Source organism: Impatiens glandulifera, chromosome 1, assembly GCF_907164915.1.
Source record: "Impatiens glandulifera chromosome 1, dImpGla2.1, whole genome shotgun sequence".
Classification (NCBI taxonomy): Eukaryota; Viridiplantae; Streptophyta; class Magnoliopsida; order Ericales; family Balsaminaceae; genus Impatiens; species Impatiens glandulifera.
In genome coordinates this window covers 95,403,492-95,475,580 of record NC_061862.1, presented here as the reverse complement: position 1 = coordinate 95,475,580, position 72,089 = coordinate 95,403,492, and the positions used below count along the sequence as shown (strand labels likewise).

General features: G+C 32.0%; 5 protein-coding genes across 7 annotated transcripts; 4 read left to right on the top strand and 1 right to left on the bottom strand.

Annotated features, from left to right (window-relative positions):
* The first annotated feature begins 13,113 nt into the window (after positions 1-13,113).
* Positions 13,114-14,447, top strand: LOC124922382 (cyclin-dependent kinase inhibitor 1-like). 2 transcript variants are annotated; one of them, XM_047463114.1, is made up of 4 exons: positions 13,114-13,631; positions 13,710-13,768; positions 13,854-13,973; positions 14,048-14,447. In XM_047463114.1, exons 1-4 carry the CDS (start codon positions 13,428-13,430, stop codon positions 14,112-14,114), a joined length of 450 nt encoding a protein of 149 aa, XP_047319070.1. In that variant the 5' UTR covers positions 13,114-13,427; the 3' UTR covers positions 14,115-14,447. The 2 variants fall into 2 exon arrangements, with proteins under 2 accessions (XP_047319070.1, XP_047319071.1); XM_047463115.1 differs by having other exon boundaries at positions 14,037-14,447.
* A 6,127-nt stretch (positions 14,448-20,574) lies between these two features.
* On the top strand, positions 20,575-24,653 carry LOC124922381. Its single transcript, XM_047463113.1, has 7 exons — positions 20,575-20,862; positions 21,868-21,979; positions 22,090-22,145; positions 22,230-22,353; positions 22,434-22,540; positions 23,647-23,719; positions 24,271-24,653. The coding sequence occupies exons 2-7, from the start codon at positions 21,892-21,894 to the stop codon at positions 24,351-24,353; spliced, it is 531 nt and encodes a 176-aa protein (XP_047319069.1). The 5' UTR covers positions 20,575-20,862; positions 21,868-21,891; the 3' UTR covers positions 24,354-24,653.
* Positions 24,654-44,700: 20,047 nt separating this feature from the next.
* On the top strand, positions 44,701-49,201 carry LOC124919344. Its single transcript, XM_047459567.1, has 3 exons — positions 44,701-44,956; positions 45,338-46,757; positions 47,523-49,201. The coding sequence occupies exons 1-3, from the start codon at positions 44,901-44,903 to the stop codon at positions 49,110-49,112; spliced, it is 3,066 nt and encodes a 1,021-aa protein (XP_047315523.1). The 5' UTR covers positions 44,701-44,900; the 3' UTR covers positions 49,113-49,201.
* A 2,831-nt stretch (positions 49,202-52,032) lies between these two features.
* Positions 52,033-54,490, top strand: LOC124922379. 2 transcript variants are annotated; one of them, XM_047463111.1, is made up of 4 exons: positions 52,033-52,152; positions 52,302-52,415; positions 52,501-52,617; positions 53,854-54,490. In XM_047463111.1, exons 1-4 carry the CDS (start codon positions 52,096-52,098, stop codon positions 54,316-54,318), a joined length of 753 nt encoding a protein of 250 aa, XP_047319067.1. In that variant the 5' UTR covers positions 52,033-52,095; the 3' UTR covers positions 54,319-54,490. The 2 variants fall into 2 exon arrangements, with proteins under 2 accessions (XP_047319067.1, XP_047319068.1); XM_047463112.1 differs by having other exon boundaries at positions 52,049-52,152; positions 52,255-52,415.
* A 3,713-nt stretch (positions 54,491-58,203) lies between these two features.
* Positions 58,204-59,915, bottom strand: LOC124936969 (reticulocyte-binding protein homolog 1-like). Its single transcript, XM_047477498.1, has 4 exons — positions 59,889-59,915; positions 59,748-59,822; positions 58,965-59,621; positions 58,204-58,785 (listed from the first exon to the last, which is right to left on the bottom strand). The coding sequence occupies exons 1-4, from the start codon at positions 59,913-59,915 to the stop codon at positions 58,204-58,206; spliced, it is 1,341 nt and encodes a 446-aa protein (XP_047333454.1).
* Positions 59,916-72,089: the final 12,174 nt, after the last annotated feature.

The window sequence follows — 72,089 nt, the reverse complement described above, 5'->3', positions numbered from 1 at the left end:
TTTAAGTAAAAATTAAACTTGTGAACTTTGATTTCTTACACATCATTATATTTTTTTTAGAACTGAAAATGTTATATTTGATTTAATTTTTTTTTTAAATAAGTATTTTGACATATATATAAGTTAGGGAGATGTAATAAATTAATAATTGTTTGTGGAATTTGAAATAATTTAAATTTAACTCATTTTTTTATAAATTTATTCGGGTGTAAAAACTCAACTTGTAATAATGAGTTTTTGTGCTATACTATCAAGTTATAAGTTTGAAAATTTTAACTCAATCTAGACAATATATTATAAGTTGCTTTACATATTGTAATTATCTCAATAGTTTACTTTAGCGAGTTGATGAACTTATTACCTTTAAATCTAAGATTTGAATCTCTTCTAAGTAATATATATAATATATATCGAAATACAATACCATAAACATTGGGTGGTTGAACTGTTTTTTCAGGGTTAATTAGCGTCTAAGTGGTAATTTATTAATTTAGTGTCGGCTCAAAGAGAGTGTTGTGAGGCTATGTAATCTTTTTTCTTCTAATAATGTTATATATATATAATGATATTCAATATTTAACGATAAAATTAATAAAAATAATTTAACCAAGTTAACCAGCTGTTTTTTCCTTTTTTTTGAATGACCATTCATGTATAAAGTTGCATCATCCATCCTATAGCCACTCAGAATAGCATGTGAAAGTAGATACAAATATTTTGATTAAATAAAATGTATAATTTTCAATTTTAATTAGTGTTTTTGTGATTTGCTGTTTTCATATAATTCAGAAAACACTAGTTCATATCTCTCATCAAAAGGCCTCGTTGTTTTGGTCGTTTTCCGACTTAACTTTAGCTATTTGCATTTCTGATTGGTTCCATTCATTCTGAATGTTTCGTAAATAATATATTTGTCGCATTAATATTATTTTAATCATTAAATTATTTATTTTATTAACTAAAATTTTAAAATATTCTTACTTTATTTTTATTAAATTTTAATTTTAAATTTTAAATATAAAAGAAAAACAATAATTAAAAACTCAGATAATGTCATTTTTTTTTTGATAAAAATAAAAACCCCCAAAAGACCTTCAAATAATTAACCAAGATCAAACATGCTCCAAGTAGATTCCAAACAAGACCGTATGATATCTTAAGCAACATTTTTTTGTATAGAGAAATTTGTTTTTATGGGTTTCAGTGCAAGGGTCTAATGGTGACAGGTTTTATACTATTGTCCAATAATAATCATTCTATTTTAGAAGTATTGTTTGGAATTTTATGGATCGAATATTATTATTGATGGTAATATTTCAATATTTCCATTAATAAAGACAATTAAGTCCAATTATTTTAAAAACTCAAACAAAGTCAATTTTTTAATTAATCATCTCTCAATAATTATATCACTCATTTTATTAACCAAAATATTAAAATACCTTCTATTTTAAATTATTATTTTTTATTTTATTTATATATATCAATATTTTTTTAAGTATTTTTACCAAAATTAATCATCACCACTTCAAAATCATCATTAACAGACATTACTTTTTTCTCCCCACTAAGTATTTAAAAAAAAAACAAATCCAAACCAGGCCTTAATTTGAAAAGAAAAAATAAGATATAAGGAATAGAGAAAATGAGCTAGGTAAACTTTTTTTATTATTTTGTTCTATATATAAATTATTCATTGGCTTTAAATTAGTTTGAATAAATTTTATTTAATCTAATAACCAAAATAGTCAGGGTTTGTATGCCACTTCTTGAACACATAAGTACTCCACAAATCTCTTCTCTTCACATCACATGTGCCTTGCCAAAAGCTAGCTGATGGACTCCGGTTCCAACTTTGAAGAATGAACGCTCCGACCTGAATATCTTTCGGTTAACGAACAATGCCTTTTCAATCCGCAACTATAAGTTCGTAAACCGTTCTCGAGATACTTGTTAGTAATGATCTTTTCCATCTGTACTGGTTGATCGTTTACTGCCAACACCATCTAAAAATGCAACTAGGATATCATATTATCAAATTAACTATGTCCTTAGACACCATCTAAAAATGCAACTAGGATATCATATTATCAAATTAACTATGTCCTTAGAGCATCAGCAGCGTAAAAGACTTCCGCCCTTTTATTTTGTCAAATCAATATTTCACCTCAATAGAAAGCGGACACATATTGTACTTGGGCTAAACACTCCAATGTTTCCGCCCGCCCATCTAAATAATTTAAATGTGAATTTATTTATACAATTTTAAATAAATAACTAATTTATACTATTATAATCCTATATTAGGAAAGTTTGAGAATTTAAACCCTAATATATTAATTTATTTAAAAAATATATATATTTATTAATTAAATATATAAATAATATTCCTATATTATATATATTATAGGAAAATTTGATAATTTCACCCTTAAAACATGTTAATGTAATTAATAAAAAATATAAAGTATTTTTATAATTTAAAATATATTATAATATTAAAAATGACATACATAAATAAAATATTTCATCATAAAAACTAATATTAACGGATATAAAACATGTTAATATAATTAATAGAAAAATATATTAATTTATTTAAAATATATATTTATTAATTAAATATATATAACTAATATTAAATAAATTGAAATATAAAATATTTTTATAATTAAAAACATTATAAGAATAAATTTGAGAATATATAATCATTACTTATCGTGCTAAAAAAATGAAAAAAAAAGTAATGACCTGCCATTTTCTACGATGTCTTATGCGGGCACATGTCATGCGCTGGAGATGCTCTTATGTCTTCTCACATGGAGAGATAATCATTACAAGAAATAAATAATAATAACAATAATTACTTTTTTACCGCACATAGACACTTTGGTAACGGAGGATCCCATCTAGAAATGAGGACGTAATTGAAAAGCGTGATGTCCTTAATTGGTGATGAGAGGTAGGTATATTTTTAGTAAAAAGATTTAAAAAGTATTGATATATAATAATTAATAAATAATAATTTAAAATCGAGAGTATTTAAGTATTTTGGGTAATAAATTGAATGATGTGATAAACGAGAGAAAGTGATATGATATTTTTGAATTATAGATTATTTAAATAACCTATACCGAATGGGATTTAATGTTTTTCTTTACCTTGTTTCAATGAACCAAATGGGTAATTTGAGAGCAAGATGTACCCCCATAAGAAATTCAGCATATGCTCCTAGGGATCATGAAAAGAGAAAGCATACAAGCACACTCTTCATCGGGATGTAAAAACTAAACAAGCCCTTTAATTTATGAATAGTTATATATATTTTCATGTTTGAAAATACATCTTCGGTGTCCTTCGTAATGGAGATTTTCATAAATACATGCAGAAAAATAGAGAAATCATATATTAAGTAGAGTTGATAATATTTTTTTTAGTTATATTTGACATGTTTATAAATTAAGTTTAATCAATTTTTATATTAATCAAACAAAATTAACTAAATGTCAATATATTAACAATTTTAAATAAATTATTTTATTAAATAAAGTCAAAAAAATCAAGTTGGTAATTCTAACTTTAATTATTATATTTTCGATTCAAATCAAATTATTAAGTTATTTGAATAAATAATGTATGTGAACCTAATGTAATAGTTTTTATTCTAAAATAGTTAGAGGAATATGAATGTTAACCACTATTTTAACTTAATTTAGCTTTTGTTTTACCAACATCTATGCATAATGCATTGTACCTTCATAGATTCGATGGAGACATTCAAATCCCCGACTTTAATTTCCTGTCTACTTTAATTAAGGCTCTGTTCACTTGTTTGATCATGTAATACATGGTTATTTAAATAATTTAGTTTCAACTTTGATCTATCCGTTCATCTAAATAACTTAATTATTTAGAAAATAAAGATCGATAATGGTTTTGTGAGTTGGATATTGGGAAATTTGATGAAATGACTTTCATAATAGGCCTAATTCCAAAAAATAGGCCCAATTCCAAAAAAGGCACATGCTTGATAAACCTTCCAAAAATGCCTTTTCACCCTGTAAAATGTCGGTCATGCCCCCGATAAAACTTTTACCGCTGATGTGCAATCATTACAGATGCGAGAATCGTGTAATGCTCACACATCATCATGCAAGCATTACACGATTCTCGCACATATGTAATGCTCGCACATCAGAGTATATAAATTCTAATTCTAATTTTGACCTTCATTTTAAAATGTTTCAAATTCGATTTCTCCACTCTCCAACGTCTCATTTCAACCCGCACCACTTCAACCGGGAATTGTTCCGTCCGTCCTTCTGTCCGTCTCGTCATTCCATTATTCAGGTCAGTTTAGGGTTTGGGTTTAGGGTTGTGTAATGTTCTTATTAAGTCTGGTTTTTATGTATAACTCCAATGTATGCTTATATATTGATGGATAATTCTTAATTTTTAGGATATTTGTAGATTTTAGGGTTTAAGGTTTGGTTTTATGTGAAATGCTCTTATTCAGTCGGTTTCCCATTTAGTTGGTTTATGAAATTTGATTAAATGACCCTCATAATAGGTCAATTTCGAAAAAAAAGGCCCACGTTTGATAAACAACGGCCTATCCATTGTTGAAGAACCAAATTTTCTATCCACAAACGAGAAAATCTAGAAGCTATTGCACTTAAAAGTCGCTTAATCTTCCATAGTTTTGTCTCCCTTTCGTGTAATTGTCTAAATCATGGTAGGGGCATTCGGGAAATTCCAGGATGACAATACAGTCCAAGTTGAGAGAGAAGGTTGCAGGTAGTCTATACTTGTTGCTTGTGCCGGTATGGAGTAGTCAAAGCTTGTCGCGAACATCTGTAAGTTTGTTTTCCATAATTCCTAGTTCGGTTTGATTCTTGACATAAATATACTTGGATGACCTAGAATCATGTTTATGATTTGAGGAATATCTTAAGTGTTCTTCGATATTTTGAATATAATTAGAAATTTATGAGATGTTGAGTTAATTCGTATTTGAAATTGGAATGGTTTCAATGCTCATGATTGAGTATGGAGTTGAGCTCAATTTAGTGGAAAAAATAAAAATGCGAGCATTACATGATTCTCGCACATGATCATGCGAGCATTACACGATTTTCGCATCTATAATGCTCGCACATCATGAATTGATTTGAGCCTTAGTGAAACTCAAATGAGTAGATGCATTGAGATGAATTTGCTTACATGGTGTGATGCAATGATGTTGATGAGACGATGAAACATGAATGCATGCTATGATGTAATGAGTGACATATATTTATGATGAAGGTGCTTGATTTTCTTGAGTGTATGAAATTGATTTCAATTTTGGAAGGAATCTTGATGCTTTGATGATTAAGATGATTGAATATTATATATTTTGATTGTTTGTCCAATGTTGTTTGTTGTTTACTTACTTGTTGTTCTTTTTTTGTAGATGACGTCAACCATAATTCCTGAGTTTACTGATAGGGTATCATGGAAATCCAATATTTTCACCAAGTTTGCTGAAATGGATATCATGGAAAGGTTAAACCAAACCCAATTCTAATTTATATTCAAAGGAACCCCATAGCTACGGTTCTCAGGAACGATAATCCATCAAATGCTCCAGAGGAAAAGCATTTTAAATTCTAAGGAGATGAAGTTCCTCATGAATTAAGAGGGGTTGTGCTTTGGGATGAAGAAGTTTGCCTTGGTCACAGACCTCAAATTTGGGAGATTCCCTACAGTGGAAACCATTTTCAATGAAGTTGAAAAATGTCCACCTTTGGCGATAAAATATTTTAAAGGTAATATGATTGTTAAAACAACCGACCTTTACTCAAAAATTGTCTTTTGCTCTGATAAGGAAGATACATTGAAGTTGAGTCTGATATTCCTTGTTTTCCATTATTTGTTCTCCCTTGACCGAAGGAGGATAATAAATATCAAACTCTTCCGCATGGTCGAGGATATCGACACTTTCCTCCAATTTCCATGGGAAAATTGTCCTTCAGAGCAACCCTCAAGGGTTTGAACAGGGACTTGGAATACTTCAGGTCGATATATCTAGAGAAGAAGAAAGCCACGAGGAAGAAGAAGGAAGACAAGAAAGTTGGATGTTTCTTATACCGTATGTGGGTTCTCACTAGCCTTCCAAGTGTGTACCTATGAGGTTATGCAAACGTTTGTCCCCAAACTTGCCAAGAGGATGTTGCAAGCACATGAGTCTGTCTGCCCAAGGATAATATAGTACAAATCCAACAGGAAAACCACCGCCTTTGATATTTATGATGCCCTACAAGGCAAGGTTGTTAAAAAGATGGAAGTGTTTGAAGAGGAGAAGATCTTGTATAGTGGGGAGGAGTTTGAAGATATGAGAGGTAATTTGTATGATTCATTATATGAGAGGTAATTTGTATGATTCATTATATGAACTAGATTTCAGAAAGAGGAAAAATGAAGAGATTGAAGATGTAGTTCCTCTCAAACCTGCCATGAGGAAGACAAGACAAATTACTCACCCCAATACCACCAACAGAAGAACTCGCATCCCTACCCTAGCCCCCAACACCTCTGATTTTGTCGAGAGCGCCCTCGATACAATGGCAGATGATGATGGCTCTCAAATGACTCCAACCTCAACAGGTCCCCAGTATGATGATGGCCCTCAAATGACTCCAACATCAACAGCTCCCTAAATAGATGTAGATTAGATCAACTGAAAAAAGAAGTAAATAAACAAAAAAAAATAATAAAATAAAATTCCAGAGAATTAATTTGAGATGTTCAACCAACTATAAGAGCAAATTAACATACTAAAGTGGAAGTAAGAAGGAAAATAACAAATTAACATACTAAAACTAAAGTGGAAGTAAGAAGGAAAATATTGAAGAGGAGGAAAGAGAAGAAGAAATTAAATATAATAAAATATATAAATTTTGAATAAAAAATTTAACTAACATCAAACTATCTCTTAGAGCTTGTTTAATGGAGTGGTTATTTAGTTTTTTTAGGTTCTTATTTTAAAATTAATTTATTACCTCAACCATTTAATTAATATTTTTATTTATTAAAATTATTTTTTACTTATTTTTAATATATTTAATTATTAAATAAGAATATAGAGAAAGTAGAAATTTGGTCATAGATATTTAAATCAGTTTTTTTTTTTTTAATTTGAATCAGACAAGCTTGAAAAAACCCATATTAAAATGTAAAAAAATACTCATTCATCAAACCTAGCGAATAAGGGGAAAATTTGAACAGATGACCTTAAAAATATGGTGAAATACGGAAAGTGAAGGTGAATAATTTAAATAGCGTTGGTGACCCTTTTTTTTTTAATGATAATTGTACCCTTGCGTAACGCAACTTTAGTTGCGTGACGTAACTGGAAATTTTTTTTTATTTATTTTTTTTCGTCTCGCGATTTCGTGACGCAACTGGAGTTGCGTGACGCAATTGCGTAACACAACTGGGGTTGCGTGACGCAATTGAGGCATTTTTGTCCAAAAAATTTAATAATTAAAATTTTTTGAAAAATAAAAAAATAAAAAATTGTGTCACGCAACCTGAAGTTGCGTGACGCAACTGGGGCATTTTCGTCAAAAACAGTAAAAGGGATCACCAGCGCTATTTAAATTATCCACCCTCCCTTTCCGTATTTCACCATATTTTTAGGGTCATCTGCTCAAATTCCCTGAAGAAGGGGAGCTTGGGAGGTAACTTTCACCTTTTATTTTATTTTTATTTAAACAATCATTAGTACAAATAAAATAAATGAGAACTTTTAATTTTTTTTTTAACGTTTGAAATTTAACATGAGACATTCCCTTCAACTTAAAACATTTTGAATGAGAAATCTAACATGTGTCATTTGATCTCTAAGATAATTTTTTTTTTTCAATTACTTTACTAAGTTAAAATATATAATAAAACATGAAGTAGATAAAAACGAAACAATAAAGTTATTCAACCCAACTATCTTATAAAATAATAACATTGTGAATAAAATGCAAAAAATAATATTGAAAGATTAATTATTTTTACAATGGCAAAACATATAAGAAACCCATTTCACTTTCTTAAAACACGATCAACATCATTCAAATAAAGTGATACATTTTTTACACGTCTATTATGGGTTAGATTCCTACATCACTATAGAAAAATAAGATACTATACAATAACTTAAGGATAAAATGTCAAAACAGCTTAATTGAACCTTTAGTTTAAAAAAAGTGAAAATTAGTCATCTAGTTTTTTGATACAATTAAATTAAAGAAATAGAATAAAATAAAATACAACTTGAAAAATTAGTAGAGGACATGCATGAATTTATTAATTTATGGTTTCATTTAATTTTAGATTTCCATAATTGTATCAGTACTCATACCTAACGGAATTACTCTTATGGCCCCCAAATTAAATGAACCATGCCCATCTCAACCCTCCCTCACATTAAACATTTGACGTTTGATTTTTTTTACTCCACCAAAACAGAGAACAATATATCCAAAAATTATAATATCTAAAAATTAATTAATATAAATTATAAAACAAAATATGAATCATAAACAAACAAACAAAAAATTATACTAATGAAACTAAAATAATCACAAAAACTTTTTTAACCATTGATGTTAATCGCGATTCTACTTGTGAACTTGTTTAAGTTCACGATTCGACTCAAAGAAATCGAGTCATAGGCGATAAAAACTCGTAAATGTGTGAAATCGGTGTTGTCTCATGAGTTAATTAACTCGCTAAGAAAATCTTAGCGATAATGAAAGAAATGAAGTATTAATTATTCGCTATATATAGTTGGTCTCTTTCTTATTTTTATTCGTGATTATTTTCTGTACATATATTGCAAACTGCAAGTATAAATAATGAAAATAATGAGGTAAGTTTGATTCAGACTATATGCTTAATTTATTTATTTTTATATTTTATATTTATTTTATAAAAATATCTTATAATTAATATTATACATATAATTTAAATATATATTTTTTATTAATATAATTTTAAATATTAATAAATTATTTAAATTAAAAAATATTATGTTTTAAAATAAATTATATTAATAAATTATTTTTTTATAAGTTTTTATTAATATGTAATTTTAAATTTAATTAAAATAAATAAATACAAAAATTCCTCATTAAACAAATTAAAGAGTTTGTTTAAAAATCATTAAATAAAATTAAAAAATTTGTCTAGTGTTTATGTGTTGTGATTTTATTTAATAATAATTAGAGTTTGTTAATATTTTTTTATGTTTTATCTAAAAAATAATATAATTAATCATTTCTAAAAAATAATATTATATTATTTAAAATAATAAATAAAAATAAAATGAATATATATAAATTTAAATTTATTATGTGACCATGTTCTTGTGTTTAAAAGAGAGAAGAAGAAGTATGCATGTTGGATTATTATAATAATTTTATATAAATAATTAAAGAAAAATTTATTAAAAAATATAGTGAGAAATTAAAATTAATAAATTAATAAGGAATGAAAAAAGACCAAAGAATGAATAAAAATATATTTAAAAAATGTGATGAGAAAAATAATTAAATTATAAGTTAAACAGATGATTATAAGCCTAAAGAAAAATAAAATAAAAAATAAATTATATTTAAACATAAAATATATTTGATTATATTGTTTTGCTTATTATAAGTCCAACTAATATGAAGATATTGGGGTTCATGAGTTTTATAAGAGTTATATTTTTAGAATTTTATATATTTTTTAATATTCTATTACATTATATTACATTATATTATTTCAACACTTATTTTATTAATTAAAGTATTTACAAAAATACTCATAGTTTATTTTTATTAAATTTTAATATTAAATGATATTTTAATAATTAAATTAATTAAATTTTTTAATAAATTATTTTATCAAATAATTTATTTTTTAAACATTCTAAGGAAAAGAAAGATCAAACAAGTTCTTATAGAGATAGGTAGAGAATAAGAGCTCGTCTGATGAAATGGTTTTTTTTTTTTTTTAATAAAACTTCAAACATATTATCAACTATCAAATCAAATAATTTTATTATTTAAATATTAAAATTACTCTATAATTTTATCCATTCTCTCTAAACTATCATTCTCTCACCTACATCATATCCTCTAAAGTCAAAATGTAAATTAGTCTTCAAATTTTAAAAACCAATTTTTTCCTAATTTTAGGAAACAAGAGTTTTTAAGATAAAACCTAAGTAAAATCTAAAAACTCTTTCTTCAAATATGCCCTAAGTTAAGAATTGATTTATTATATTTTTTTTATTAATATATATTTTTATTTTACTAAATATTTTTTAATATTAATTTGATAATTACTTTTTTTTTATGTATAAATGATTATTATATTTTTTCAGAGAAACGTCCTTCACGTTGCATGTCTGTAAACTATAGAATTTGTCAAATCAATTATCAGTTATTCCATCAACCTCTTTATTGATTTTCTTTTTATTTATTTTTTCATTTTTTTAAATATTAAGAAATGTCAACTTCCTTAAATTTAAAATAATTCTTCGTCCGCGGGTCCCATTACTCATGTTGGTTTTGTTATTGGTTTATTTAATTTTATTTAGACACAATTCTGAATATTAAGTTGTTAAGGAAATAAAAATTATGAGATAATTAGGAAAAATACAATTTGTAATTTTTGTTTGTAATGTTTGTTTTTTTTGTTTTTGTATGTTTGATAGCTACTAATCAGTTTTTTAGGTTTTTTAGGGTCGTTTGATTATCATATTTTAATCATAGCTAGCAGGGGCGGAGCTAGGATGAAAAATTATCCGATACTGACTCATTTGTCCGATTTATTCGCTTAATTTGCCTCCAATTTTTTAAAATTTAGGTGGGACTAGAGCCCACTCTAACCCAAACACGCGTTTGATAATATTTCGAGAATTTATATTAAAGTATGCATTATCTAGTCCTTAAGAAGAATTATGTAAAAGAGTGATACCGTTTCATTAAATAACATTTCTTTTATAATTCATTCCAAACAAGTCAATTCATCAAAGAATATAAAATTAAGCCTTTTCAAGTCTATTATAATTAATCCATTTCATTAATTTATATAGTAAAAATTAAATCAACACAAATAGTTTATGGCTTAAATATTTTTAGGAGTGTCACATTAAAAATAATTAACAATATAACTAATGTATTTTCTTTTATAATTCCTTCTAAATAAACGAGTCGTTTCATCTATGCACACGTTCGATAATATCTCAAGAATCTACATTAAAATTACGCTTTACCGAGTTGTTAATAGTAATTATATATAAGTGAAATTATTTCATTAATTAACATTTTAGTGAATGTTGCAAAATTATGATAAAAAGAACCCAAACACAACTACATGATAATTGTCAAGTCACATTAGAAAAAACAATTTAAAGACATTCTTTTATAATTCCTTTCAAACAAGTGAGCCTACCTCAACTATATATTCCACCATATCTTAAGAATCTACATCAAAATTATTCATTTTGAGTACTCAATACTAATTATGTATATATAGGATCAAAATAGTTTTACTAATTACATTTTTCCAAATATCAAAATTATATTGTATAAAACTACCAACACAAATTATGCGAGTGAGTTTGAATATAGAATAAAAAACATCACATTAAAAAGAAACAATTTAAATATTGTGGTTTTGATAATTATTTCCAAACAATTTAAATATCTATTATAACATGTGCAATATCTCAACAATCTATATTAAAATTATGCATTTTTGTTAGCTATTAGATTAAAACCATTTTTATTAATTTATATTTTTTTATATTGCAAAATTTTAATAAAACCAACTAACAAAACATAAACAATATTGAAACTAACGATTTCTTATCCTTCTTTACAAACAAGTAGCTAGGTCTATCTAAATAAAACATGTATAATATCTCAAAAATATAAATCTTAATTATGCATTTTTTGATTTCTTAATTATTTACATATTTATTTATAGATCAAATTGTCAAATTGGAGCTCCTAAATAGTGATGCCAATTGAAATTTTATATATTTTTTTAAGTTAAATTTTTTATATAAATTTTTTTTGTCTTAATTAAACGTCGTTAACCTATTATCTACGCGAGTAAATAAATTAACAATATTACTAATTTAACTATCGAATTTTAGCAAATTAATGGTTTTAATATGAATTCTCTAAAATTCAGTAGTCAAACTATCAATTTGCTAAAATTCAGTAATTAAAATAGTGAAATGAATTATTTATCTATAAATATTACGTAAATAATAAATTAACATGGTTGGAAACCTTTAAGATAAAACTTTGTTTTTGTATAATTTTAATAACAAGGAGTTCTAAAGTGTTAAGTTTAAAAGAAATTCCAAATATGTTATTAATAATGAATCTAAATTTAACTTTTTACCTTTATTTAAATGTTGAAAACAATCCCTTATTATATAGTGTAACGGTAATAATAGATAAATATCTTTGAGAGATCCTGAATTCCGAACATGTCCGACAAGTTCTACGCTTAGTTAAATTGGTAAATGTGTTTGCATTCGGTGTGTTTCACTCATTGTGGCCACATTTTATTTATTTATAAATGTTGCAAACAAATTATAAAAAAAAAATGTCACAAATTCCAAATATTATGCTAACCTTTAACAAAAAAAAAATATATATATATATAATATGAGTAATGATAGGGGAGGAAATTTAAGAGAGAAAATGAGTGAGAGAAAAAAGAGAAAAGAGAAACTATTTGATTTTTTCAGCCAATCAAAATTACGCCACGTCATTCCCCTCTTATTCCCTCACCCAAATTCTCTTTTTCAATCATTTTTCATATAATATAATATAATATAATATAATATAATATATATATATATATATTTTTTTTAGAAATTGATTAAATATATATTTTAGTAAAAAGTAGATTTAAAATTCTAGAGGGAGAACTAATAGGTAGCAGTAAAGCACATCTGTCTGTTGAGTAGTCTGAGATCTGCGTAACGGCGCCGTCAGATTCATGATAACGGTATTCTATAATAATATCCCGTCGGTGATCACTCTTTCACATCATTTTCAACGGAATCCCTACCACCATCATCTTCTTCATCGCATCTCTTCTCTCTCTCCTCTCTCTAGCTTTTTACAGAAGAAGAAGCAGCAGCAGCAGCAGAGTAGAGCATATTTATCGGCTCCTGAGTCCTGACTGATCAGAATTTTGCGTGCAGAGCTTCGAAAACCGAGAATATTTCACGGATCTTCTGTTGCACAAATAACTCTCTATCTATCTCTATATGCATGATGAGATTGATGTCTAATACTGTTGTACCTACAGACACGAATATATAAGGTAACTGTACACTGTACTGGAGAACAGCTTAATTGCAGCTAGCAGTTATGGAGGACAACGACGGCACGATTAGACCTCGACCGAAGAGGAGGCGAGTTGAATTTGTAGAAGAACTCGAGGAGGCGGCCAATTTAGATCGAACCGCCGGCGTACTCACGCCGTCGTCGTTTGTTCACATGCGGAGGACTTCATCTTGCTCTTCTACTTCTTCTACTTCTAGTAATGCCAATGTAGATCTGGAGGACGAGGAGGTACGTATTATTATGACAGTCAGTATTATTGTAATAATCGATTCATCCTGCTGATTTACATTGATCTCTCTTCTTCAGGATAAATTTGTTCAAATTGGAAAATCCACGTATGAATTCAACTGTCCAGACTCAGATAGGTATTATTATTATTATTATTACGAATTAAATTAAGGCATCGCAAATCAATCAATCTCTGTTAATTAATTATGAATTTCCTTCCAGGAAGAAGAAGGTGAAGAAGAAGATGCGGCCGCAAGAGGAAGAATCAAGCATATTAAATAGAGAGATTGAAGAATTCTTTACAAGAACAACCAAAGAACAACTGAAATTATTTCAAAAAAAGTGAGTTACAATGCAGTTGGTTTCATCATCATCAGTCTTTCATGATATGCTGATTTGATTTAGTTGAATTGCAGATACAACTTTGATTTTGACAAGGAAGAGCCATTGGAAGGTAGTTATGACTGGATTAACTTGAAATAAAAATCAACTAGAACAAGAAGAAGATGAATTAAGGTATCTTGTTTTCTACTTTAGTTTTGTACAGCTATCTCCTCTCCCTTCCTTCCTTCCTTCCTTCCTTCCTTCATCTCTCAAGACTTCAACATGCTCTTTGGCACTGAATTTTATATGTCTTCTTCTTCTTCTTCTTTGTAAAGCTTTGTTTTAGTTAATTCTGGTTACATATTCTGATCATAATCTGGATTTTGATTAGAAATGACTCAAAACTCTCTGATTAGATTGTTATAGTTTTCTGCATCTGAAATTACATCTTATATGGGGTCATTGTTGTTTCTTTTTTGCTATTTCACAAGATGGGGAATCTACCATTTTCTTTGTTTAGTGCTTGAACAGTCCTTTTCTAATTTAAATTAATTTTTTTTTTCTATTACATGTTTTTATTGAAATTTCGTTTTCAATATAAATTACATTATCTTTTTCATGCATGCTTGGTTTAGGTTTGGGTATCAAAATATCATGTTTTTTTTCCATAAAAATATATTCATTTATTCTTATATTAAAATTGATAATTATAATGTTACTAAAAAAATTTCATTCATTGCATAATTACTCATTTTTTAAACAAGTTTGTTAATTTGCTTCATATTTCATTTTGAAAATTAACAGTTGTGTGCCTCTTTCCATATTTGTATTGGTCTTTATCCAAAAAAAAACATTGAATTCATTTTCTTCTAATTTCATAAATGGAGATTGTAAACATACATGGTTATATACATTTGTAATGAAATTATTGCTATTGTTAGTTTTTATAATCATCAATTCAGTGATATTGCTATATTTATTAGGAGTGTCATTTATATGTTTAATTATTCTCATCCAAATTTCAGCAAAATGTTATAAGCAAACTTTTGTCAGATTAAGATTATGTATTCGGGATCTTACTTTAAAAAAAAAAATTTGTTTGAAAAATATATAGAAAAATGTTAGTCTTTTCATGAGTTAATACTAATCAACATGATATTATTATAATATAAAATTTTAAATATTCATTATTTTATTTAAATTTATTAAAAATAATTTAAAGAATAATATTTATAATATCTTTTAAAGTTATTTTATAATATCATGATTTTTTTAAAGGGACTTCATATCCTAAAAAATAATAAATAAGAAGAGAAAATTAGTTTCAAAAGAAGATTCAACCTCTCAAAGTCGAGTTCATACAGAGTCTCGTCGACAATTGATTTCCGTACGATTTTGTAGATCTTCACACACTCCTTTGTGTAGCCGGTTGATGTCATACAATTAGTTAGCAATCAATCTCAAATCGGACATTGCGTTCTCCGTCGAAGTGCCCACCTCTTCGGATATTGAACCACCGGTCACTTGTGCCTCATCGTACGACGACTCCTCGAGGTTGGAAAGGCTGGACACAATCAACATCCTGGATGACCGATTGAAAAATTGATTACAGACCTAAAATGTTCCGATTCCTGGTCTGTAAAACGTTGACCGGCCCTCCTTCATGTTATTGGAAAAGTAGTTTATGATAATAGTCAGCTCTAAAAGAGTTAATTAGCATCGCGCATAAACAATTGACTTGTACAATTCGTGTGAGATTTTTAATCATGTCGTGCCTTGTCGAAACTCATTTTCATCCGTGTCGTATCGTGCACACCTTGACCCACTCAAAATTCATAATCCACGACCTTTTTATGTGTCATGATAACTCATGTTCACATTCATTTTCCGTATCATGTGTAGTTGATTACAATTCGTGTCTATTAATTTATTAATTAAACGAGTTAAGTTAGTTTAATATATTATTTATGTTTTAAATTATTAATTAATATATTAAGTTTGTTCGTTATGAAATTTTATTATTTTTAAAATTTTAGATAAATATCACATAATAATATTATAATATAAAATTTTAAATATTCATTATTTTATTTAATTTATTAAAAATAATTTAAAGAATACTATTTATAATATCATCTAAAGTTATTTTATAATATCATAATTTTTTTTAAAGGAATTCCATATCCTAAAAAATAATAAAATTAAGAAGAGAATATTAGTTTAAAAAGAAGATTCAACCTCTCAAAGCCAAGTTCATACAAAGTGTCGTCGACAACTGAATTCCGTACGATTTTGTAGATCTTCACACTCCTTTGTGTAGCCGGTTGATGTCATGCAATTAGTTAACAACCAATCTCAAATAGGACATTGCGTTCTCCGTCGACGTGCCCACCTCTTCGGATATTGAACCACCGGTCACTTGTGCCTCATCGTACGACGACTCCTCGAGGTTGGAAAGGCTGGACACATTCAACATCCTGGATAACCGATTGAAAAATTGATTACAGACCTAAAATGTTCCGATTCCTGGTCTGTAAAACGTTGACCGGCCCTCCTTCATGTTATTGGAAAAATAGTTTATGATAATAGTCAGCTCTAAAAGAGTTAATTAGCATCGCGCATAAACAATTGACTTGTACAATTCGTGTGAGATTTTTAATCATGTCGTGCCTTGTCGAAACTCATTTTCATCCGTGTCGTATCGTGCACACCTTGACCCACTCAAAATTCATAATCCACGACCTTTTTATGTGTCATAATAACTCATGTTCACATTCATTTTCCGTATCATGTGTAGTTGATTACAATTCGTGTCTATTAATTTATTAATTAAACGAGTTAAGTTAGTTTAATATATTATTTATGTTTTAAATTATTAATTAATATATTAAGTTTGTTCGTTATGAAATTTTATTATTTTTAAAATTTTAGATAAATATCACATAATAATATTATAATATAAAATTTTAAATATTCATTATTTTATTTAATTTATTAAAAATAATTTAAAGAATACTATTTATAATATCATCTAAAGTTATTTTATAATATCATAATTTTTTTAAAGGAATTCCATATCCTAAAAAATAATAAAATTAAGAAGAGAATATTATTTTAAAAAGAAGATTCAACCTCTCAAAGCCAAGTTCATACAAAGTGTCGTCGACAACTGAATTCCGTACGATTTTGTAGATCTTCACACTCCTTTGTGTAGCCGGTTGATGTCATACAATTAGTTAACAACCAATCTCAAATCGGACATTGCGTTCTCCGTCGACGTGCCCACCTCTTCGGATATTGAACCACCGGTCACTTGTGCCTCATCGTACGACGACTCCTCTAGGTTGGAAAGGCTGGACACAATCGACATCTTGGATGACCGATTGAAAAATTGATTATGGACCTAAAATGTTCCGATTTCTGGTCCGTAAAATATTGAGCGACCCTCCTTCGTGTTATTGGAAAAGTAGTTTCTGATAATAGTTATCTCTAAAAGAGTTTAGCATCGCGCATAAACAATTGAGTTGGTGTGAGATTTTTAATCATGTCGTGTCTTGTCGAAACTCATTTTCATCCGTATCGTATCGTGCACACCTTGACCCACTTAAAATTCATAATCCACGGACCTTTTCGTGTCATGATAACTCATTTTCACATTCATTTTCCGTATCATGTCTAGTTGATTACCATTCGTGTTTATTAATTTATTAATTAAATAAGTTAGTTTAATATATTATTTATGTTTTAAATTATTAATTAATATAATAAGTTTGTTTGTTATGAAATTTTATTATTTTTAAAAATTTAGATAAATATCACATAATAATTATTTAAAAAAGTATATGATTTCTATTAAGAGATATTTTTATTTATTATTATTATTTTATAAATTATTTAATTTTTGTTTGGTAAAATCATGTTAAATAAAAGAGAAATTAGGAGACTCGTATTTTATTTATAAAACTTGTTTTTCAATCTTTATATAATGTATTTTATTTAATTTATATTATTTAATTAAAATTTTATTTTATTGTTTAAATTTAATTATATATTATATTTAAAAAATTTTAAAAATTAGTAATTTAAAGAGAATGTGGGAAATTTAGAGAAATAGAATAATTTGAAAATGATAATGTAAAGGTAGAGGTAGTTTGTAAAATGAGATGAGAAAATGGGTAGAAAATGAATAAATTTAAAGTAAATATTATAAATAAGATTAAATAATATAATTAATGAATAACTAATATAATTTAAAAAACAAAAATACATTTATATTAAATTTTTTTAGTAAATATTACACTCAAAATAAGGTAACAATTATGAAATTAAATTTGTCTATTTTTAATAATAGTTTTTTTTTTATATATAGTTAACTAACCCTTGTATAATTAATTATATTTTCTTATTAGAGCATCCCATCGGTAGGTACAAATCTGATGTAGACTGAATTTGTAGTACACTAATGGAGAGATGGGTATAAATTTGGAGAGAGAAAGATGAGTAACAAAGTTTTGCTATCGAGTACAAATGAGAAAAAGCCAAAAAAAAGTGGTCCCCATCCCACTTTTTTATGCCCCATCCCACTTTTTTATGTTACCGGGTACAAGATTACTTGAATTATTGAATTAAAAAATATTTTATGAATTAGATGATGTGGATGGTGGGACCACAGTTATATTTGAGATGATTGGGAAATAGAGGTATAAATTGAGAGGTATAATTTATTTGTGATGTGACTGCTGATGTGGCACATATAATATGTATGGGTAGAAGGATGGGCTCTTATTGGAGAACTGGTTTTTTGTTTTTGAGTGTTTCTAAAAGAGTTTTTTTTGTGAGTTTGTTAGTAGGGGATAGACGGTTAGTTTTTAAAACATTGAGAGAGAGAGAGCGCGAAGGAGAAGGTTAGATCGTCATCCGCCATTGTTTTCTTCTACTTCCAGCTAGTTAGAGAGCTTTGTCTAGATCTAATTTCTTAGTTGTCTTCTGTGTTCGTAAGTGTACTTAACAACTTGTTAGAGACTTCTTGTTCGTAAGGGTATTGATAGGCGAAGAATGAACTCCGTTCGTTCGTCTAATCGGAGTTTATGGGACATCAGCTATTGTTGTTATGGACAGAAGTTCAGGTTTTCCATCAAGTACTTCTGTCTCCTCTGGTCTACTTCTATCACAGGCAAAACCAACCAGCAAGTAAGCAGAAGGTTTCAGCTATTGAAAGTCTTCTTAGAGGGAAGGTTGGTTGCATTTGACAAACATAACCCATGCCTCCGATCAACTAGTTTAGACCTAGGAGTTGACCCCCATCATCTCGTGATCTACCATTTCTCCTTGCTGTTCCTGCTTCAAATAGTCTCACAAGCTCCTTTCAGAGACTTCTAAGGAAGAATGTTGTTGGACGAATGCCAGCAAGCCGGATGAGAAGTTTTGATGATAGCCAATTGTCACTAGGGGAAGTGTCAAGCTATACAGATGGTCCTTAGTGATGCTTTGAATGAAGGACTCGGTCCAAGTTCAGACTGGAATGCAAGGGTCGCAGCATTAGATTTATCTTCATGCATGCGTTATTGCAGCAAGGTCCAAGAGGTGTTCAAGATGTTATACAGAACTTTGAGAAAGTAATGAAGTTGTTCTTCCAGCACTTAGATGACCCACACCATAAAGTTGCCCAGGCGGCTCTCTCTACACTTGCAGATATTATTCCAGCTTGTAGAAGACCTTTTGAAAGCTACGTGGAGTGAATTCTACCTCGTGTTTTCCCCGTTAGATAGATCCAAAGGATTTAGTGCGGCAACCTTGCTCAACAACTTTGGAAATTGTTGGTAAAACTAATGGTGTTGATTCATTGTTACCAGCTCTACTTAGATGATCATTGGATTAACAACTATTACCAAAAGCAAAATTGGCTGTTATTGAGTTTGCCATTGGTTCTTTCTACAAACATAATCTTTAGGAGTAAAACCAAAAAAAACTATTTCCTCAAACAAGCCTCAACATACTACTTTGTCTTAATTTTTGACTAAATTGCAAAAAGTAAGCGATTTCTTCCCGTTAATCTTGAAAATGAAAATATTGTCAATTGAGAGTTATTCTCTTTTAGAAAAATGATTGGAAGCACTATTTTAGGGAAGCGACTCGTACAGTAAAAGTGACATTGTTGTTATACGAAAGTGGCATCGCTGTTATACAAAATAGACCTCGTTGTTATACAAAAGGGACGAGGTCTCTTTTGTATAACAGCGAGGTCACTTTCGTATAACAACGAGATCACTTTCGCTGTACGAGTCGTTCCCTCAAAGTAGTGTTCTATATCATTCCTCTTCTCTTTTAATTATAGGAGTTTTTTATTATTATTGAAGAATACAATTTTAATTCACTCCACTAAAATAAATGTTTTGTTTAGGCTTATTTGTTTTGTTTTATTTTATTATAATATTATGAAAAAAGAAATTATATTACAACATATAAAAAAAGAAAAAATGGTTTGAGAATATTGGACCCTTTGAATATTTGTTTTAATATAATATTTGAATATTTTAAAATAAAATATATTTTAATATATAGTTAATTATTAAAATGATAATTGATTGTAATAAAACTCTCTTCTTATTCTTCTTCTTCTTCTTGTTTCCGGTTTGACAGTAATACTAGCCGCAGAGGAGAGGGATAGGAAATCCGGCCGATCATTCGTTAGCTGAAGGAAGAACGAAGATCGGAAAGGAATCTTCTCAAATCGATTCAACCTCTTCCTTCTCCTTTTCCAAAATTTGAATCCGATCGGAGTTGTGTTCGTTGAGTTCAGACGGCGTTGAATTCAAGGCGACCGAAGCAATCCCGCTCCTATTTGAATCACTGAACTCCACTGCTTAACGAATTCTTCCGATTCTCTTCTCCTTCCTTCTTCTGTTAGGTACGGATTTCCTCTCTGTTATAGCTAAATCGATTAAAATCTCTCCAAATTCCAACTGAAAAATCTGTATCCAATGCTTCTCATTCCGCAGATAAGAGTTTCAATCTGCTACGAGTCTTTATTTCTTTGAATATGCTAAACTGTAGCTAGCTAAGATGTTTTAATGAGTGAATTTGATTCATAGTATGTGTACACTATTTTGATGAAGCTGCTTGCTGTATATGATATATTTTGATGGAGTCATTGTGTATACTATGTTTTGATGAAGCTACAGTCTATGTTATGAAGTGATAAAGCTATTGTTTAGACTTGAAATGAGTTGATCCAAGATATTGTGAAGCTGCAGAATGTGCTGTTGTCTTGTTACTGTAATGAAATTTCAGGCTGATGCATGATTATTGAACTGAACTTACGAAGTGTGTTGAATTTGTGCATTGTTTGATAGAGAGGAGAACCTCTGTCACAACTTTTGGTACAGATTACTGAGAGAATGTTGGATAAGACACTAAGTGATTTGAAAACGTTATGAAAGAATAATTACAATGCAGTATAGAAAGGAAAAGAAGAAAAAATCGAAACTTGAAAGAGAGCTATGACACATCTTTTCCGAGATTAAATTACAATGCAAAGGAAGGGCAATGAATGATTCTTGACTACTGTTCTAAATACTCCACACTTGACTTTAGGATAACATGAGTTTTTCTTTGATTGTTTGAGTTTCTTTTTTCATGGCTTGTTCTTATTTGGTTGTGTTTGTCATAGAAATTGTGATTTTCATGTTTACTATGTGGTAATGTTAATTCTCGTTTCTTAAGAAAACTTAGTTGTTGCGAAGAAAATGAGCTTCTTTTGGCAGAAAATTGAGACCTTTTCAAGAACTGAAGTTAATAAGAGGAAAAGTTAGATAATCGTCAAAAACTGGATCATTTTGTGAAAATAATTGAAAAAGTAGGTCCACCTTTGTAATAAATCTCTAAATCTCTCTCCCTGTTTCCGATTTGACAGAAATACAGTCACAGAGGAAAGAAAATGCAGCAGAGGAAACCTTTGTCTGGCAATGGAAGGCCGTCAGGAACAGATGGATCTGATTTCTCCTTCCGAATGGTCGTCGATTCCAGTATGCTTCCTTCCTCCCTTCCCTTTTTGCAGGATTTTCTTAGATGTGAAACTGGGTTCTTCTAAACCAAAATCCAGAGTCTTTGAACTAAATTTAATCTACTTTTGTAGGATATACCAAGGTAGCTAAAGGAAAGTCTCGTCTTTCTGTCCTACTCGTAACTCAGGTACACCTTTTCCTCCATTGTAAGGTGGTTATATTCAGATGTGTAATTCATATGTCATACCCATATGATAAATAATGTTTGCAGGCTATGATACAGCTTCTAAGCGCAATGCTATTAGTTTTACCCATAATTAAGAATCAGGAAATTGATGTTCCATCAGTTTCAGCCGCTATTGTTGGATTTCTTTCTCTCATTTGTGCAGAATTAGGTAAAGATCTTGTTTTTACCTGTCACTGCGAGTTTATCTTTCTTTTGAAACTTAACTGTGTTGGTTTTATAATTTTGAAGGCCGAAGACGCAGCAAAGTGGGATTACTAAAGTTTTACATATTAGCATCATCTGGTGTAACAGTGTTCTTGATTGCTAGTTCTGGTGGCAAGAATTTGCTGATGGAGGTTAGTTTTTTTTTTCATACTTGTTCACTTCATTTCCCAATTGTTAAAAATTCAATTGGATCCATAACTGTACTTTTCCTAGTAAAAACACGGTGTTGGATCAATAATAGGATTTTGGGTTGTCAGAAAACAACTCTATTACTAAGAACGCTTTGTTGGAAGTGGGTGACCATGGTTGTGTCCTTTAGTGAATAAACCCTGATTTTTATTTTAGAAAAACACCTATATTAGTCCTTTGACATGCTTCACTAACAAATTGGCCCCAACCAGAATCAAAATTGGATTGTAATGGATTTTTGGATACAGATCCAAATACCTTTAGTTTAAAAGGTGTCACTGTTTGTGATACATTAGAAATTGTATATATCCTCACCCAACCGTAAAATTTGGATAGCTTGTTGATCCCTTTAGGTTGAATCTGTATCCATCCCCGGATGAGAAATGACTGTATCCAGTGTCCACCCCTGGATGAGAAATCTGATTGAACGAGTGGGATAGGTGTTAGGGTTTCCAAAGAAAGAAGATAAAGAAAAAGGTTGCGACTGATGAGTGATGAACCCTTGTACTCACGCAGAAAACTCGTGAGTCGTGATTCAACCTTCGTTCCAAATAATTCTGCTATCCTTTATTATCTACTTATGTCTTAATTAGTTGTGGGCATAGACTTAGTGAGCCCATTTATAGAGTTTCAAGTTTATAAAGACACAAGTTAGATGAGATTGGTTGTTGATTAGTTTATTCTTGAAGACTAAATTCTGGTTATCTCTTATTCTCCCTAATTCTGGTAAGAAACTATTGTATTTTCTTATCCCCATTCAAGGTCAATCAATAAAGTCACTATTTTCTTTTATATTCGTGTTCTTGAAATTCTACACGCATCAGAGTGTTTCCAAATGAAACGAGAGATGGTACTTCTTTTCATAGAAAAGAAAGACTAGTTGGTATACCAAGGTATGGCTTGTAAAACTAGAGTGCATTTATCAAGACATGTCTGCTTGAGCTGTTAACTATACCGACATTTGATTCCTTAAAAAGAAAAAAAAAAAAAGATATTTAACCAGAAATGTAGACGAGTTTTGATGGTTGTTATGTTTTGATATTTTCAGGTTATTCAAGATCCAACTAATTGTATAAGAACAAAGCAATTTGAGCTTCTAAAGGCTGCTGTCCTCTTGCTAGGTAATTTCACAACACAAATGTTGCAATAGATAGAAAATTGATACATTGTCTATATCAGGACCTCAATAAATCTTCAAAGGTTTAAAATTGAAAGTTACTTTCTTCTTGTGTGGCACAATAATTTTTTATTGATCATTAATCATAAGTGGAAACGCATTTTAGAGCAGATCCATGTCTGGTTTGAACCATAAAACATTTTTATAAACACTTTTTTTTCTTCTAAGTATCTAAGATGTTTATTTTGATGGGATAATATTCTGGAACATAATTTAATTAAAATATATATTCTATTAACTTTTTATTGGTCAAACTCATACCCAACTCTAAAAATTGTTTTCAAATCGGGGTTCACATTTGAAAACACTTTTTTGGAGTTGGTGCTGAAGGTAGGTTTGAACGAGAATATCAGGATACTCGATTAAATTCCTTTGAAACACTTTTTTCTTTGTGTAGTATCTCATTTGAATATTGATTTCTGAGATAATGTTCCGAAATATAGTAACAGTTTTTGAGTTTTTTTCTTCTTTGTTTTGGTTATTTGATGTGAACAGGGTTGGTGGTGCAAATAATTGCTGTGAGCACAACATCTTGGCTAATTTTTAACATGTCTCCTCCTAAAAGAGCTTCTTCTTAATTATTGGTTTTATTTAATAACAGAGGACCCAAATTTATTCTCGGATTTGCTAGTATTTATATATTCTCATATTTAGAAATCCTCGGGTTTTTATTGGTTTTGCACTGCAAAAAGAGCATTCTATGAAATGTTTATAGATTGATCATACAGACCTTGTTTATAAATTATTTTTGTTGCATAGATACATTATTCAGTTTCTGAAAACATTTGGTGTGTGTATTTCCTAAATTACCTTGATGATTTGTTACTTGTTTGCAGATGTTTGATTTAGTACTTTTAGGTGATGATATTGCATGGTTAGAAATTATATTTTTTTACTCTCTTTGTTACCATAAGTTAGATTATATACACCATGATTTCATCAAAATTGGAATGGTTTATTTAATAACTTTTATTCTTTTTTGTAAAGATAAAAGCAACCAAATGAATAAAATGATATATACATAAGTTTTTGAACTTAGAACTTATGATTATTCTAATCTCTAAGAGTTTGTAGCTACTTATCCTTTTATCAGATTTTTAAACTCTAAGAGTTTGTTTGATGTTGTTTTTTTTTAACCAAAATCTCATATAATTTTTTTTAATTATTTTTTTTTATATATAAATTTTAAATATAAAAAAAGATATAATAATTCAATTGATTGAAAACTAAAATAATTTTTTTATCTATATATTAATATATATTAAATAAATAAAAATTTAATTGATCCATCTCAAACAAGCTCTAGGTGGTTATTTGATTTAATGAGTTTGGATTTATTTTTAAAAAATATATTAATTATTTATCGCATTACTATTATTTTAATTATTTAATTATTTAATTAAAAATATATAATAATTTTACTTTAATTTGATTAAATTTTAATTTTAAATATAAAAATGATATTTTAATAATAAATTTTAATTTTAAATATAAGGTGACATTTTCATAATTAATCTTTAAAATTTTAAATAACTCACACCAAATTAAAGTTGGGCATAATGCATAAACGGTCTGTATACATGGAAACACGACCTTCAATCGTGTTGTGTAGTGTCATTTCTTAACTTACTCAAAATATTATGATTTGCAGACTCTTTCGTGTCGTGTTAATTCGTGTTCACGAGTTTATTCGTGTCGTGGTAACTTGTGTTTTGTGTTATTCTGACGAGAGTTTCGATATAATCGTGTCGTGCTGATGCCCGTTTTTATGTGTCATGTCTCGTCTTGAGTGTCATTATTTATATATATATACATATTAAATTATATTGTTAGTAAAAAATATAAAATATAATTATTAATTTATTTATTTTAATTTAGAAAACATAAATTAATTTAATAACTTTAATGTGTGAAATATGTTATTTAAAAAACTAATTAATAATGTAATATCGTTATAAATTTTAACATATAACTTCATAAATAATAATTTGATTTTCAATTATTTAAAATTTATAAATAATTTTCCAAATAAAACTAGTTAATAATTTATTAGTTAAATGAGAATATAAATATATTTAAAAATAAGTGATAGTAAAAAATTTAATGAAGTGTAGGTAGTTTGAAAAAAAAAAGTATAGGTAATTTGAAGAAGAGTACAGAAAATGTAGTATAATTAACATATTTTATAAATATATATTATTATATTATAATTTAATGAAAAGATAGTTATAAATTATAAATATATATTATTATTATCAAAATTAAATTATTATTATAGGTTTATTATTTAATGTATTAATAATAATTAAAATTTTAAAATAATTTTAAAATAAATAAATAAATAAATTATAAAAATAATATTAGAAAGAATTATTAAAAAGACTTACTTTCTAGTCATATAATTTATTTATTTTTATTATATTATATTTTAATTAATATTTTAATTTAGTATGCTTAGTTGTAATTATATATATTATATTTATAAAATTAAATATATTTATTAATTGAATGAGAATATAAATAGATTTAGAGAAAATGTTAAGGTAAAGTTTAATAGTTTAGGTTATGTGACTAATTATGTTTATGTCGTTTCGTGTGTATACTCGTGACCGTATTACGATTGTATAAATTTATAATATATCGTGATCGTGTTGTTTTGTGTGCTTGTGTCTGTCAAACTCACAACTCTAGTGAGATAATATTGAATATTATTGTTCCATACTAATATTATGTTGGTTTGTATTGACCCATTGTCTAAAAATAATAATAATAATAATATCGAATAAGTGATTATTTTTGTTTATTACATAAGTTAGGTTGATTCGATTCAATTCGTAAAACATATAATATCAATTAATAATATTTAAGAATAGTTCTCTATTTTGCATTTTTTTTATTTACAAATCTTTTAATTGTTTCTTTCACTTATTTGGTATATTATATTGGTTTGTTTATTTTTTTTTACTATATTTAATTAAAATAAATAATGAATCATTAAATAAATTAATTAAAAATAAATAAAAAATTCGACTTATTAGCATAAATATCCAAAATAATGGATACGATTCTGATATGAAGCGGATTCCATGGTTAATGAACCTTGGTTATTCTCCGCCTTTTCTTTTGATCAATCTCTTCTTCCATTAAAAATTAAGCTTAATTTTAATATAAATTGTTAGATAAATTCAGACCGGTTCAAATAAACCTAACTTAAATAAACTTTCCATGCAGAAACAAGGAACCGGACCGGATGAACAAGAGAACCAACTAAAGAAACCTAACCGGTCAAGCTACCAAACCGATCAAGAGTATTCGGAACGTGACCGCACAAAGAAAGGATCGGTCAAAGCTATAAACCGGAATCATCAAACAGCCGATCATCCACAAGACAAGAATAACCGGAAGAAGTCCGGTTACATCACTACCAAAAGACATTCGGCCAAGTCAAATGACCGACCAGTACAAGAAGACAATTTGGGTATCTGTTGAGAATGATACCAAAGGAACAGACTGAATACTTCCATATCCATGCAAGTCTGAGGAAAGACTGTAGGCTGCAGAAAACAGTACTACCGGATCCTTCTACTTCGGGATAAGCCAGAAAGGAAATCTTCCAAGTACAGACAACTGTCCAAACAGACAGTGCCTATATCAAGTAAAAGACAAACCCGGCAGGTTTGTCCTACACACCGGAAGAACAGACCGCCAAGTCTGAGACATAATACCAGATCTGAGATTGACCATCAGGTTTGAGGAGACGACCGCAGGTCTGAACCTCTGAAACACTGAATCACTGCACCTCTGATCAGCCAATCAGATTCAAGGTAGTGAAATATGACCGTTGGCATATTTCACCTATAAAAGGAGGCAGTTGCAGAAGAGTAAATGCGGGACAACAAGTAACAAAAGCGAGACATTAAGAGACAACTGTGATATTGAGAGCATTTACTACAAGTGATAGAGCGTGCTGTTCTAGAAAGCCTAAGTGTTGAAAGTTAAAGTGTGTTTTACAATTTCGGTGTAAATTGTAAGAGTGTTATCGAGCATGAAATAAGTCTCGATCGGCCTGTACTTGTATTCCTTAGTGAATATCCTTCTCGCGGTTTCGAGAGGAAGGGGTGACGTAGGAGTTTTATCTCCAAACATCCATAAAATCTGTTGTGTTATTTACTTTCTGCCGACTTCATTATATAACCGACTAACTTAACCATACCGCTCCAAACCGACTTTATACTAACCATACCTAATATCCAGATTACCGAAACCGACCCACCATTTCCAAATCTTCATCATCCGAAACCGACCGTGCCTATCATACAAGAGTGCCGCTTCAACCTGAAAGCAAACCTCTTCCGCGCTTGAACCTAGTTCAAGGGTTTGTGACATGTTGTGTAGTATTGAAACCCCGGTGTTAATCTCTAACCGGATTAACCACCACCCTACGAGTGAGAACCGCTACCCGGTCCAACCCCCGGTCCACCAGCGGCGACCTAGATCCTAACAATTGGTATCAGAGCAGTTAGTTTCAATACTCAAGCAAACATGTATCAGGATAGGCCTCCAATGCTAGAGGGTGATGACTTTGCCAACTGGAAGGCACGCATGCACCTGCACCTAGTCACCTTGGATGATGAAATGGAATCCATTCTAACTGAAGGACCGATATTCATTGATAAAGATAGAAAAGAATGGACGGCTGAAGATCGGAGAAGGAACAATCTGGACAACCATGCAAGAAACCGGATCTCCAACAGCGTAGACAGAAACACATATTGCAAGATCAGAGATTGCAAAACCGCGAAGGAGACATGGAACACGGTCATCCAGATCTTTGAAGGAAATGAAAGAACAAGGGAGAACAAAATAATGATGGTCACACAGAAGTTTGAAAGCATCAAAATAAAACCAGGAGAAACTATGAAGGAATACAGTGACCGGTTCACTGGTGTGTTAGATGAACTAGCTACTCTAGGCAAGAAGTATGACAACAAAGAGGTCATTATGAAGGCTTTGAGATCTCTTCCAAGTGCCTGGGATATAAAGACAATGGTGATGAGGGAATCAAAGAGCCTACGTAAGATGAAACTATACGACGTATTCGAAGATCTAAAGGCATACGAATTCGAGATGAGATCTAGGACCGAAGAGGAAGTCTCGGCCTCAACATCAACCAGAGCACTAATCACATCTACAGAACCGGCTGCACCTGCTCCTACACCTACACCGATACCGGTTCCTGCACCCGCACCGATCAGAACCGACGAACAGTTCACTGAGGATGCCATGGCAATGCTTGCACAGAAGTTTGGGAGGTTCATGAAAAGGAGCCAACCGACAAACAACTACTATGGTGACAAATCCAATGTGAGATGCTACAACTGTAACTGTCTGGGACATTTTAAGTGGGAATGCAGGAAACCAAGGAGGGACACCCAGAAACCGGAATATCAAAATGACAGAAACAATTATCAACAAGCCAGTGAAGGAAGTGAGGTACCGAAAGCACTGATAGCCGACGATGGAGGAAGTCTATGGGCTCGCAGTGACAGCGACGATGAACTCACGTGCCTCATGGCCAATGAGGAACAGGTATTTGACTCTCCTTGTGAGGAATTTACTAAAGATGAGTTATACAATGCATTGAATGACATGGTAGAAGAATATAAGAACCTATTGACCATGTTACCCAAGCATCTCAACATTAGAACCGATCCCATAGTACATATTCCAATAGAACCAGAGGTACCCATCATAACCGAACCGGAGGTCATACAATCTGATGATACCCATACTATAGAAACCGAGTTAGATCTTAAGACCGAACAACCTAGTGAACCGACTAGAGAACTAACCGAGGAGGAGAATGCCCGATTTCAATATACGATGGCCGCCTATAAGAGATCTAGCGATATAGTAAAGAATATGAATAAACACTACAGGCATCCTCGTTGTAAGCGTGGCCTTGGATACACAGGGAATAACTCTAAAGACCGAAAACCCATAGAGAAAGCACGGCTCACAAAAGGAAACCTTCCCTTTATAAAATTTCTTAAGAGCACCTGTACAGCTGAAGAAGAGGAAACCGCATATTATAGGGAAGAGAAGCTAAAATACGATTATGTTGGTCCAACCGATTCATGGCTTGACCTTGAGAAAAGAAAAGCCGAAATCCTCAGATATAAGAAAAACTTCCCTGAACCGCGTAGGTCAAACTATAGATCACCGAATCAAAGACCATCATCATTTAGGACATTTGAAGGAAAACCGAAATATACCAGACCAAGTGTCAAAAGGACAGTTAAAACCTTAGCAAAGAAGACCGTCCGGTTTATCAAAGTTTGGGTACCCAAGGGACTAACCGCATGTGGACCCAAGTAAATGTGGGTACCAAACAGTTGTAAATATGTACATTTTGCAGGATCCAAAGAAACGGCTAGGAAACTCCGAATGGTTCTTGGACAGCGGTTGCTCCAGGCACATGACCGGAAATAGTAATTTGCTAACCGACATCAGATCAGTAACCGGTGCTCTAATCACCTTCGGTGATAACTCAAAAGGTAAAACTGTGGGCAATGGTAAGATTGTCCATGGTAATCTAACTATTGATAATGTACTTCTAGTTGAAAACCTACGTTTTAATCTACTTAGCATTAGTCAGATGTGTGATGCTGGATACACGATAGAATTCCTTAAACATGCATGCTTAGTTAAGAACTCTCAATGCATCGTACTACTAACTGGAAATAGGATAGGTAACATCTATAAGGTAGACTGGAAAACCAGAATAGAATATCCTATATGCATGATAGCTAAGACTGATCAAACCTGGCTATGGCACAAGAGACTAAACCATCTAAACATGAAAACCTTAAACTACATTCGCGGTAAAAAGCTAGTTGAAGGTATTCCTGATATAGTATTTAACCAGGATAAGGTCTGTTCAGCATGCCAAATGGGTAAACAAACTAGGTCATCCTTTAAGAGTAAAGGAAATATTCAATCTAGCCGATGCCTAGATCTTCTTCACATGGATTTATTTGGACCGATTCAGGTCATTAGCCTAGGAGGTATGCTTTACACCATGGTAGTTATTGATGATTATTCTAGATATACCTGGGTAATATTTCTACCATCTAAACGTGAAACTGTATCAAACCTGATCACACTTCTTAAGCGGTTGCAAAATGAAAAATCAACTCGTATTAATAGCATTCGAAGTGATCGAGGTACCGAATTTACCAATAGTACATTAACTGCATATCTTGATGAATCCGGCATTAGACACGAGTTGTCTAGTGCTAGATTTCCTCAACAAAATGGCCTGGCCGAGAGAAGAAACCGGACTCTCAAGGAAGCCGCACGGTCTATGATAGCCGATTCCGGCATTGCTCAGAAATTTTGGGCTGAGGCTATTAACACTGCATGCTATACACAAAACCGGTCTTTGATAAACAGATTTCACAACAAAACACCATATGAGGTTTATTTTAACAGAGTTCCTAAACTCAAGTACCTCAGGATTTTCGGTTGTAAATGTTATATTCATATAAATGGTAAAACCCAACTCACCGCTTTTGATGCAAAAACTGATACCGGCATCATGCTAGGATACTCGGCAGTAAGTAAAGCATATAGAGTATATAATAATAGAACTGCAACCATGGAGGAAACAATTCACGTTGTTTTCGATGAATCGGTTGAAAGCAATACTGCTTCATGCTTTGATCTACACAACAGATTTGAAAATAATGATATTCATTCTGATAGTGAAGATGAGGCTCCGGTCTTCAGGCGGTTTGTCCATGACCAAATGGGTAATATTGATACCCAGCCGGATCAAGCTGTTCCACAACAGGAAGCTGACACTTCGGTCCAATCCGAGGGAGTCGGTCGGTCTGACAATCTCGGTCAGCCTACCGACATGTCTAGCCTTGGTCAAGTTAACGGTAATTTGGTAGACATCCCTGAACTGAATCTCAGAAGAAATAGTAAACATCCTCCTGAGCAAATTATAGGTGACCCTTCAGAACCTGTTCGAACTAGGAGTCAACTTCTGGAAGGATATTTTAACTCAGCTTTCATATCCCAGATTGAACCGAAAAGAATAGATGAAGCATTGTCAGATCCGGATTGGATCTTGGGAATGCAAGAAGAGCTAAACCAGTTCGAGAGTAGTAAAGTCTGGTACTTAGTTCCCAGACCGAAAGACCAATCGGTCATAGGAACAAGATGGGTATTCAGAAATAAACTCAATGAGGACGGTTTGGTCACGAGGAACAAAGCCAGATTAGTGGCTCAAGGTTACAAACAGGAAGAAGGCATTGATTTTGAAGAGTCATTTGCTCCTGTAGCCAGAATTGAAGCCATTAGGATTTTTCTTGCATTTGCAGCTTTCAAAAACTTTAAGGTTTTTCAAATGGATGTTAAAAGTGCATTTCTGAACGGTGACCTACGTGAAGAGGTGTATGTTGAACAGCCACCCGGTTTTAAAAATGCTGCATTTCCAAACCATGTATACCGGCTGAACAAAGCTTTATACGGTCTAAAGCAAGCACCTAGAGCCTGGTATGATACACTAACCGCATTTCTATTAGAGCATGATTTCACCATCGATTCGGTGGATAAGACATTGTTCAAATTTGAAAAGAAGGAACATATCCTACTTGTTCAAATCTATGTGGATGATATCATTTTTGGCTCAACCGATCCTAAGCTATGTGACAAGTTTTCAAAAATGATGACTGACAAGTTTGAAATGAGTATGATGGGAGAATTAAGTTTCTTCCTAGGTCTTCAGGTTAAACAACTCAAGGAAGGAACCTTCATAAGCCAACCTAAGTACACCAAGGAGCTATTAAAGAAATTCGGTATGGACACCTGCTCCTCGGCGGCTACTCCAATGAGCTCATCCATTAAACTGGACAAAGATGATGAGGGCCAATCGGTAGACCAGATTGCATACCGGGGCATGATCGGTTCCCTACTGTACCTGACAGCAAGTAGACCGGACATCCTGTTTGCAGTTGGTGTTTGTGGGAGATTCCAAGCAAATCCAAAGCAATCCCATTACACAGCCGCAAAGAGGATACTGAAGTATTTAAAGTGCACACCTGATGTCGGTCTGTGGTACCCAAAAGACTCGTCCTTCAATCTAACAAGTTACTCAGACGCAGACTATGCAGGGTGTAAGATTGACAGAAAGAGCACCAGCGGAACATGTCAGTTCCTTGGTGACCGGCTTGTTTCATGGCATAGCAAGAAGCAAAGATCTGTGGCCACATCAACTGCAGAAGCTGAATACTTGGCGGCCGGAAGTTGCTGTTCTCAACTCCTCTGGATCCAACAGCAGCTGAAGGACTTCGGTATCATAGCCGAAGAGTCCCCGATTTTCTGCGACAACACGAGTGCCATAGCGATCACCTACAATCCGGTTCTCCACTCTAGAACCAAGCACATCGACATAAGGCATCACTTCATTCGGGAGCATGTCACGCTGAAGCATATCCGGCTGGAATACGTACCGACCGATCAACAAGTAGCCGATATCTTCACAAAGCCGCTACAGGAAGCTAAGTTTTCTCAATTCAGGCTTACTCTCGGTTTAACCGATATTAACCAAATCCTCCCAAAGGATGCTTAAAGGGATACCGGTTCGGACAGACAAAACTGGTAATTCTTCCTAAACTGTTGAACTTCGAATCTTCAGGGTGTTTGTGGAAGAACTGCCCAGTCTATCAGATAGAGTAAACCGACCGGCTACTTGGTGGAAACACCAAATAACCGCATCGGGATGAACAACTGATACCTGACCGGTTTGGAAGCAGGTCATTCTAGATTATTTGAATTTCACACAGAAGCGGAACAACTATCAATGCTTGTAGATATCTGTTCTGAAACATTGCCTTTTCAAAGTAACATGGTCGCGCCTAAAAAGACGTGAAGATCTTTTGATATCTTTCACAGTCCAGGCCTATGACCAACACCTAGACTACAAACATGCCTATTTCATGCAATATCCATTATCCTGCAGTTAATACATGTCATCCCATTTAATGTCTGGACAATAGGATAACCCCTAAACTAGTATTTAAGTGAAGCAAAAGTTCACCACAACACTCAAACATTCACAAGACAACACATCATCTCACTAAGGCAACCTAACTATGTCTCAATTCCCAAACATCCTTCAAGTCGATTTTGAATCTTGCTCTAGTACCGAACACTATGAAGTGTATCGGATGATCAAAGCTCTGGAAGATACTGGCCTTCAGTATTTTCTGGATGATAAGCAAACTGTCTACCCTGAATCCGTTTTGGAATTTTACTATAATGCCAGAGTATTCAGGGGTACTCCTCATTTTGATACCCACATTCAATCCAAAGTTGGGGGTATAATCTTCGATTTCACCGAGCAAGACTTCGCTCGGTGCTTCGGTCTGCCTAAACAAGGGATCACAGACCTCAACCCACCGGCCGACATTAAAGCTGAGGTCTCCCTTTCTTTTGCCCGGTCGGATGAGCCTGTTGATGACCATGGCTCTAAGTCACTCTTGAGGGCTGAATATCAGCTCCTCAATGATGTAATAGGTAGGGGGCATCTTTGGAAGAGATGTCACCAACACCTACTGCGCAGCGAATTTCAACATGATGGCGGCCATTGTCACCAGAACGTCGGTCAACTAGTCCCGGGTGCTATTCGACGTCCTCATCTGGATGGTCAGCATCCGATCGGTCGGTCTCATTCCTCAGATAAGCAGTCTTCTCGTAGAACTTGGTGTTCCAACCTGTCCTGGCGAAGGTTTGAACTAGGCCCAGGTGTTAACTAGAGAGACAACCGATTCATTTTATGATCGGTTTGAGAGAGCCTGGAGGAGGAGGAACTTCAACCCCCCCGTGAAGCCAATCCCCGCGCCCGCTAAGTTACTCCTTCCTGCATCCGGTCGTTTTGCAGTATGTACCGGGTGTATTCTTGTCCAACTCAAGTTTGATCATATCGGCTTCATCCATGTTTCTTTCGGCTTTATTTGTGTCTTTCTTGATTTCATGTTCTCTTCATCGTTCCTGTATGCCATTTTTCGGCATTGTCTCTACTACTTTCGGTTTCTATCTAATTAATATCGGTCATGTGTTAAGTGCATTTAATGAGATAATCCCAATCAATGAGATAACCCCCAACCACCCGCACATTTAATTTCCAACCAAACTGGTTACTTCACAACTAACAATTACCTAGGGCCTTGCAATTTGCCACTTCCCCATGCGCCTTGAAAAGGGAAAGATTCTTTTCCTTAATAAAACAAAACTGACCATCAATGCTCAGATTTTTCCCTCCAAAACCGATCCTATATAAGGAGCCATCCTCTACTCATTTTATCACATCCAAAAGTACAAAAATCACTTTTCTTCTTCTTGAATCCCATTTCTCTCTCTCTATACCAAAACCATGCCGAGCAGAACTCTGGGAAACTTTCTATGCATTGATTTCGACTCTTGCACGGACATAAGGGATTGCACTACTAAGCATAAATTCATGTATGACTCCCTTGCTGAAACCGGTCTTCAACCGTTTCTTGAAGAGGCCGGTCCCATTCTTCTAGATGATGTCAAGGCCTTCTTTCGAAGCGCCTGCATCAGGGAGAAGTACATCGTCTCTACTGTCAAAGACCACACGTTCTGGATCGACGAGGTTGAATTTGCCTCACTATTCGGTCTACCCACTGAAGGTTTCTCTGACTTTCCGACTATTCGGGACCGTGCGGGATCTGAAACCGCACAATACCTGTCGGCCACCCCCTCTTCGGTGGAACACTTTGGGCCACAAACCCAACTTGATAGTCACGGTCAGCTACTGCTCGAAATCGTGACCCGGTCAATTCTGTGTCAATCACCAAATCAACGGTATTCCAGGAATACCTATAACCTCATGACCAACATTCTTTGCAAATCGGCCATCAACTGGTCATCGGTCATATGGGGAAACTTAAAGAATATGGTACTGACCAAGAAAGGTCTCGGGTATGCACCGCATATTAGCAAGCTGATTCTTGGGTACCGACCAGAGTTCGGACCGGGCACACCGGCTTCCTCTTAAAACATCCTCAACAGTGATTCGGCAAGAGAACGACTCTGGAGAATGTCTTTTGAATAGGCTATACTTCACATTGTTTCTGTATGCCTATTTCTGTACCGAATTTTATAATTGGTTTTCTTCATCTGCTATTTCTTGAATTCCATTATCATTTCAGTTTAAATGACCGTGTCTTCTTAATTCTTTGAACATTTATCTAAGTAACCGGATCACATCTTCAACCTATAACCGCGTTCTTATCCGGTCTTATAAAATCTGATTAAAACTGTTAACACTCTGATCAATCATTCGGCTTCAAAGAAAAGAATGCGTCATCCATGACATAAGCAAAGGATTTTGGAGGGAAATCTCCCGCCCAAAATTGCCGCCCCCCCGTTTTTGCTTTACCGCCCATAGTTTGGCACCTTTTCATTTTGGAGGGAAAATTCCCGCCCATTAATGATGGGACGGTTGGGCTTCCAAACCGCGTCTATAAAAGGGACCTTCGGTCATTTTCTTTAATTCTCACGCGAATTCACTTTCTCTCTCTAAGCCTTCTAAACTCTTTGAAGCGGTTTTCTCTCATTCTCAAACTCTTTAACATGGGTCGTGATTCGGCATTGTTCAGACTCTACTCTCAGGTGGATTTCGAGGAAATCCGGCTGAATGGTACGACCGAGGCGAAAGCAGTTATTGACCGGCTGATTAAAACCGGTCTGGGATATTTCCTAGGCGGTCCTCACGTCATTTATAAAGATGCGGTCGAAGAGTTCTTCAACACCGCAACCATCGCCTATGACAAGATCATCGCGACGGTTTGCGGTTCCCAAATCGAGATCACCGAAGCATTGGTGGCCGAGAGCTTGCATCTCCCAACAACCGGCCAGGATGCAACGACATAAATAGAACAGGACACCTTTGAGGCGGCTTGCCACATTTTATCGGCAACCACTGAGCCGATCACAACATCCGGGAGTAAACAAATGCTGAGGCCGGAGTATATCCCGGTATGTGACATCTTCGCCAGGGCGATTCAGGCGAGGGGAGGAAACTTCAGCAACCTTACCAAAGACAAAATCAAGATGTTGATCGGTCTGATGGAAGGAAAAGAGGTCAACTGGGCAAGATCGATGTTCAGCAACCTCATGGATATGGTGAAACCGGACTCCACCCGGTCGTGGGGATACGTCGTGCCCCTCGGTAAGATCTTCCTCCACTTGAATCTCAACATCGGTCCCGGTGTTGCGGTAGCAAAACGTTGCCTCATTAGATCGAGGCAAATCCTTAAAAGAACGCAGCCGGCCTCCAGTTCCACAGGTGGCCGAAAGAAGAAAGCCGCAAAGAAAGATGCCCCGGCAAAAGCAAAGACCGGAGGAAAAGGCAAAGAAAAGATAACATTCTTAGACCCACCACAACAGACAGAAGAAGAGGAATGGGCCTCTGAGCAAGCCGACACGGAAAGGACTGATGATAGAACGGTCAATGACGACGATCAGTCGGCTCGGAGTCCAAATAATGCCGAATCAAACACCAATCCTGAAACCACCGAGGATAGAGAAGAGAGTGGTGAAGAAGAGGTTGATAAAGAAGCCAATGATGGCTACAACACGGAGAGGGAGGAGGCCGAAGAGGCAGAGGCCGATAGATTAGCCCAGAAAATTCTTCAGGACGTTAACAAGCGAGGCGATGACGTTGTAGAGCTATACTTGGAGTGGCATGAGCATCGGTTTAGTACAACATACAGAAATATCCTACCGGCCTACACGGAAAAGGAATGCATCGACAGATTGGAGGAAGTAGAGGAACTGATGTTGAGCCTCACAAAATCCAACACAATTCAAGAGGTACAAAGCCGAACTTGTCTCCTGATACCGAGGATCAAACTTCGGAAACTAAGAAAGCGCATCCGGAAAATTAAAGAAGAATACATCGAGACGGGATCAGTGGACACCGTAGCGCCGCGGGTATTAACAAGGCTTGCAAAAGGCAAAATGGAAATACTTCAAGAAATCGAGCGACTGGAAACGATATGCAACCGAATGCAGGTACCGGTCTATACTGCTCCGGTAATCGACAAGTTTCCGGTTAACTGTCCAACACCTCCAAGGGAGGTTGAGGCACCGATATTGGAGGAGGTTGAGGCACCGATCTTGGAAGATGCGGCACAATTAGAACTTCCAAATGAGAATGCTGCACCGATAAATTCCAGTGAGAGAGTCGATCTAGATCCCACCGAGCAATCACCTCCGCCACCACCGGAAGTCACCGCTTCAGACCCTCCTAAAGAATGGGCTGCTAAAGAATGGGTTGAGGACCGACTTCAAAAGCTTGAAGCATCCATATCGGAGCGGATCGATGACCGCATACAAGAACACAACGTGTCCGAGCTTCAACCATTCAAGAATAAATACAACGGAATAGTTGATTCGGCCATGAAGTTCACCGATGTGACAAAGCTGCTTCTGGAAAAGCATCAAGAACAACTCTCACAACTCGGCATCGGTCTGTGGGAAGAAGCGGGTGAGCGCGAAAAATGTGTTCAGCGAACCGCAACTCTGGAGGATGTGACCTCCGACTTAAAGAAGGATTTCGAACGGGTCGACACGACAAATAACCGGGTCTCAGAACTCGAAAAGACAAACGAGAGTCTCGTGGCCGAAGTAAAGGCACTTACCGAACAGATGACCGAAATTCTAAAGGCTAAGGAGAACGCGGACGCCGCGGCTATAGAGGCTGATGCTCAAGTGGCTAAAAGGGTCCAGGATGCGCTGGACGCCGAAGCTAGCAAAGATAAAGAGGCGCCGCGATCGTCTCAACTGACCGAAGCGGAAGTGGAAGCCGCACGAATCAAAAAGGCTGGGGCCATATTCCTAGGGTTTGCTGAGAAAGTAGCCTCTCAAGCTGCGGAGGATGCCGCACGGTTGGAAAGGGAAACACGGAGGCTGGAAGGCTATGCGAAGGAAAACGAGAAGAAGAAGGCGGCCGCCTCCGCTTCAGCACCGAAAAAGAGAAAGAGGGAGGCCCCTAAGAAAGTTCGGATAGCCGAGATGCTCCAAAAGGTCTCTGAACCGGTCATTACGGGTACATCGCAGCAGGCCGACCAAGTCGAGGATGAAGTCGAAGAACAACTGCGGTCCCGATCTAACAGGCGACGATCCTCCGAACAGACCGGGCAACAGCAACCGAAGAAAAAGAAGAGCGCCTATGACTTCACGGACTCTGAATAGGGACTATCCTTCTTTTTCTTATTGGCCTTAGTATTTCTATATATCTTGTCTTTTCCGGTCATCTATACATAAATATATAAAGTTATTTTTGAATCCGGCCTGATTTTGCATTTCTACTTAGTTTTGATAATTTTAAATAAAATAATCAAAAAGGGAGAAATTGTTAGATAAAAGATAAAGACTCTTCCAAAACTTTTCTCTCAAAATTTTTCGAAAAATTCTCTAAGTCTTTTTCAAAAACCGGCCAAACAAAACAACCGGCCTACGGTTGCAAACTTACATGATTTTGATAATTTTAAATAAAATAATCAAAAAGGGAGAAATTGTTAGATAAAAGATAAAGACTCTTCCAAAACTTTTCTCTCAAAATTTTTCGAAAAATTCTCTAAGTCTTTTTCAAAAACCGGCCAAACAAAACAACCGGCCTACGGTTGCAAACTTACATGATTTTGATAATTTTAAATAAAATAATAAAAAGGGAGAAATTGTTAGATAAATTCAGACCGGTTCAAATAAACCTAACTTAAATAAACTTTCCATGCAGAAACAAGGAACCGGACCGGATGAACAAGAGAACCAACTAAAGAAACCTAACCGGTCAAGCTACCAAACCGATCAAGAGTATTCGGAACGTGACCGCACAAAGAAAGGATCGGTCAAAGCTCAAAACCGGAATCATCAAACAGTCGATCATCCACAAGACAAGAATAACCGGAAGAAGTCCGATTACATCACTACCAAAAGACATTCGGCCAAGTCAAATGACCGACCAGTACAAGAAGACAATTTGGGTATCTGTTGAGAATGATATCAAAGGAACAGACTGAATACTTCCATATCCATGCAAGTCTGAGGAAAGACTGTAGGCTGCAGAAAACAGTACTACCGGATCCTTCTACTTCGGGATAAGCCAGAAAGGAAATCTTCCAAGTACAGACAACTGTCCAAACAGACAGTGCCTATATCAAGTAAAAGACAAACCCGGCAGGTTTGTCCTACACACCGGAAGAACAGACCGCCAGGTCTGAGACATAATACCAGATCTGAGATTGACCATCAGGTCTGAGGAGACGACCGCAGGTCTGAACCTCTAAAACACTAAATCACTGCACCTCTGATCAGCCAATCAGATTCAAAGCAGTGAAATATGACCGTTGGCATATTTCACCTATAAAAGGAGGCAGTTGCAGAAGAGTAAATGCGGGACAACAAGTAACAAAAGCGAGACATTAAGAGACAACTATGATATTGAGAGCATTTACTACAAGTGATAGAGCGTGCTGTTCTAGAAAGTCTAAGTGTTGAAAGTTAAAGTGTGTTTTACAATTTCGGTGTAAATTGTAAGAGTGTTATCGAGCAGGAAATAAGTCTCGATCGGCCTGTACTTGTATTCCTTAGTGAATATCCTTCTCGCGGTTTCGAGATGAAGGGGTGACGTAGGAGTTTTATCTCCGAACATCCATAAAATTTGTTGTGTTATTTACTTTCTGCCGGCTTCATTATATAACCGACTAACTTAACCATACCGCTCCAAACCGACTTTATACTAACCATACCTAATATCCAGATTACCGAAACCGACCCACCATTTCCAAATCTTCATCATCCGAAACCGACCGTGCTTATCATACAAGAGTGCCGCTTCAACCTGAAAGCAAACCTCTTCCGCGCTTGAACCTAGTTCAAGGGTTTGTGACAGGTTGTGTAGTATTGAAACTCCGGTGTTAATCTCTAACCGGATTAACCACAACCTTACGAGTGAGAACCGCTACCCGGTCCAACCCTCGGTCCACCAGCGGCGACCTAGATTCTAACATAAATATATTTTTTTTATTATATATTTATATTAAAATATAAATTTATATTATTATAATAACTTTATATAGTTATATAAAAAAGGAAAATAGAGAAACAAAATTATAAATAAAAAAGTAAAATAAGATTAATAAAAAAATAATAAAGAGAAAGAAGTTATTAGGAAAAAAATTGTTCTTATAGGTTAGGCAAAAAAATGAGCATTAAATGCAAAATAATTTTTATTATAATACCAAGCGTCTATTTATTCTGCTTAGCACTTATTAAATTATTAGTCGAATTTTCTTAGGCAAATTTTGATTTTTTTTAAAGATATGATTATTTAAAAATTAATTATTAATAATAATTTTAAAAATAAATTTTTTTTAATATATAATAATAAAATAAAAATTAATAATTTAAAACAAATAATATTTTAATTAATAAAATAAATAACGATAACTTAAAAAAAATTATTAAATAATATTTAATTAGTTTAAGGACCATGATTAAAAAAAAATAAAAAGTTGGCCGCCGTCAACAACCTGACCAGCTGCCGGCGGGGGAGGGACATAAATAAAAGTGTAAAATTTGACAACAATGGTCACATCGTACATCCTTTGGCAAAGTGGGCCAATAGAACATGCACTGGTCTTGTTAGGTAGTGGTTAAAAGAAAATAAAAGAAAAATTGAATGATAGACTATAATTTTAAAAAGATAATGATTGTTTTTTATAAAAATATATAATAAAATAAAAAAATTAAAATAAAAAGTATTTTAATATTTTAGATAATGAATTTAATAATGTAGTTAATAAAAGGAGAGTAAAATGATATTTATTAGTATAAAATTATTTAAATAATTCATACCGAATCAGGCCTCCAAAACCAAACAGGGTACTCCAAACATTATACTAAACACACAACCAAACATCATATCCCACTGTTTGTGCTATACTAATTATTTGTCCCCATACATAAGTCTTTATTCCTTTAACAAAAAATATAATATATATATATATATATATATATATATATATATTCCAAAATATCTAATACAATCCTTTTTTAAAAAAAAAATTAAGTTTTTAGAAGAAAAAGTGTATTTATAGATTATAAGGATAATAAAATAACAAAATATATTTATTATTTAAAAATGTTATAAATAATAATATTTTAATTAATTCATAATTTGATATAATGACTAAATTAAATAATTCATTTTGTAGCTTATTACATTTCATATTAATACAATTAAATTTATGTGTTAGATTTTTTAAATAATTTTCACTTTAAAAATAAAATATTTAAACAAATTCATCATTTTCTATAGTATTTATTTTTTCGTGTATATCATCTCCAGTCAAACATTGATTGATGGGTTATTTGAAATTATCAAATTATTTTTTTTTAAATGTCTAAAGGTAAGGGTTGAACTAAACAATTTTCTACTTAGAAAAGTAGACACTATGATCATTACATTATTATTATTTATTCAAATAACTTGTTATCAAATCTATCATCAAAATTTAATATATAAAATATATTATTTTTAAAATATTTATATAACAAGGCACTGATCTTGTAAACACTTCAATTTAAAAGTTTAGATTTATTTGACCAAGAAACAAAGATTAGAACATTAAGGACTCCCCAGTTTTAAATGGTTTGAGTTTTAAAGTTACTATTATATATTGAATTCTAATGTAATTAAATGAAATCAAATTTTGTTTCAACTTTCTATATGAGGATTTAAATAACATGAGAATAATACATTAAGAACCCATCAAAAATAGATCAAGATCCTAAAAGATTTGACAAATAGGAAATAAATTTTTATTTTTTCTAATATCTTATTTTTTAATTGAATTTCTGCAATTTCTACAATATATTATTTTGACTGCAAAAACTTGTTATTTGTAGTGCTTGTATTTTTATAATTTATATTTTTTTCAATCATAGAAATCTACTAATTAAGATAGTTTGGTAAAAAAAAGTCTTACTTTATAAATTAAATGTCTTAAGTTTAATTTATATTACAAATATTATTAAGTTAAAAGTGAGAGATTGTGATTACAAATAATTCCACTTATAATGGAAACAATCTTTGTTGATGATTTTTTATGTTAAAAGAAAGAAAAAGAAGTTAGAAGCAAACTAGACAAATGATTTCTCATTAGAAGTGACTATGATTTGAAGAAAAAGTCATTATCTTTGATTCTTTGTCATTTTATTTGATTTTTTTTTCTTTCTTTCCTAAGTTGGTAGGTTTCCTATTAAAGTAGTGATCAAATATCATATAATAAAGTTCAAATATATTTAAATTAACTTTTTTTTTTTATTGATAGCACTTATTACATATTTTATTGGCTATTTATCAAAATATTATGTAGAAATGAATATGATTTTTTGTTTGTTTGTGAACTTGAAGCCAATGGTCATCTTTATTATTTATCATCAAATACCTAATAAAAATGTTAAAATTAAAGATTTTTATTCTTATTATTTATGATATAATTATTTATTACTATAATTACGAATCAATAAAGAAAATCGAGCTTTGTGAAAGTGGGAGATTTAATACCATAAATTAAATAGGCAATATTTAAATTATTCCCAATATTTGATACATATATAAAATAATAATAAAGAATTATTCTCATTCATAATGGATTGCAACTAAATAACTCACTATCATATATATTATATATATATATTAATTTATTAAACAACATAACTTTTCATAAATCATATTAAACAAAATTATTTAAACAACCCAAATCTCATTTGACTTAAATTATTTAAATAATCCAAATCTCAACCAAGTCAATTAAAGAAAAATTCATATATAGTTATAATAATTGATTGTCAATCAAAATTTGAATATGGATTCTCTTATAAATTTTTATTGGATTCTATCAAATATCTACGCGTCTCATTATTAATTTGGATTTATTTGAAAAAATATATATATATATATTTATATATTATATATATTTATATTATGTGATTAAATATGATTAATTTATGTTAAAAGATAAAAAAGATAGTATTTAATATTTGAAAATATTATAAATAATCAAATACAAATGTTTTATATTTTAATTAATAATGGATAGAAATAAGCCAAAAAAATATATATTTATTATATAGTACTTTCTTTATAGATTAAATTAGTAATAAAGTTATAATTACTTCCATGAATAAATAACACTAATTAAAAGCATGAGAAAGATTCCCTAAGATGAGTCATCACGCACGTTTGGCAAAGAATTTCAATTTAACAAAATATGATGACGTCATTTTTAAATTTAAGAAAAATATTGTTATAAAAAAAAAAAAAATTAAAGGACTCTTTCATGTTTAATTTTTTCAATTTTATAATTAAGGAATTTTTTCATCAATCAAATAAATACCCAATAAATATAATAATATATATTTGCTTTATTTTATTTTTTTATATTTTTTTTATGTGTTAGAGAAAAAATTTAAAAAAAAATTATGCCCAATTTTATTAGCTGAAAATGTGATGACACCTGATTTTCTCTGTCAAATTTCTCGTGTCACTCCTTTTATAACAAACCTATTTTTAATAATGTTTTATTTTTTCAATTAATTAATTTAATAAGTCAATTCAAAATCTCATAAATTCTTTTTAAAGAATTAATTATTTAAGATTTATTTGTATCTTTTTATTGATATTTTAACATATTTGTCTAAATGGAAGTAAGATATATAATAATATTTTGAATATATGAGAATCTCAAAAACAGTGAAACGACGTCGTCTAAACAGTACCGGGGGTAATTCAGTAACTTCATATACCTCGTCTTCTCTCTCTCTCCTCTCTTCTTTTTCCGTCGTTCATTCTCCGAGGCCATTCATTCGTTGTCATCAGGTTCAGGTGCTTATGCTTTCCGTCTGAACATCACCATTCCTGATTCGTCTTCCATAAAAACCAGGTATACAAACCCTAGAAACCGATAACCTATCTTCGCCGGAGAACAAACACGGTTTCCGATGCTTTTACAACATCCATGGACTCCTCTTCCTATTCACTGACCACGATCATCTTCATCATGTTCGGCCACCGGTAACCGCCTCTTCCTCTTCCTTTTCCTCTCCAACTATTCCTTTTCTTTTTCCAACCACGAGACACTGTCTCTCTCTCTATCTCTGTTTTTGTTTTATTCGATTAAGTTTGCTTGCTTATCGTCTTTAGGTTTTATGAACTAGTTACTTGAAGTTCTTCTTCGCTATACACTTTTTAAAGTATCTTTTTCAGTCATTGATTTCCTTTTGAAGGCCGATATCTTGAGGAAAAGTTAAGTAGAGTAATTAATAAGCTATCTTATCTTGTCTTCTTATAAGCCGTATCTGGAATTGAATTAGATTGTTTATCTTGTGATTTCACTTTTGTTCTTTAGTGCTTTGTTTAATTCATTCAGATATCTGTTTTTGGTAAAAATTTCAGGTTATTTCTTAACTATGCCAAGACATTTCAGATTCTGCTTGTTCTATTGTTATCTACACTTTTGGTTCATGCTGCATGTGGACCGAGTAACCTGCTGGCTAGAAACTCCCACTTGTCTCGAGAATTGTCTCTTACAGGAGGAACAACAAACTCTACTTGGTTGTTAGATTATGGAAGGTTTAAATTATTGAATGGACGAACTGTTGCTTGTTCTTTAACCTCCCAAGAGGAATCAAATGATGATTCACAGATGGAGAAAACAGTTTTTCAGGAGGATTCCTTGGCTCCACATATTAAAGTTCACCCTCCATTACTTGACTATGGGGAGAGTTTTTTGTATTTTACTTCGTCTGCTTCTTTAGTAGTTGAAAACACTCACAGCGACAGCTCCATATATATATACGAACCTTTCAGCACGAATTCACAGTTTTACTCATGTAACTTTAGTAAATTACACTTGGGACCAGGCGAAGTTGCTTCGATTTGTATTGTATTTTCACCGATATGGCTAGGAATTTCCTCTGCTCATCTGATTTTGCAGACGAGTGCTGGTGGATTCATTGTTCATGTTAAGGGTGTAGCTATTCAATCTCCTTACAAAATCCAGCCAATAGAAGGGCTGGATATTTCCTTGGCTAATCCTTTTGATGAAACGATCTATGTTGAGGCTGTAAATGCTTGGATATCGGTTTCGCAAGGTAATACTACATTATCGACAAACTTACTGTGTAGAGTAGAAGAATTTCAGGATTCAGATGGAAATGGCTCTGAAAATATTGTGGTTAACTCGCCATTGATATCGTTTAGGCCACATAGAAATTGGGATATTGGTCCCGGAAAAAGAGAGATAATTGTGGAGCTTGATTACTCTTATGGTTATGCAGATAAAATATCAGGTGCATTCTTTATACAGTTGTTGAAGTCTTCACAAGGCATATCAGATACAATTATCATCCCTCTTAGGACAGAATTAGGTAGAAAATCTGTATATGTCTCGTTGGATACAATTCTCCCTTGTGATGGAAGAGGAACTGTTATAGTTTCTGTCGCACTGAAAAACGTTGCTCGCTATCTGTTGAGATTTATTAAGATTGATGTTGATGGAGAAGGTAAAAGGCTTTTCCAACTTAGGTATATTGGAGATTTGATTCTTTATCCTGGAATAGTTACCCAAGTTGCTGTTGTTACCTTTGCTCCAATCCAGGATTCTCAATCTGAAGTTCTCAATGCCAATGCCTGTAGATTTACCCTTTCGACAAATGACTCAAATAGTCCTCAGATTGAGGTTTTGTGTAAGGATGTAATCGGCATTTGTTCAGGACATAGTCTTGACTACAAGGAAGAAAACCAACATGTTGAGCATGTAAATATGAATTTGGGTCTTTCCGGTGGTATCGGGCAACCTTCATCTTTGAGTATGGTATGTTGACTCTTTTTTTTTTTTACTTTTTCAACTAACATATAAGGCCATTTGGAAACACTTTTTGTTTCTATGATTTTGATATGAATGTGTCTAATTAAGTTATGTTTCTAAACTTGATCTCATTTATATCCATATCTGGACGAGAGATGGGTTGTTGAACAAGCTTTAGAAGTGAATGAAAAACCTAGAACTTGTTTTTATAGCTTCAATGATTAAGCCCTTGTAATGATTTATTTCTTAAGATCTAGTGCTTGTTTGATGTGGGTTATTTGCATTAAATCTAAATAGTTCAACATCTCATCACTAATCACTTCTTTCAACAACGTACTGATATCTTAAGTGTTAAGAATTTTGAACTTAACGGTTTATGTCTCAAGTTCAATTCTCTCTGAAAACCCCTTGATTGAAGTGATGATCACTACAGTGGGACACTTTGCCAATCTCTTGTAGGAAAAATACCTTTCTAAAAGGAAAAAAAGATCAAAATATCCTTGCTTTATTCTTTATAGCATTATCTTTTTGATCATTCTACCCAAATAACCCACTTTATCATCAACCAATGTTTTATAAAAGCAAATCAGATTATTTTGAAATTGTCTTACATCAATCAAGACCTATGTCAGCATGAAATGTTCCTGTCAAACTATCTTCATTGGATATCAAGTCTTGTAATTAGTCTATTGTCTTTTTCTTCTTTTCTTTTTCAAAATTTTTCTTTTAAAGTATACATTGAACAAAATTGCTAAAATTATTTTCCTACAGGAGATTACGACGTTTCCAGATGAATTAGTACTAAAGAACTGGAAATCCCAAGGAAGTTCCGAAGGGATTTCTATACTCGATAGTCACGAGATCGTTTTTCCCATGGTTCAGGTCGGGTCCCATCATTCCATGTGGATCACAGTAAAAAATCCAAGTCAGCAACCCGTTATAATGCAGCTGATCCTAAGTCCAGCAGAAATCATCGACGAATGTAGATTTTCAGATCATCTTTCCTCCAATAACCAAGTTCTCAGTGAATTCCAAACGCCAAGAAGGTATGGCTTCTCCCTAGCCGAATCTGCAAGGAAGGAAGCTTACGTTCATCCTCATGAAACTGCAGTTTTCGGACCAGTCTATTTCCATCCTTCCTCTAGATGCACTTGGATGAGCTCAGCTCTAATAAGAAACAATCTCTCCGGCGTCGAATCGATATCTCTACGAGGGTTTGGCGGATCGTTTTCATTAGCATTGCTCGAAGAATCCCACCCTGTTCAGAATCTAGACTTCAAGTTCAACTGGCCTATCCCCCACAATACGTGTTTCAAACCGATACAGAAAGAGCTTTATGCGAAGAACACGGGCGATATACGGTTGGTAGTGAAGAGGATCGAGGTTTCCGGGGCTGAATGTCGGTTAGACGGGTTTGTTGTGGAATCGTGCGAAGGTTTTGCTCTTGAACCGGGAGAATCCATGAAAATGGCGGTTTCTTATAAAGCAGATTTTATCGGCGTTATGATTCAGAGGGATCTCGAATTGGTAATGGATAGTGGTATGATTGTTATACCGATGAAGGCTACTCTTCCTTTACATATGGTTAATATGTGCGGTCAATCGGTTTTCTGGTTGCGGTTGAAGAAAATATCTGTTTCGACTTTTTTCGTGATCTTTCTGGCTTTCTGGGTAAGCTCGGTTTCCGTCGCTAAAACTTCTAACAGTCAAAAGTTCCGATTATCGTATTTCAAAGTGGAAGAAACTGGAAACCTGACTATAAAAGTCGTGGGGAAAGATAAGGGTAGAAAACGTCGTAAAAGAAAGGGAATAATCGAACTTTCGAGCAGTCAAAGTGGAAATTCAACGCCTTCTTCTCCACTGTCTCCCGCTGATTCAGTTCTGGCTGTTGAGGGAAAAAACCATTTTGCTGACAAACAACAAGAACGGGATGATAAGATTCCTAATAATAAACCCGAACCTTGTTCGTTGGTTAAAAAAGATAAGAATCGCCGGTTCGAAAGTAGTAAACCTCATGTTCTGTCGGCGTCTGCTACTTTTCCTTCTAGTAACCGAGCTGCTGTCGATTTGAGCCGTTTTCTGGCTTCTACTTCTACCATTGCTCCTCATGCTCGGGCTCCAGGTTCGAACCTGCATGATCGAGAAATATCTAAGAAAGGCGAAAACTCAAAGGTTGAGGATAAATTTAGGTATGATATTTGGGCTGACCATCTTTTCGGACTAAATATATCATCAGGTAGGTTATCGTCTTCTTCGAAGGGGATATCTGGTGCGGATCAAACTCGCTTTAATAGCTTCTTTGTAACCGGACCACAGTCTCTCGAGGAGACTAAATCTGTAAGTTTCTATCAAGATGGTTAAACTATAATCTGCTTAATAATTATAACTTTATATATAAAGCTATATAATATATATGCTTGCTTTGCCTAAACCATATCTATTTTTCTGCTTACTATAACTATTCTAATGGTATAAATTGGTCATATAATAATAGAAAAAAATAAGAGATTTGGGTTGTAAATAGGTAATCAATCATCCATACTTATATAGATAAACTAGAATGTTTATCTACTTTTTCAGGCCACGTGTGCCAGTGTGATTGGCCTATTGAAAACCCTAATCTCCCTTTCTTATTGTTAGCAACAAAATAGAATCATTTTTTTATTGTTAGCAAACCACAATGTGTTTAGCTACTTTCTATTATAAAGGATAAAAATGTATTTTATATTTTTAAAAAATCTCATTTGAACTTAATAGTATTTTTATTTGTTGAATTTCATGATTTTGGAGGTATGTGTTTTAAACTTCAAATTCATAGTGAGTTGTCTAATAAATAAATGATATAATAAATCAGTCATGTGACATAGCTGAAGTATAATGACGTTACATCAAAGTTTGGGCTAGGAGCATGTTTGATTTGGATTATTTTTTATTATCTTATTATAAATATTATATTTTTTTTAACTATGAATCTAAATAATTTTGTAATTTTTATAACATTTTTTTTTTGTAAAAGATTAAACACTGAAGATATCTTATCTATATAATTCAAACAAATTAGTGTAAGATTTTATTTGTAATTAATTTTTTTTGTGTAATTCAATATTTATCCAAATAAATTAAGACCAAAATTTTTAATTTTCCATATGTTGTTTGCTGATAGTTGCTTTCAGTGTTTTTGCATCATTAGAATCGTACGTACTTGAATAGATATGATCATCACATCAATGCAAATTGCTTACAATGACTTTTGACCGTTCAATTAAAAAGCAAAATCAATAAAGCTACAATATTATAAATCCTTTAGGCTTTATTAGTTTTTTTCCCCTTAAATTCAATTATAATCCATTATCATTTTATTCACTTTATAATTTATTACATTACTCAATTTCTTAATTAAAATATTTTTATTTAAAAATAAATACTATTTATCTTTATAAATTAATTTTTAGATTATTTATATTTGACTAATAAGTTAAATCAAACTCATTTTACATTTAAAACTAATTATTTCTTTTATCTTAATTTTAAATTTATAATTTAAATAAAATTTTCTCTTTGTCACTTTTTTTTTTATAATTCTTTATTTATTCTTTCTTCTCTTTTTTATTTTATTATTATTTATTTTATTTTCTTATTTGACTCTCAATATTTTTTTATAATTTTATTTATATATCAATTAATTTTATATTTATTAAATTATTTTTTATATAAAATTATTATAATAAAACATAAATTTAAATATATATTCTCTGTATTTATTAGTTAAAATAAAATAATATTATTTATTTTATAAATAAATAATTATAATTTTTACATAAATTAAATATTAATAAAAAATTGAAATGTATTCTATTAGATATTTAACATCATTCTTGGAGTTATTACAACAAATAAAGAGATTAACAATATTATATATTTTTAGGTTCTATAATTAAAATTTTTATAATAAATAAATTAAATAATACGAAAATAATATACTAATTAATTTATGAGGAGTGATAGAGAGGGATAATTTGGTGAGGGAATGACTTAGCATCTTGGAAAATGTAAAAATGGGAGGAAAGAGAGAAAAAAGAGAAATTATTTAATTTTTTCAGCGAATTATGCCAAATCATTCCCTCACCTAATCATTTCTCTTAATTTATTTACTTAATTGTTTTTTATTTTGTATTTACTTATTTATTTTTTAGTTTAATAAAATTGATAGAAACTAATATATTCATCTAATTTATTATAAAATAAAATATTTTTTAATTTATATAATTTGTTAATATTTAAAATTAAGTTAATAAAAAATTAAATTATTTTAAATTAAAAATATTTTAAATAATTAATTATTTATTAGTGATGATTTATAAAAAAATATTAAAAAATTAATACTTTAAATATATAACATCAAATATATACTATTAAAATATAAAAAATAAAAAGTAAAATGCTGAGGTAAGCTATTAAAATAAATTAATTATTATCAAACTTATAAAAGAATATAATATATATATATATATATATATATATATATATATATATATATAATATTAACTATTAAAATATGAAAAATAAAAAGTAAAATGCTGAGGTCAGCTATTAAAATAAATTAATTATTATCAAACTTATACAAGAATATAAGAATTGACTGAGTGAAAGCTGAAGCAAACTAACCCTTAATTACAATTAATTATGACTAAATATACAAAGTTCTTTTTTATCCTTTTTTGGACTAAAGTGCTCTATCACATTTTATTTAATTTTCAACCATTTAATTAATTAATTAACCTATTAAAATACATTTATTTTAACTTTACAAATTAAAATTTTAAATAAAAAGGTATTTTAGTAATTCAATAATTAAAAAATTTTTTTTTTTTTTTGAACATTAACAGTTGCCAGTTGCCATTGTTAATAATCAATCCTCTTTATGATTTTTGTGATAAAAAGGTCGCAAACAAACAAACAGACTTTAATTTGCTAATTCTACCAACTTCCGTGCAGGCTTTTAAAATAAATAATAATAATAATAAAGTATTATAATTATTCAAAATTCAAAGATTAATAATAAATAATTATTACTTAATTTTTACTTCACATCTGACTCGTTTATAGCTCCAAAAAAATTTCGTCCTTTTCTAAAAAGCGCTCCACTCCACTATATATTATTATTTAAAATAATGATAAAGTTGAGAGTGTTAATTGAATATGATATTAAAGTATAGGGATTAGTTTAAACTTTGTCTCTTTCCTTCACTTTACTTCACTTACAAGCACACCTCCACTGGCTTATTGCTTTTGCATCTCCTCCATTAACGTTTTCTCTCTCTCCTCTCTGCTTTCCCGCTCTATAATGAACGCCAGATTTCGGACTGGCTTTTACTCTGGAAGGACGTCTCAGAATCATAAAGTAAGTTTCAATTCTCTTCTAAATTGTGCTTTTCATCACGCATTTGCAATTGATTGATTTCGATTTTGATATTCGAACATTTCGATCTCTCGTTCTATCAAGTGCGGTTAAGGTATCTTGTTATTGAGATTTGAAATCGTTTTACGCAGGAGGAGGCGGATAAGAAAACGGAAATGCATGGAAGCAAATTGAACGGACCTCCAAAACCGTCATCTACTCATCGTAGATCAAGCAGAGAGAGGAAATTGGATCTGCTTCAAGATGTAGCCCTAATGCATCCTCTCTATCTATCTATGTATGTATTTAGAATAATCGTTTTGGATTTATGGATATATTTAATATTTGCAGGTTGAAATGCTGAAGAATAGGCTGAGATATGAAGAGAATGTTCATAAAGCTTTGGAGAGAGCATTGAATAGACCTCTTGGAGCGCTTCCAAGACTTCCTCCTTATCTTCCTCCTCATGTCAGTAATTACTAAACTAATCTCAACACTTCTCAGATTCACTTTATTTATTTCTTTATTATGATAAGATCTAGCTAGGTGAAATCGAATCAGAATCTGATTCGATATTCTTCTGCTTAAGGATTTCCAACTGTTAGATTTGTATTGGTTTGAAAGTTTTAAAGATCTAGAGTTTAATTATTCCTTCTTTATATGAACATTCTAGAGTAGATGATGACACATTGAGTGAATGAATAAAGCTAACTAAAACTTAGATTCTCTGGTTTGACTGTTAGTTGACCTGATTGACCAAGATTGGATGTTAAAATGGTATTAACAATGAACATCATCCACTTGAACACTAACAATATATAATAATATTACTTTAATAATTCATATTCATACTTCATATATATTTGTTTAATGTTTACTAACACACATCCCCATTTGAAAACGCTATTGTTTCCTCATTCATACTTGGTTTATAAGGAATTATTAATGAATAAATCCAAATATGCTTGTTGTGTAAAGGTGTAGCTATCTAGCTGGATGCACTGAAAATCACACCACTTTCAAACAAATCCCATCTATATTTTAAACTATATTCATTTATTTTTTTTAACGAGTATGGGATTACGAATGGGATCGCGACCAGAACTCGCATCGCGTAACTAAATTTGGGGAGATTGTGATATCTCATATTTGGAAAATCATAGTAAATATGAACTCTTTATAAGAGTGAGTTTATGAGTCTATGACTATAAATACTTTTTGAGCTTGGGTTGTGGTGGCTCGGTAGTTTGCTTGGGGTATTTGTAGTCTATTTTTCTCATGAATTCTGTGCGTTACAATAGATATCTTCAAACACTATTATGTGTCTAACTGAGTTCAAATATGCGATTTCATCTTATCATGACAGGTTGAGAAATCTTGTAGAAGTTTTTTGTTTCCAAAGGAAACTTATTTTGTTAGATTAATAATAAATATAACAATTTGAAACATTGTTTTTATCTATTCAAAGGTAAATGCCTTAGAATTAAGGGATTGATATCTTCTTAGATTTGATTTCTATTGAAAATTCTTTAATTAAAGTGAGAGTTTAGAATGTGTCAGCTTACTTCATGTCAAAAAAACACAATTTTAAACTATATTTATTTATAGGACAAATAACCATCCACTAACTAGGGTACCTCAAGTTGAAAGTGACATTTATATTTATGTTTGAATCTAATTTGTATTCATTTATTGGAAATGCAGATTTTAGAGCTGCTTGCTGAAGTAGCTGTTTTGGAGGAAGAGGTAGTTAGGCTTGAAGAACATGTCATAAATTTCAGACAAGATTTTTATGATGAGACTCTTGTTACTTCATCAACAATATCTGCCAATTCACTTCATTTCCCTACTACTAAGCAAGAAGGAGAACTCGAATACCCGATTGGACTCAAACGAACTTCTTCAACTCGTCATCGAAGGCTACTTTCATCATCATCCGACCCCTTTTCAAATTCGACTCGTTTCTTACCAAATGGGAGACTGCCTCCAAAAGAACTTGTTTCCAAAGAAGAAGAAGAAGGGCGAAACGGGAAGGAGAATAACCGATCTTGTTCGAGTAGCATGAGTAATAACATACCGGGTAGAAAAACATCGATGGCCAAGATGTTTCTACAAAGACATCGACTTGACTCGGACTCGGTAATAGTTGTTCCGTTTGAAGCTAGATGATGATAAAATGGGTGTTTTATTTGAATTTGGTTTTATACCATACATGTTGAAATATTTGTGTTGTATCTGAAACAAAAACTTATTTTTAAATACATATTCATATAAGTTCGGTACGAGAGACCAAAAGAAACGTGGTATTTCAAAAATATATAATATGTTTTATTTTTCTTTCTATTATGTCCAAATTTATTTTCTAGTTTGTACTGTGCCTACAATTAAACATAGCAATTATAATCTGCGTAACAGTTGACCTGGTGGTTGCCGATAATTTTAATTGCTTTCGTGGTCATTTATAATTTTTTGGGATGAAATTACCCTCTTCGCGTAACGCGAAGGGCTTCGCGTTTCGCGAAGTAGAAATGTGTGAAATGTCCAGATTACTCTTACTATTTAATATAATCTCGCATATTTTTTTTCATTTATATTATTCTCCTTCTCTCTTCCCGCTCTTCTCCTCATTCTCTCTAAACTGGGCGACGGCGACGGCGATATCCACGACGAGCACGAGCACTATTCCACTTAGTACGTTTAACCTATGATACTTCAAGTTTATTGTTGTTTGGTTTATGCATCTTCGAATCACTGTTGTTTAGGGTTTATTTCTCGTTTCACGAAGGGCTTCCCGCGAAGTATTAATTATTCATTTCCCGTTTCTAAATCAAATCATGTTTTTTATTGTAGCTGATGTTTTCGTTTTCTATAATGGAGAGTGGAAATTTGATGCTGATGGAATATTGTATTTTGATGTTTCTTCAATCAAAACATTGGATTTACCCCAAAGTACTCATTATGCCGAATTAGTTGATAAACTCTATGATAGACTTAACGTGCAAAAATCTACATACGATTTAGTGCTGCAATTCAAGTATGATATTTCGCGTATCACAAATTCTAAACCTGTTATTATTGATGAAGATGAAGATTTGAACATATATTTATCACGCTTGATTTTGGGTCGAACCGTGTCACCATTGTGTGTCTCTGTAATAGAGAAGTCAGCATTTATTAAAGAAAAGATACCACTACTTACATACCCAACTCAAAAAGTATATACTACCACCACCACTTACTCAAAAAATTGTACCACAAGTTGTACCCTCGGATGTCTTTGTTGAAAGTCAAAATGAAGCCGGAGAAAACTCTTTGCCTCACATCCCACTTACTCAAGACTTGCATGTTAATACTAGTGCAAAAACATCAATACCTATACCAACTAGTACAAGAAGATCATCAATGGGTACACTAACTAGTGCAAAAAGAGCATCAATGGGTACACCATGTAGTGTAAGAAGATCATCAATGGGTACACCATCTAGTGCAAGAAGATCATCAATGGGTACACCATCGACAACTCGACATACACATCACCGCCAGACCCCTAATTTGCGATGACATTAACTAGTGAAACCTTATTGGAAGTCGGCGCGTTGTTTGAAAATAAAAAAAACTTCAACTTAGTCTATATAAATATGCAATGACCAATCATTTTGAATTCAAAGTGGAGAAGTTAAGAAAACATCTTTGGTATGTGAAATGTTTGGATGAGACATGCAAGTGGAGATTGCGTGCTGTGAAAGATAATTTATCTGAGATGTTTGAGATTCGGAAATTCGAGCAACAACACTAATGCTCAGTTTTGTCAAGGCCAAAGAAAAAAATGCAAACACCAACATTGGTTATTGGGCAGTGCGTGAAGAGCAAGTACATGGACCATCACCATAACCACTTGCTTAAGAAAATAATTGAAGACATGCAGACAACTTATGGGATATTTTTGACTTATAATAAGGCATGGAGGGCAAGGGAAAATGCTTTAATGGCGGTGCGAGGAACGGTAGAGGAATCCTATGAAATATTGTCATCATACCTTTACATGTTGGAGAAGTATAATCCTGGTACCATAACTGACATCCAGACAGACGAGTTCGACCACTTCAAGTATATGTTCATGTCCACAGGCCTCTCAATTAGGGTTTCAAAGCCTTTTGTCGTCCTGTATTGTGCGTTGATGCTAGTTTTCTTAAACACAAAGTGGGTGGTCAACTATTGGTGACTATTGCATTAGATGCGAATGAGCAACTATATCCCGTCGCATTCGGCGTTGTTGATTCAGAGAATAATAACTCCTGGACTTATTTTATGCAAAAACTGAGAGACGCAATTGGATTAGTTGATGATCTCGTCTTCGTATCCGATAGACACCCAAGCATCGTCAATGCCTTGTGTGCTGTTTTTCCAGAAGCAGACCACAATGCGTGCACATATCACATAAAGATGAATATTATGGCCAAATTCAAAACTGATAAATGTCAGGTGGAGTTTGATAATGCTTCTAAAGCGTACACTATCCCCAAATTTAATCGGTATTTTGACAAGATCGAAGTTAAAGATCATAAGATTGTTGCCTATTTGGAAGAGATTGGGTTCCAAAGATGGAGTAGAGCATTTTTTCCCGATAAGCGATACAATCAACTCACAAGCAATTACGCTGAGAGTTTCAATAGTTAGAGCAGGGAAGCTAGAAAGTATCCCATTTCAGCAATGATTGAGTATTTAAGATTCACAATACAACATTGGTTTAACGATAGAAAAGAAAAAGCGTCCAACCACGAAGAAGTTTTATCTTCAAATTATGAAAAGTTATTACGTGAGGGATTAGAGAAGGCTAGATTCTATACAGTCCAATCGCTTAACCGATTCGAGTTTTATGTGCATGACAATCAATCCCATTTTAAAGTCAATTTGAAAGACATGAACTACACTTGTAGAATATTTGAAGTTTCGGGTCTTCCTTGTACGCATGCAATGGCTGCTGCCCGTAACCGGAATTTGGTTTCTTATGACTTATGTTCAATGTATTATTCAGCTCACATGTTCAATCAGTTTAACCAATTGATAAATCGTTATATTTTCCATGCACACATGTATTACACAACTGAATGTTGGATAAATGCATATGCGGAGCATGTTATCCTCCTAGTGATGAAGAAAGTTGGGATGTTCCCGAACATATCAAGCAACGCTCGTGTCTTAAACCAAATGTCAAGGTTAAGAAAGGCCGACCACAAACAAAGCGTAGGTCATCCCAAGGTGAGGTCTGTAAGGTCCCGAGACGATGCAACTCATGTGCTGTACTAGAACATAATAGGGCAACATGCAAAGTAGTGATGCCTGCACCATCTACTACAAGAGCATCATCATCTAAGCATCATGAGTCATCATCTCAACAGTATGAACCTTTAGCTTGAAAGATTATTATGGTGATAAGTTATAATATATGTTGTTAATTGAATTGAATTATGGTGGTTTGGTTTGGGATAAGTTGTAGTATATGTTGTTAATTCAGGTGGTTTGGGATAAATTGTAGTTCATGGGCCTGATCATAGTATTGTTCCTTAGCGAAACGGGAAGCACTTAGCGAAACGGAAAATACTTAGCGAAACGCGAAACACTTAGCAAAACGTGAAGCACTTAACGAAACGTGAAATTAAAGTTTAAAGTTTAAAGTTAAAGTTATAAAGTTAAAGTTACACTTGTTTTTTATAAATAGAGGTAATTCCAATACACCCAATGCACTTGAGGTTTCTTCCACACAATGGTTTTACATTGAAGGTTATCTTCAAGTCTGAAGTGCGGGCATCGAAGCACTTAGCGAAGTGCAAAATTCAATATACGAATATACATTTTACAATTCAACTTCAAATATTTTAACAATACATTTTCATTACTTCAAGTTGTCTCCAAAACAAGGTTCGATAGTTTACATTTACATTACATCAAATCAAATAATTTATCCAATTTACAATACTAAGGTTCGATAATTTGATGGAATAACCTGACCGCCATCTTCTTCCTCCAAAACTCCATATTTTCTGAGGTCACATTCTATACGCCTTGGTTAATAGTCAAGTATTCCATATACATGAGTGTGAATACACCACAGTCCCCGCTCTCGGTTACTCTTAGGACTTCCCCTACCTTAACTGCTATGGTTTTGACTTTCGGGTTTGGAAACCATTTGTATGTCATGGCTTGGAAGTTGAAGTGAGGAAACCTTTTCATCTCACCTTTAGTGACTGTCCTTGCAAATACATGTGGAAGCATCTCACACAACGGTTTCAAATAAGGATCCAGATTCTTATAAATATAAGCATCGCAGTCATACACGTCAATGCGATTCTTTTGAAGACGTGCTACACACAAAATCCAATGCTTCTGGCTTATGTTCACGAGCACGTATATATCGTAGATTGTTGACCATTCAGGCATATATCTATGCTCTACACCCATGTAATAGTCTTTAAATTCTTCGACTGGATAATTTGCAGGATCTTTACTAAAAGTCATGTACTCTCGCCTTAATCTATCTGCCAATACACAATTCCCTTTTGTGACTTTAGAATTTTTATATGTCTTGTGATATTCTGCAATCTTTTTTCGCAATAATTGGCAGAATGCATCGATTTCCTGCACAATGGGAACACATTCAGTATATATCAAACAACATTGAACCGAAGTACTTCGCGACTCGCTAAGTGCTTCGTGATTCGTTAAGTACCCCGTGTCTCGTTAAGTACTTCGCATTTCGTTAAGTATTTAACGAGTCACGGAGACATTAATAATGACTAATGAATTGCACGATTTACAGTGTCTTCAAGCCATGTCAACCTTGTTAGAACTTTAACAAACATATCATTCCCTACTTCGCAAGTCGCTACATCCTTTTTCACATCATTGGTTTTTGGATCATCCAACCACTCTTTTACTTTATCCAGCAACTCATCTTCAAATTTTTGAAGGGGATTGACTTTCATTGGATCATTTGTCTTTGGCAGTTTTGACAAAGAAGGGTTGGTGTACGAGTCGTCTGTTTTCGGCTTCCTCACTCTCCTCCCAAATTTTCCTTTAGGAGAAGTATTGTATAACTTGAAATCATCATTGTCATCTTCAAACTTCTTCTTCTTCTTATTGTCAATTCCTTGTTGCATCATCACATCCTTCACTTTCATATCCTTCACCTTCACTTTCAGATCATCCACACTATCCATCTTCACATCATCCACCTTTACATCATCCTCCACAACATCCACCTTCACATCATCCACCTTCACAACATCCTTCACATCATCCTCCACAACATCCACCTTCACATCATCCTCCACAACATCCACCTTCACATCATCATCCACATCATCCACCTTCACAACATCTTTCACATCATCCACCTTTACATCATTCACCTTCACAACATCCACCTTCACATCATCCTCACCATATATCTTCTCATCATCCTCCACAACCACCTACATCGCCATCATCTCCTACAAAATAGTAACATTCTTGTTAGATATGTACTTAGCGAAATGCGAAGTACATAACGAGTCCCGAAGCACTTAGCGAAACATGAAGTGTAAAATTCAATATATTACCTCAATCTTCTCATCCTTCTGGTCAACCTTGCTCTTCTCCTCTTCTTCAACCTTCACATCCTTAGAATCCTTCACCTGCAAAATATGTACTAGTCAGATATGTCCTTAGCGAAACGTAAAGTGCAAAATTCAATATCTTACCTCAGTCTTCTCCTTCTTCTTGCCCATCTTGATCTTCTTTTTCTACATCTTCTCCTCCATATCATATAATTTGATTAATAATATGCCCATCCTTTTGTTGGATTTAGCTAACAACTGTTCGAACATACTAAAAATCATCTTCTTCATAGAATCATGGTGATTTTGTTGAGTTTCTTTGAATGTGATTTTCATCTCTTTGATGAGCTCTGTTTTCAGCTCCTCCTTCAACTCTATTTTTAGCACTTTCAGCTCCTCCTTCAGCTCATCACATTTACATCCAACAGAAGATGTTGGAGCCCCAAGACTTGACGTCGTGGTGGGGGGACTAGGAATGTTGGCCGAACTCGATTCATAAGCAAGCTTCCTCTTCAAGTTGACTGCTTCTTTGAGAGTAGCTTCAGACTTTCTCTTCCTGGGGGCAGGTTTGGGAGTACATTCTTCATGTTCACTTTTATCTTCATCAAGATCATCTTTGATTAACTGTCATTCAGTAAATCCCTCAAAAAAATAATCAGTTGTCTCGTCCATTTGTTCAAATTCTTCACCACTGTATAACCTCTTTTCCATGGAGGACTCTTCCATCTCAGTCACATCCGTGGTCTCAAGGGCAGACTTTATCTCGATCAAGGTGTTTTTCCAGGTGGAATGATAGAGTAACAACATTGGGAGTAGAGGGTCATTAAGATGATTATTTTTGGCGAATTTAGTAACAAAGTTTTTGATGACCTCATACATCCACACTTGAAGTGCCAGTGCGAACCCATAAATATTATATGTAAAAGGAGCATAAGGATCATCACTAGTTTTCTTCTTCTCATAATATGAGAGACTGAGATGTTTCATGTTCTTGTTTAAACCCTTGAGGGTGGCTCTAAAGGTGACCTTCCCCCATGGATATCGGAGGAAAGTTTCCTCGTCTTCCACCATGTCGAGTATTTTTGGAAATACCACCCTCCTTGGGTCAAATGTAAATAGGTATTGACAAATCAGGCATATCAGCCCCATCTTGAATGCATTTTCCTTGTCTTTGCATTTTAAAAAATCATTCTCCAACTCGCTCATTCACACACTCTTTTTCCCTTTCAAATATTTCACCGAGAGAGATGGACAACCTCGGAATTCTTCTTCGTTCAACTCAGGAAAACTGCCGAAGTTTAGGCCTATAACCAACGCATACTCCTTCATACCAAATATAAGTTCCTTCTCATTCACCATGAAAGTTATCTCCTTAGAGTTTGAGCTTACCCTTCTCATCAACATATGATGTACTATTGTTCTTGAGTACTGCAAGACTGGGGCTGTGAATAATGATCTGAACTAGGTATTGTAAACCCTCTCCAAAAGATCGATTTCCTCGAACTTCTTAACAATTTTCTTCAGGCAGAGGGCACTTTTCTAAGAAATCCGACCAGGAAACTCAGTAATTGTGAAACGGTAAGCACTTAGCGAAACGGTAAGCACTTAGCGAAATAGGAAACACTTAGCGAAACAGAAAGCACTTAAGCGAATCTTCCCTGAAACGGAACCCATATGATCATCGACGAGATTATCTGCAAATATCATCATCGACATATATTAACATAGAATAGTAAAACAAATATGAACGATATGAACCAAATAAGAACAGGTTAAATCGAAAGGTTTGAAATGAAGATAAGATAATGGAAACATGAACATAAATCGAATTTTGTTAAGGTTTGAAATGAACATCTTTTCTCCTCTTCTTCGACCTTCAAATCCTTATAATACTTCACTTGCATGCAAAATAGGTTTAGGGTTTGAAATGAAAATCATGTAAATAAAAACATAAATCGATTTAGGTTAGGGTTTGAAATCAAGATAATGTAAATAAGAACATAAATCTGTATCTGTATTTGTATGAAGTGGACCGTCGCCCCACCGTCTCTGTCTCCGTAGCCGCCGTCAAAGAGAGAACAAGAGAAGAAAGAGAAGAGAGAGAAAAGAAATGAAAAAATTAGAGTATTTATACTAAACCCTAATTCACTTCGCGAAACGCGAAATCCCTTCGCGTTACGCAAAGAAGGTAATATTGTACAAAAAGAATATAAGGGTGTGTTTGATAACCCTGGAATTGGCATTGGAATTGGAATTGAAGGGTCCAATTCTAATTTTTATGTTTGTTAGACACTTTAATATTAAGAATTGGAATTGAAATTAGAATTCTAATGGAATTCAATATAGTGTAATTTGATAGTTCTCAATTCCTATCTTTTTAGGTCGGAATTGTAATTCCAAATTAACACATTTTTCATGTTTTTGACATGTTTAACACGTTTTTCACGTTTTGGCACGTTTAACAAGTTTTTCACTTATTTGACACATTTAACACATTTTTGATATGTTTAACACGTTTTTATGTTTTTGATAGGTTTAACACGTTTTAAACCTATCAAAACGTGTGAAAAACATGTTAAACATATTAAAAATGTCAAAAACATGTTAAATGTGCCAAAAATGTGAAAAACGTGTGAAAAAACGTAAAAATGTGTGAAAATGTGAAAAACGTGTTAAAATGTGTGAAAAACGTGTTAAAACGTGTAAAAAAACATGAAAGATGTGTGAAAACGTGAAAAACTTGTTAAAACGTGTGAAAAACCTGAAAAACGTGTTAAAATGTGTAAAAAACGTGAAAATGTTTGAAAACGTGTGAAAAACGTGAAAAACGTGTAAAACGTGAAAAACGTGTGAAAAACATGAAAACGTGAAAAACGTGAAAAATATGTGAAAAACGCGAAAAACGTGTTATAATGTGTGAAAACGTGAAAAAGTGTTAAAACGTGTAAAAAACGTGAAAACGTGAAAACGTGAAAAACGTGAAAAATGTGTTAAAACGTGTGAAAAACGTGAAAATTTGAAAAACATATGAAAAACGTGAAAAACGTGAAAACGTGTTAAAACGTGTGAAAAACGTGAAAACGTGAAAAACGTGAAAAACATGTGAAAAACGTGAAAAACGTTTGAAAAACGTGAAAAACGTAAAAAACGTGTGAAAATGTGAAAAAATGTATTAAACGTGAAAACATATTTTAAAAGTTAACATTTTGAACCGATATTTTATTTTACAAACATTAGAATTAGAATTGAATTACAATTCTATCATTTTCCTAAACATAGGAATTGGAATTGAATTACAATTCTATCATTTTTCCAAACATAAGATTGAATTGTAATTCAATGCCAATTCTTATGGAATTGGAATTAGAATTCCAATACCAATTCCAATTCCAATTCCCCCTCATCAAACACACCCTAAGTGACCACCAGGTCAAATAAAATTATCAAGTGACCATCAGGTCAAATAACTCTATCTTCAGGATCATTTACTCAAATTTCCCATTTTTTTTAGGTTTGATTTGTATCACGACTCCATTCAGAACAAAATAAATATTTAGCATTGTCTATTTATTTATTATTTCATATTATATAAAATTTTTAGATTTTTTTTTAAAAAAGGGTTAATTTTTAATAATAATATAAAATTTTAATATATTAAACTATATATATTTTATATAATAGAAAAATATTGTATAAATGGTATCCTAAACAGATTTTACGAAACTGAAAAAAATGAAAATGATAATAAAAATAAATTCCCAAACCCGAAATAGAATTTGGAAGGATGCCCGTAAGTTAACTCCATAATATATAAACACAACTCATTTCTTCCATCCCTGGGCAAAACACATCATAAATTCTAATCCTAAAAAGAATAATTTTTCAATAACTGCTAACCTTGGAATCCAACTCTTATTTGGATATGAAGCTATTTGAAAATCACAATAATAGTCTAATCTAAAACAATATAGATAAGATAAACTAAAGAACACACAAAAGATTTAACCAGTTTGGCCAATAATAAGACCCGGCAAGAGAGTAATGCAACCAATGTAATTGTATAGGTCCCTCATTTTTCAGTACCCCAAATTTTAAATTCTTAGTATATAATATTATTAATTATATTTTATAAAATATATATTTTATCATATAATATTATATTTATTTCCTTATAATACGTTGATTTTTTCCCACTATATATAATATAATATTTATTTTCGCTAACTTTTTCCCTGTATATATAATATTATATTTATTTCTAAGTTAATTTTTTCCCTCTTTTCTCACTAAATATTATATAATAATATATATTGGGATAAAGGACAAATTTAAAACTTTTCTCGGAGAATTTTATCAAATTTAAGACTCTCCTAATTTTTTGTCATTGAAAGTGTAACTATCGTTACACTATTTTGTTATATTTAGAACTCCCAACTAACTCCGTTAAATATTTGCCATGTCATTTAATTAATTTAATTTAATTATTTTACCTATTACTAACTAATACTAATCCATTAATTAACAATTTCTTTCCTATCTTTTTATCACCATTATCTTCCCGCCGACACCCTTGGCCAGCTTTTGGATTTTTTTTCCGTCAATTCTGATGTGTCTTCTATCCAAACATCATCATGAATGATTAAGTAACTCTTTCCTAACAAATTCAGGCACACGAGAAATATGAGAAATAGTAGCTCTTATGAACTCTATTTTTCTTCTTGATTTCAAGCCTCAAGCTCTTACAGAGAACCCGTTGTATATTTGGTGCGCCTCTCCTACAAAAATTGATGTATATTCCTGTTACAACTTATTATTACAGACTTACTACTAATATTAATGAAAGAGGGGAAAGTGTTCTCGATTGGGTGTGGTGCGTTTAAATCACGATCATTCACAAATAATCCCTAATATATATGTATCTTTTTTAGGCACGACCTCTTCTGAAATCAGCTTTTTTGAATGATATGGGTAGGCAGACAAATGTGTAGAAGTGAACCTAGTTAGAAAGAGATAGATGGTAATATAAATTTTATACAAAATTTCTTCTCTCTAGCATATTCAAGATTCTCATGTTGATAATAATAATACTAAGATAGTGATAAACAACATCAATGGGAGTTTGATGATGCTAGTTGATAATGAGAACCAGATTAATAATACTAATAATGAGTTTTTATTACCTCCATTTATGACTTCAATAGTCAGATGATGCAAAGTCCCAACAACAACAACCTATTACTGTGCTTTCACAAACTCAAGCAACTCGAATTCTGAACAAAATAATTTGTTTTCCTTACTCTTCGTAGCCTTCCCACTTCTTTTATGTCTTCTTGCGGTCGTTCTTCTTCCACACCTTATTTCCTCCTTCAATATAGATCTCAAATTAATAATCTCAAGAAAAAAAATCGAATCATTTGTAAACCCAGATAATAATACTATTCACCAATTCCTTGAATTAACCACAGTGATCTGTCAGCAGTTTTTCATACACGACATGGTACAGAGCTACGACTACCGAAAATCTGGAAGCCCGAAGCCCTTATAATCAAGAAGAAGAATAGAGTCTGTAAGAGCTACAGTTTCTCTTGCGCCTGGATTTTTTTGAAAATAATTACTTGATCGTTTTGATATATGTTGGGATGGAAAATGGAACAAAATTCTCCAATTGGATCATAAACGAAGAAAAAATACCCAGAAAATGGCGAATGGGTGCCGCAGAGAAGATAATGTTTGAAAAACAGATGAGAGAGAGATATGTTTTGTATTTGTTGATGACATGTAAAATTTTTATATTAAATAAATAAAATAACTAAATGACCTGTAAAATATTTAACGCATCATTTAACGATGTTAATAGGCTGTTAGTACGGAGTTCTAAATATAACAAAATACTGTAACAATAGTTCTTTCAGCGACAAAAAATTAGGAGAGTCCTAAATTTGACAAAATTCTTCGACAAAAGTCTTAAATTTGTCATTTAATATTACTTATTTATCTCTATATATTATATATAATTAATTTTTTTCTCTCCATATCTATATATATATAATGATGCTTAATTTTTTAAGTATCCGGATTGCCGGGTCGAGAGCTATGGTTAATTTGGATAATTGGGTCGGATTGTGGGTTGACCCGTTTTTAAATTTAAAACGGTTAAAAATAAAATTAAAAATGCTAGAGGTATGTTTCGAACTTGCAACCTAACAAAACAAGTACAACTCTTTAACCAACTAGGCTACAAAAACTTTATATTTTAAATTAAACACCAAATTTGATAAACACGGGACGTTTTAATATTAATATAAGTTCAACTTTTTAACTAACTAATCTATATATATATAATGATGCTTAATTTTTAAAGTGTCCGGATTGCTGGGTCGAGAGCTGTGGTTAATTTGGATACTTGGGTCGGATTGTGGGTTGAACCATCCATAAACTTAAAACGGTTAAAAATAAAATTAAAAATGCTAGAGGTATATTTCGAACTTGCAACCTAACAAAACAAGTATAACTCTTTAATCAACTAGGCTACTAAGACTTTATATTTTAAATTCAACACCAAATTTGATAAACGTGAGACTTTTTAACATTAATATAAGGTCAACTTTTTAACTAACTAATCTATGTATATATAATGATGTTTAATTTTTAAAGTGTCCGGATTGCCGGGTCGAGAGCTGTGGTTAATTTGGATACTTGGGTCGGATTGTGGGTTGACCCGCCTTTAAATTTAAAGCGGTTAAAAATAAAATTAAAAAAGCTAGAGGTATGTTTCGAACTTGCAACATAACAAAACAAGTATACCTTTTTAACCAACTAGACTACTAAGACTTTATATTTTAAATTCACCCCAAATTTGATAAACGCGAGACGTTTTAACATTAATATAAGGTCAACTTTTTAACTAACTAATCTATATATATATAATGATGCTTAATTTTTAAAGTGTCTGGATTGCCGAGTCGAGAGTTGTGGTTAATTTGGATACTTGGGTCAGATTGTGGGTTGACCCATTTTTAAATTTAAAACGGTCAAAAATAAAATTAAAAATGCTAGAAGTATGTTTCGAACTTGCAACCTAACAAAACAAGTACAACTCTTTAACCAACTAGGCTACAAAAACTTTATATTTTAAATTCAACATCAAATTTGATAAACACTGGACGTTTTAATATTAATATAAGTTCAACTTTTTAACTAACTAATCTATATATATATATAATGATATTTTTAAAGTGTCCGGATTGCCGGGTCGATAGTTTTGGTTAATTTGGATACTTGGGTCGAATTGTGGGTTGAACCATCCATAAACTTAAAACGGTTAAAAATAAAATTAAAAATGTTATCCGTAATTTTTTTCACGATTTTTTATATTATTACTCGTGCAAATGCACAAACTAAATGCTAGTTATATAATATATTAAAATAATTTATCTCTCCATAACCTTTTTAAATCACTAACTATAATTATCTTTTATATCACTAATTATAATTATCTTTTATATCACTAAACCTAGGGCTGTGCAAAAAAACCGGAAAACCGGTAACTCAACCGAACCGATAGTTAACAAGTTCCATTTTAACGGTTTATTAGTTAACCGGTTCTAACGGTTTTGGTCAACCGATTTTTTACCGGTTAAACGGTTCGGTTTCGGTTTACCTATTTTTCTAACGGTTTACCTATTTTTCTAACGGTTTAACCGGTAAACCGATAATAATTTAATTATATATTTTATATTTTATAATTTATATTAGTTATTTTATAAATAATATTTAATAATCTATATAAAAAATTATTTTTAAAATTTAAATTATAATTTTATATAATTATTTTAAAAACACATTATAATTTATATATAATTTTACAAAAATAAATTATAAATAAACTGAAATAATTTATTCAGATAACCATTATTTTATTATAACTTACCGATTTAACTACTCGTTTTATCGGTTCTTATCAGTTGAGAAGGAGATTCAATAATATTTGCATATACTTGGATGGTCAAAAACTAATTATCCTAATGAATTTGAATTTGAATTTTTTCAAGAAATATATAAAAAGCTAACCAAAATTAATATAAAATATTATATTATATATTATAATATATTTCTAAATATATCAATAAAATATATTATATTATATATTATAACATATTCATAAATATATGAATAAAATATATTATATTATAATAATAATAATATATTATATTATATTATAATAGAGACAAGAAATGATGGAAAATAGTATAATAGTAAATGCAAACAATAATTTAGAAAATAAAATTATTTCATAAATTTATTACTTAATTTAAAAAATTAAATTACCGGTTTCCGGTTAAACCCGATTAACTGACCGGAACCGACCAAAACTGGTAGAATTAGAACCGGTAAAACCAATAACATTAACGGCCGGTTAACCAGTTTGTAAAATAAAAGGCAAAACCGGTCTTAACCGGAACCGTTTAACTGGTTAGCCGATTACCCGACCGAATAAACACCCCTAACTAAACCTTAATTATATTGTAGCCGTTTTCCATCTCTAATATTTATTTTATTTTATCATAAATTCAACTCTAACCTAATTGTGAAAATCAGTACAATTATAATATTTTTAATTTTTTTATTTGTTCTTAATTTTATGTTTATCTTATAATCTTTTCTCATTTTAAAATATTTATCATTTTTTTTTTCATTATAGAAACATTATACATAATATATCAGAAATATTATTAAAGAGGTTTCAAAATCAACAAAAGTATATCAATACTTATACGACCACAAATATATTTTTTTCTTATTTTGTAATGAATGATCTAGTTAATTATATATTTAATTTGTATATGTAATATGTTTTTGATAAAATATACACCTATTATATTTATTTTAATTTTTGGACCCAAAATTTAAACCTCCCAATTCTCGAGACCAGTCCTGCAAACAATGTATGTATGCATACATTTAGATAGTTCAACCCTAAGTTATATCATTTTTATTTATAGGTACATACTTATATAATTAAGTAAATTAGAACCCATTAAACATAAATTCTAAACAAATAAGTCCAAATTTACCTTAAACATAAAGTCTAAAAAAATAAGCCCAAATTTATATTATTTTAACCGAAGCTATCACAACTGTCGTTAGCCATATCCTCCAAACCTTGTTAAGTGTAACGGAAAAAAGATTACTTGTCTTCATCACACATTTTTCTTCGTTTTATTAATTAGTATAGTATTTTTTTTTTAGAAATGACTTACGCCATTAATTAAAAAGATCCAAAAAATAAAAAGAATACCAGAGCTAAAATTGAGTTTACAATAATTTGCTCAAAGTCAACACACGATGGCCATAAGAAATCCACAGATAGCCTAAGAAACACACACGGACATGAAATCAAAAACAAAAGTGAATAAGGAATGAAACTAGCAATCAATTAACTAACAAGACGATATGAGTTGATTTTCTCGGACTCGTCTCGTCTTTGTCCTATGATTCAATATTTCAAGACTAAAATGAATGAGCATGACTATATAAGGATAACCTTTTAAGATATTTTTTTTTTTTTGCTTTTTTGCTTTTGTTGTTCTAACAAATAGTTTATAAAATGTTTCATATTTAGAGAAAAAGAAAATCACGTTATAGATAATCCTATGTTGATGATCCATTCTTTATATAAATTCAATTTCTTTTTTTTTTTTAATTTAAGAAGTTAAAAAATATCATTTACTCCAATTTAAAACGTTACTCTCAAAGTCATGATCTCATTTCAATTTAAGATGTTTTTAATGAAAATTGAATCAACGACGACAAAATCAAGAATTTTTTAAAAATTGTTAATTATTGTAAATTCGTAAAATCAAAAATTTATTTAAAATCATAATAATTTATTTTAAGAGAATACTAATGATATATTATTATTATTATATATAATTAATTATAAAATAATAATAATAATAATAATAAACAAATGACAATAAAAAGAGCACATTGTTATTTTAAGCTCCAATATTGAATTGTTGAATTATCAAATTTTTAGTTATTTTTTTTAAAGTTGATGAAACTTTTGTTTTTCTAATTAATTTATCACGTTTATAGTTAAAGACATTTTTTATGTGTACTTTTAAAATTGAGTATTTTTTCAAAATATACGCATTCTATTTTGTTGAAATTGATTTGGATGACTAAGAAATGTGTAATTTAAAGAAGATTTGAATTTTTTTGAAGAAAGATAGATTTGATATATATTTTACACCGAACATCATAGTGACATAACTTTGTATACGATTTATCAATTTGGACGTATTTTATTTGTGTTTAATTAAATATTGTCTTGAGATATACGCATTTAAAACAGTTGAATACGGTTTTGGCCATTCAGTTTATTCCTGGGTGTCGGTCCGTGCTTGCTGTAATGCTGACAAATTCGTTAAAAAATGTGAAAATAATTGATGATATAGAAGAACAGAGAATTGTTAATTTATTTTTACAAATGTGATAACTAATTAAGAAATTAAAAATATTATATTAAAAACAAAAAACAAATGTCCAGTCGATTATAAAATAAAAAGTTTAAACGGTTAAAATTGTGATAATTAAAACTCCAAGTAACATAATTTAAAGTTAAAACTTTATTTAATAAAAACGATTCAAGTACACGTCTCAAATAACAATTGTGGCATAAAAAATTAATAGTTACAAAATAAAATTACATAAATTAATTTATTTTAATAACTATTTTTTTTTTTTTAAGTTGTATAAAATCGTAAATCAAAATGATCTATGTCTCTTAAAATCCTAAAAATTTAACTAATTTAAGATTTAAGTCAACTGAATCTAGAATTATTAATATTCTATAGGTAAACTGGATAAAATAACAATAGGCTTCTACTAGTATGTTAAGTGCGCGCACTCAAAAAGGAAGTGTTCATAAACCAATCACAATGTATTATAGTTATAATAGGCTTCTACTAAAAAATAAATTTTAATGATATGAAATTTTAATGTATTAAATTATATATATTTCATATAATAGAAAAAATTATTATTTTTGAAAAATATTATATAAACAATGCCTTAAATAGATTTTACGCAACGTGAATATAATAAATTTTCAATAACGGCTAACATTCGAATCCAACTCTTATTTGGACGAAGTAATTTGGAAATCACAATAATAGCATAATCAAACAATATAAATACGATAAACCAAATAATACAAAAGATTTAACGAGTTTCGGCCAATAATGCATACATTATTAAGGATTGAATCTGGTTTTTGGCTCGAGTGACTATGTGATGAATGAAGCATGTAGGTGCACGAACAAGTGATGTACGAGAAAGAGGGTTTCTAGGAATATGTGTGGATTCAACCAATGTGGGAGTAGATGAGTTAGGAAAAGATTGAGGTGTGGTAGTGATTGGATTATTATGAGGGATAGATGTGGTAGGTGTGGTTGGTTGTGGAGTAATAACTGTTGAGGCTGTAGGCGGAATAAAATATGTGAGGATAGATAGCGATGGTTGTTGGGTTGTGTGAGTAGGTGTAGAAGGTGATATTGTAGAAAAGGGAAACATTTGTTCATTGAAGGTAACATGTCGAGAGATGTATATACGACTGGTTGGTAGGTGGAGACATTTATTAACTTTGTGAACCGAGCTAAGTACATCGGATGGACCGAAAATCCATCTTATGTTGGTTTTAGGGTCTTATGAGAGGGTAACAGACACATCCAAAAGTCTTCAAAGAAATATAGTCATGCACACACCGAAATAATATTTCATATTGAGAGCGATGATCTAGAGAAGGTTGATATGATATGCTACAGTGAGAGACGCATCATCCCAATATTGAGGAGGTACCAATGCATGTGCCCTTAAGGTGAGGCTGATCTTAGTAACTCCATTTTGTTCGCTCGTATATGAGCACGAGAGTCGGTGCTGTATACCATGAAGTTCTTTCAATGAACCAAGATTACGATATTCTCCACCCCAATCAGTCTGGAGCATTTTTATACTCTAGTTGAATTGGTTTTCAACAAGTGCCTTAAATTTCACAAATGTAGATAACACATCCGATTTCTTTTGAAGTGGATATAACCACATATACCGACTATAATCATCAAAAAAAGTGACCTTATAACAAAAATCATATGTAGAGAAAACGGGAGCCGGTCCCCAAACATCAGAATGAATTAAATCAAGTGAAGCAAAAGTTTTTCATACAGAAATTGGAAAAGGTAATTTGTGAGCTTTTCAAATCTGGAATTCTTCACAAACATTAAAGTTCTTGTTTCCTAACATAGATAACTGAAAATGAAAAATAACATAAGATGTGGTGGCAGC

Bases quoted from the DNA above. Each gene is read 5' to 3' on its own strand.
- LOC124919344 (XM_047459567.1), top strand. From the start codon at position 44,901: ATGGACTCCTCTTCCTATTCACTGACCACGATCATCTTCATCATGTTC. The intron at 44,957-45,337 runs GTAACCGCCTCT...TAAAAATTTCAG, and splicing joins TTCATCATGTTCGGCCACCG to GTTATTTCTTAACTATGCCA. The intron at 46,758-47,522 runs GTATGTTGACTC...ATTTTCCTACAG, and splicing joins AACCTTCATCTTTGAGTATG to GAGATTACGACGTTTCCAGA.
- LOC124922379 (XM_047463111.1), top strand. From the start codon at position 52,096: ATGAACGCCAGATTTCGGACTGGCTTTTACTCTGGAAGGACGTCTCAG. The intron at 52,153-52,301 runs GTAAGTTTCAAT...CGTTTTACGCAG, and splicing joins GGACGTCTCAGAATCATAAA to GAGGAGGCGGATAAGAAAAC. The intron at 52,416-52,500 runs GTAGCCCTAATG...TAATATTTGCAG, and splicing joins AATTGGATCTGCTTCAAGAT to GTTGAAATGCTGAAGAATAG.
- LOC124922381 (XM_047463113.1), top strand. From the start codon at position 21,892: ATGCAGCAGAGGAAACCTTTGTCTGGCAATGGAAGGCCGTCAGGAACA. The intron at 22,354-22,433 runs GTAAAGATCTTG...ATAATTTTGAAG, and splicing joins TCTCATTTGTGCAGAATTAG to GCCGAAGACGCAGCAAAGTG. The intron at 23,720-24,270 runs GTAATTTCACAA...TGATGTGAACAG, and splicing joins GGCTGCTGTCCTCTTGCTAG to GGTTGGTGGTGCAAATAATT.
- LOC124936969 (XM_047477498.1), bottom strand. From the start codon at position 59,915: ATGGGCAAGAAGAAGGAGAAGACTGAG. The intron at 59,823-59,888 runs GTAAGATATTGA...CATATTTTGCAG, and splicing joins AGAAGAAGGAGAAGACTGAG to GTGAAGGATTCTAAGGATGT. The intron at 59,622-59,747 runs GTAATATATTGA...ATGGCGATGTAG, and splicing joins AGAAGGATGAGAAGATTGAG to GTGGTTGTGGAGGATGATGA.
- LOC124922382 (XM_047463114.1), top strand. From the start codon at position 13,428: ATGGAGGACAACGACGGCACGATTAGACCTCGACCGAAGAGGAGGCGA. The intron at 13,632-13,709 runs GTACGTATTATT...TCTCTTCTTCAG, and splicing joins TAGATCTGGAGGACGAGGAG to GATAAATTTGTTCAAATTGG. The intron at 13,974-14,047 runs GTGAGTTACAAT...GTTGAATTGCAG, and splicing joins CTGAAATTATTTCAAAAAAA to ATACAACTTTGATTTTGACA.